General features: G+C 38.5%; 3 protein-coding genes across 3 annotated transcripts; all 3 read left to right on the forward strand.

Moving 5' to 3' along the window:
* Positions 1-12,912: 12,912 nt before the first annotated feature.
* On the forward strand, positions 12,913-17,488 carry LOC140877912 (uncharacterized). The gene is made up of 2 exons (XM_073281515.1): positions 12,913-12,929; positions 16,000-17,488. Exons 1-2 carry the CDS (start codon positions 12,913-12,915, stop codon positions 17,486-17,488), a joined length of 1,506 nt encoding a protein of 501 aa, XP_073137616.1.
* A 565-nt stretch (positions 17,489-18,053) lies between these two features.
* LOC140881736 (pentatricopeptide repeat-containing protein At4g04790, mitochondrial-like) lies at positions 18,054-34,145 on the forward strand. The gene is made up of 17 exons (XM_073287281.1): positions 18,054-18,465; positions 18,562-18,609; positions 18,902-19,522; positions 20,098-20,277; positions 20,733-20,797; positions 21,566-21,673; positions 22,275-22,388; positions 24,265-24,360; positions 24,438-24,536; positions 24,918-25,037; positions 25,769-25,873; positions 26,270-26,434; positions 26,511-26,638; positions 26,721-26,799; positions 26,893-27,110; positions 33,216-33,430; positions 33,619-34,145. The coding sequence occupies exons 1-17, from the start codon at positions 18,153-18,155 to the stop codon at positions 33,621-33,623; spliced, it is 2,679 nt and encodes an 892-aa protein (XP_073143382.1). The 5' UTR covers positions 18,054-18,152; the 3' UTR covers positions 33,624-34,145.
* An 8,580-nt stretch (positions 34,146-42,725) lies between these two features.
* LOC140877913 (uncharacterized) lies at positions 42,726-43,268 on the forward strand. The gene has a single exon (XM_073281516.1). The coding sequence runs from the start codon at positions 42,726-42,728 to the stop codon at positions 43,266-43,268; it is 543 nt and encodes a 180-aa protein (XP_073137617.1).
* Positions 43,269-72,089: the final 28,821 nt, after the last annotated feature.

The following is a 72,089-nucleotide window of genomic DNA, read 5'->3' on the forward strand; positions in this document are numbered from 1 at the left end:
GTCGCGCACAGTGGTTAGCTACCCCGATGTGACGAGCTTATATTCCAGGCGCCAGTCTGAGCAGTTGTATACAGTTATCCCAGATATGGATACCCTGTCATTTGCATGCATCATATTTGTATGTTTATCCGTGCTTTCGTATTGAGCTTAGAGCTCACGTCCAGTATTTTCTGTGTATCTGGATACCCTATTTCGACGGGATAGGTGTAGGTGCAGGATTGAGCACCAGGAGCCTGGAGGAGCCAGCGACCTTGAAGACAGCAGTATTTAGCTGTAGGTTTTTATCTAAGTAATTCGATTGGGTTGTGTAAATCGAGTTTGTTAGCCGGTTGTATTCTGTCGGTCTTCTTGTATTTAAGTCTTCCTCAGCGATTTTATTTAATGCATGCTTAATTATGCTCTTAACTCTGATTAGATAGTGGATCCGGGTTGGGTCGCTACATTGTTTCCTCGCATAAATCTCTTGAACTTTCTTGCGAAGAGTGCCATATCATTATCATCTTCTTCTTCGACTTGGGTGGATAAGGCAATACCCTTTGCCTTGGTCTTTTCATCCCCCCTCTTTGATTCTTTCCTTGTAGACACTTCTAACTCATGGGTTTTAAGGGTCCCATGAAGTTGATCAAGATCATAGGATGCGGTGTCGCCTTTGTTGGATTCAATGATGGTCGTTCACTTGGCATCCCACTCTTTGGGTAGGGCGCGTAGAGCTCTTCTCCACACTTGCTTGGTTGGATATTGTTCTCCAAGTTGGGCTAGCTTATTAATGATTTGAGAAAGCCTTCGGAACATTATATCTATGTCTTCATTGGATTCCATCTCGAAGGTCTCATATTTGAGTTGTAGTAGATCGATCTTTGTCTCTTTGACTTGATTGGTTCCCTCGTGGCATATATCCAATTTGTCCCAAATATCTTTTGTGGATGAGCACATCGAGATCCGGTTGTACTCGTTCATATCTAGGAAACAATGCAAAATATTCATAGCTTTAGCATTTTGAGATATTAATTTCATATCCTCTTTCGAAAAGTCATCCATTCCCTTTGGAATGTTAACTCCTTCAACCTCTTTCATAGGTATATAAGGACTTTTCACCGTCACTTTCCAAAGGTCATAATCTACGGATTGGATATATAGGGACATTCGATTTTTTCAATAGTCGTAGTTTATGCTGTTGAAAAGAGAAGGACGATTGGTTGATTGCCCTTGAGTATAATCGCTCGCTAGATTTGTCATAGAGCCTTTTTGAAAATATTTTGTAAAAAATGTGGCTCTGATACCACTTGTTAGAACCTAATGGGGGGGATTTAGGTTCTATTTGCAACTTTAACAATTTAAAGCGATTATGCAAGTACGCAAGCGGAAGACTTAAATCAATCAAATATAAGTGCAGTAAATAAATGCGTTAAGTAAATAAATCAGTAAAAGGGATAAGAGATGTTTATGGAAGTTCGACGATAAATCATCTACGTCTCCCCTTCTTGGTTAAGATCGATTAACCAAGGATCCACTAGCACTTCAACGTCTTGGCATTGATGGCTCCAAGGATAGCCGTACAACTCAACACGATCACCGCGCTGATACAACTCGAACGCTTTGCCTTAAGGGCTCCAAGAATAGCCTCAACAACAATTACACACTCGGGCTTCACACTCGAGAGTACAACAAAAGCTCAACAACTCACAAACAATTTTAACAATCAACTCTCTAATTGAAAGAAATATGTATGAAACTCTTGAGTGAACACTTGAGAATTAGAGAAGAGGATTGCTTGAGTTGTGTTTGAAATGGCCTTGGAATGCATCTATTTATAGCTGAAAATTCGGGCAGGTTCGTTGCGTCCGTTCGGCGCACATTTAATTCTTTCGGCGTTGGTGTCGAACGTTGCGTCCGTTCCTAGGTTTGTTGTGTCCGTTCGGCGAATTGCGGCTTTGGTCGGGTGAATTTCTTCCTTAAAAATTGGATCATGTTTTTTATAGAAACGTTGCTTACATTCGGGTTCGTTGCAGACTGAGCGACAAACTTAAAAAATTCATAACTCACAATCCGTCTCTCGAATCAACTTGAAATTTGAATAGTAGCTTTAAAATATCCTGAATTTCATTGTGAACGGTGAAGATTGGATTTGGATGCCTCAAACGATTCCAGTATTTTTCTGAAGTTACTTTATCATATTTTTGCTTCTTGTTCTGCGCGAAACTTTTGAAAAATTCATTTCTCATGATCTAGCCGTTGGATTAAGCTGAGATTTGAACCGTAGCTTTTGAGCATCCTAAAATTTAATATGCTTGGTGGAGATTTGAATTCGATGATTCAAATATGCTCAGTAAGTTTCGCAATGTTCTTCTCCATAATAATGTTTATAACAATCTAATCTGCAAAGTATCACTTTAAACGACTAGAAATAATAACCTAGTTTTGTAATTATCAAAACAAGATAAGTTATCGCATTAAAAACATTAATCTTGTTTAAGAGATTTTTATGCATTTAAGGTGTAACACTCTGTTCTCCTCATGCACGACACTTGTCAATATCTGAAGCTTAGTCATAGGTACACGTCATCGGAAGCTCCGTTCTACATCGGAAGCTCCGATCTCCATCGGAAGTTCCATTCTCTACCGGAAGCTCCGATCTCCTACCGGAAGTTCCGATTGCTTAAACATCCATTTAAGCCTTGATTAATTATGTAATTACTTAAATCGGGGTACGGGTTACTACATTCTCCCCACCTTTAGATATTTTGTCCGCGAAATAAAATCTAAATAATAATTAACATAACAATATGAAACATCAAACCATGTTTATTACAACAACTGTAATTACATCATACATGGTAATCAAAAGTACAAAGAAAACAACTCAGGATATTCTGCTCGCATACGACTCTCGGTTTCCCAAGTTGCTTCTTCAACGCCTCGGCGCTGTCATTGTACCATCACAAGTGGTATACTCTTGTTCCGAAGAAATTTCTCCTTCCTGTCTAGGATACGGAGTGGTCGTTCAACATATGACAGATCTGGCTCTAGCTGAACATTAGTAGGCTGGATAATATGATATTCATCAGCTATGTACTGTCGAAGTAATGACACATGAAAAACATCGTGTATATTGGAAAGATATGGCGGTAACGCCAAATGATATGCAACATCTCCGATCTTTTCCAATATCTGGAAAGGCCCAATGAAACGAGGTGACAAATTGCCTTTCACACCGAATCTAGTTCGCAAGTCCTTATACATTTTCATGCTTCCAGGATGAACTGACAATCGACTCCTGTGAGCTTGAGAAAGAAATCATTCCTAAGCTCTGCAACATCAGGTAAAACCACTTGATTCGATAAGCACAATAAACTATCTACCTGATAATGGAATCTAGATGTATTAACCCCATTGGCTAGACGTGCCAAACGCTGAGTCTTAACATCAGATATCTGAGCATCTCTAATCCGAGAATATAATGTTGGCTCAGATAAAATAGTATACAACCGAATCTCATTTCTTCCTTTATTGTACTTGAGCATAAAACTCAGTGAACAACACTCCTGAACCATATGAGATATTTCACTAGTCTGAAGTGCAGAAAGTCTCACCTGCCGACTCAAGTCATCAGCAGTAAGATTAGCAGAACCTGGATGATATTTGATTTCACAATCATAATCCTTCAGGAGATCCATTCAGCGTCTCTGTCGCATATTCAACTCCTCCTGAGTGAATAAATATTTCAGACTCTTGTGATCTGTAAATATCTCAAATTTCTCGCCATAAAGATAATGTCTCCAAATCTTGAGCGCAAATACAATGGCGGCTAACTCGAGATCATGCACTGGATAATTCACCTCATGCGTCTTCAACTGCCTAGAATCATAGGCGATAACATGTCCATGCTGTGTCAGAACACATCCTAGCCCCTGACCAGAGGCATCAGTATAGACAACATAACCTCCCGATCCAAAAGGTAGAGCTAGCACAGGTGCAGTAGTAAGACGTCTACGCAGCTTGTGAAATGATTCCTCACAATCCGAGGACCATATGAAAGAAACATCTTTCCGTGTAAGCTGAGTCAAAGGCCTGGCAAACTGTGCAAAATTCTCGATGAACCGACGGTAATAACTAGCTAGACCCAAGAAACTTCGAATCTCAGCAACCGTCGTCAGACGAGACCAGTTCAGCACTGCCTCTATCTTACTCGGATCAATAGATATTCCTTCACTTGAGATCACATGACCAAGAAATACTACCTGATCCAGCCAAAATTCAAACTTGATTAATTTTGCATATAGCTGCTTATCTCGTAACGTCTGCAAAACAATCCTCAAATGATGTGCATGCTCATTCCTGTCGTGAGAATATACAAGAATATCATCAATGAAGACGATGACGAATATATCCAGATCTTCTCGAAACACTTGATTCATCAGATTCATAAAGACTGCTGGTGCATTCGTCAAACTGAATGGCATTACCCGAAATTCATAATGTTCGTATCTGGTCCTAAAAGCTGTCGTAGAATATCTGAGTCTCGTACCCGCATCTGGTGGTATCCAGATCTCAGATCTATCTTGGAGTAGACAGAAGTACCCTGTAATTGATCGAACAGATCATCAATCCACGACAAAGGATACTTATTCTTGATGGTGACACGATTTAGCTGCTTGTAATCAATACACAATCGCATCTATCCATCCTTCTTCTTGACAAACAAAACAGGTTCTCCCCACGGAGAAACACTCGGACGAATATATCCCTTATCAAGCAGATCCTGCAACTGCTGTTTCAATTCCCTCATCTCTGACGGTGCCAGACGATAAGGTTCTTGGGATATAGGCGTAGTTCCTGGTACTAGATCGATACCAAATTCAACCTCTCGAACTGGAGGAAAACCAGGAATCTCATCAGGGAATACATCAAGAAACTCGCTGACAACCGGTAACTGATCAATACCCGGACTACTCGTGGACATATCAACTGCATAAATGAGGTAGCCCTCCTACCTGACTCTAAGACATGACATGCCTTCAGAGCCGATACAAGTGGCATCGGAGGTCGCGCACCCTCACCATAAAAGTACAAGCTATCACCCTCATCCGGAGGAAATTGTACCAGACGCTGATAACAATCCACAGTAGCGTGATACAAAGTCAGCATATCTATTCCCAAAATTCAATCAAAATCTTCCATCGCTAAAATCATCAGATTAGCAGACAACACGTGACCCTCAAACTCTAGAAGGCAACCCATCACTAGACGCTTAGTTACTACCTCCTGATCCAACGGAGTAGATACAACTAAATCCATATCTAATGATACATAAGGTAATCCATGTCTCTTAACGAAGCGACTAGAAATAAAGGAATGTGATCTCCAGTATCAATTAAAACAAGTGCAGGAATACCACATAACAAAAAGGTACATGCCAACATGTGATTGTTTCCCTCAGCAGTCTGATCCTGAGACAGAGCAAACACCTGCCCTTGAGTCTGTGGACGGTAACCAGAAGAACTCTGTGGTGCTGGCTGCTGACGTGGGAAAGTAGAAGCCTGATATCCAACCTGTGATCCCGATCCACTAGCAGAACCCATACGCTGAGGACAATCTCTCCGCAGATGTCTCTGCTCACCACAAATATAACCAAATCTAAAATCTTAAAATAAAACTGTCTAAAACATTTATACAGCTAAACAAATCCTGATGTATAAAATCCCCTGAAAAGCTCTGGCTCCCTAGTCCTGCCTCGAGCTACCGGCTCCGTCCATCCTGCGACCTGCCCCATGGAATAGGGTGTTCAAGATAATAACTAGGAAGTGAGCGCTAACGCCCAGTACATAAACATGAGTAAACGTATATATATGTTTCATGCAACATGATGACTGGTAAATGGTCATCTGAAAAGTCATGCTCAGTACCGGCGCCACATGAGTGCTGCCACCGCACAGATCAACCTCTGGGTGCAACCATACTCGTCTAGTACACCAGAGTAGTCAGACATACATGTTTCCCCCGTTGCGGTACTCTCAGTGACAGACTATCGAGTATAGAGTTGAGCGACTCTATAATCAGGTATATCAAGGTATAGGCTCAACGTGTATGTGCACATGATATATGAGTATAGAAAGCGGTAAAACATACATCATGCCACATAATAATGCCAAATAAATGCAACATATAAACATGTATACTCGCTGACAATCTCAGTCAATGTGTACGTACCTCTAGGCTAGTTCAAGTCTAGTAGGATCCTAGGTTCCAAGCCTATATTCAAAAGTTCATCGTATCACTACACAAGTTCTATAAGTCTTAACTAAGCTAATAAGTACTCTCAAAACTTAAATAGATTCTCGGACCATACCTTTGTCCGTAGTAAGCCATTTGGAGTCGCTAGTCCCGGATGACTATAACCACTCCTTGGTTATCCCTGAACCTTACTATAGATCGATAGGGCCCTCATTGTATCACTTACTATATACTGGACACTCGGAATACTTGATTTTATTTCAAATTCTTCAACCGAATGGCCCTATTTATAGGCAAAATCTGGTGCAGGTCGGAAGCTCCGTTGTGCAAAATGGAAGCTCCGTTCTCCGCATGCACGACACTTGTCAATATCTGAAGCTTAGTCATAGGTACACTTCATCGGAAGCTCCATTCTACATCGGAAGCTCCAATCTCCATCGGAAGCTCCGATCCTGCATCGGAAGTTCCGTTCTCTACCGGAAGCTCCGATCTCCTACCGAAAGTTCCAATTGCTTGAACATCCATTTAAGCTTGATTAATTATGTAATTACTTAAATCGGGGTGCGGGTTACTACAACCATACTTAAAATATTACATTGTCCTCAATGTAAGTAAAAAAATTCAAAACAAAAATAAATACTAAAAATGAAAAGAAAATACCCCCCTTGGGTTGCCTCCCAAACAGCGCCTGATTTTCAGTCTTCAGCTTGACCCTCATAAGCACTCCTCAAAGAACGGCTGACGCCCAAAATAAGTGTCATATGACACCAAAAATGGGTCTTTGTTCCATGTTCCCTCAAGCTTGGCTAGATGTAAACAATTTAAGCTCGTCACCTCAACAACACTCCATAGTGGCTGGTAAACATGAGAAGAGAACATCTCTGTGGGCTCTCGGACGCCAAAATCTTTGGAAACTGGTATTGATTGAAGGGAAGGATTTTGGGGATTTGTGTATGATATTATTATTGATGAGATCAAATCGATAGACTCTTAAACTCCATCATCCTCAAACTTGAGTAGAAACATATTTTCATCATACCCTATTTCTTACAGAACATCTTCCGACTGAGGTTCAATAAGAGAAGACTCAAACACCTCTAAGTCTTTAGCATGATTAGATTTGCACTCCCAATCTTGGTTCTCTGAGTCATCATCATTGAACCAAATTGAGTTGGTCACTGCTTGAGTATATTGCTTCACTTCTTGTTCTTGGTGTTCATGGAGGATTGATCTCTTCATATTCTCTATTTTCTCCACAAGGTGTCATCTAGACTTGATTAGATCTTCTATAGCTTCCTCAGTCGATGCCACAAACTTGTTCCTTATATCCTCTAACGGATGTAAGATCAATTAAGAACAACTTCCCTCCTCCATTTGAAGCTCGAATGGTTGGTCTGTAAAATCCGGGTATTGAGTTTCTTGTGGGTATTGGTGGCTCCATACCTGTTGTGTAAGATTTCAATACCGGTAATAGTCAAATTCTGTCATATCATCCAACAGGTGTATCATACTATCATCATCTCGGCAAAATAGTTAACTACCGCTTGTGAAAGCTCCATCAATTACTCATCTTCTTGTCACTGCATCCAAACCCTCAAGAAAAAATGTAAGGAAAGAATAGTTAGAAGAATAATGATACCAGAATATGGTTGCCAAATCTTTGAATCTCTCCCATGCTGCGTAGAATGGCTCTCCGTGTTGCTAGATAAAACTTGTGAATACTTTTTTATTTGACATCTCGAAGTATTACACCATAAGAATTCTTGAAAAAAACAGATTAGAAAATGGTGGATAAAATAAAAACAAAAACACAAATAAATTAAACGTCTTTCCCATCAACGACGCCAAAATTGTGTAGTGATTAGTCGTATCACGCTTAAATTAACCCAACTCGGTTCAACTAAATAAACATGTAGTAGCGAGAGTAAGGATCATTCCCACCAGGAAGGTGCAATTTATTGTGTTATTAAAAATACTGAAAATCAATAAACGGGGTTTTTGGTTTTTTAAAATTAACTACCAAAAATTAAAAGCAATTAAAATGAAAATTTATCAACTAGCATGCAAGATTAAAATTCTAACGAAGAAATCAATTAAAAACAAATCTTGGTATCGATCGACTACACCCTTGAAGTTATTCACTCGATCATCGATTCTCTAAAAATAATTAATTCTCATTGAATATTCATCATTGGAAATTTAATTTCTATCTCACCTTAATTTTATTTAATTAGACACAAACGTTCTAAATTAACCCTTACTTATGAATTAACCCAAATACAAGCGATTAAGGTTTAAACCCAAGGTAGCATTAAAACTAGTGAAACTGATGAAGCTAAACAATACAAACACAAGCGGTTGTATTTAATATAGTCAATTATTATTCTTACGAATTAACAAATTCACAATCGAAAATTATTAATCATAGTTGCTTCATAAATTAGAGGGATCAAACAATTACGAATTTGATATCTAATTTAGCAGTAGATTGTATGAGAAAATTATAGATAGTCAGCCAATAATCAAACACACAACATAACAATCAATTTCAAACAACTCTTGATACTCAAATAAAAATTAAACAATGAAAATATGAATCTCAAAAGATAAATAAAACTTCAAGGGTTTGTATTCCTCAACCAAAAATAAAACTTAGAAGAATTCAAGAAAGAAATTTAATCTAAGAACAAGGAAGATAAAACCTAGCCGCCAAAGAGTTTCTCTCACGTTCAGCCGTCCTAGCCGCCTCTCTATCTCCGCGTGCGATCCCCCTCATCTGATGTTTTATCTTATTTATATGGCTTGGAAAGACCATTAAATAAAGCCTGAGAAGTCAAGGATTTTAATTCCTGAAAATTCTTATTTCTGAGTCTGCGCGACGCCTCGCTCGATCGGTTAAATGTTGCGGATCGAGCGGAACATGCTTTGTCCAAAAACAATATTTTTCCAGCCCAGATCTCGCTCGATAAGTAGAAAGCAACCGATCGAGCGAGCAACATTATGTCCAGCGCGCAAAAATTTTAAAAAAATTCATATCTAAAATTCTAGCTATCGGATCGAGCCGAAATTTGGACACCAGATTCAAAACATATTGATCTTTATTTTGAACGGTTGAGATCAGATTTGGATCTTTATAAAATAAAAATAATTTTTTTGACCATTGCTGCTCCGTAATTCATTATTGCGGCCCTTCTCTTTTATTCTTTTGCTCTCTTTCCTCTCTTTTCCTATATCAAATCATGAAATAATGATTAGCAACTATAAAATGAATTTAATCAATGCAAATTCTCCTAATCATACAAATTAACTCAAACAAATATAGAAAAACACAATCATTTCAGTATGCTATAGTTTAATTAAGACTTTTAGAGTATGATAGGTGTTGTTTGGTATGCTAGATAATGCATGGTTATGTTGTATTGTAGTGCCGCATGGTAGGTTTGGAACCTAGATGGGAGCTTCTAGGATCTGTCTTAAGAAAGGTATGATAGTACTGTTCGAGATACCCTAACTGTGTATGCATGTATTATGATTATTTAATGTTTAATTACATGCCTAATTTTTTGATTATTAGGTGATCACGGTGCGGGTCACTATAATGTAGATCGTGAAAAATCATCTACACATACAAAAAAATATCGCTTACCACCGAAGCTTTCCACTTCCATAGGACCCAGAAGATCCATGTGTAAGAGTTCTAGGTACCGTGTTGTCCCATGGTGTTGTAACACTGGGTGCGCAACATGAGTCTACTTATCATTTTGGCATGGTCCATAAACAAATGAAGTTCCAGAAGTAAGGTTAGGCATACCTCGCACAACTTCAAATTTACTCAGATTCTTCAAGGTTTTGAAGTTGGCATGTCCTAGCTTTGATGCCATAAATCCAATTTGCTTACCTTAGAGCTTCGACAACCATGTTCTTCACCAAATTGGTAGCAGTTGTCAGCTGGCCTAATACTTGTCATAACACACACATCATCGAAAACCTCACATGAATTTTTATCAAATTTAACGAACAAGTTATCATAACATAATTGTCCAATGCTAATTAAATTCGAATTTAATCCTTTTACATGAAGCACATTATGAAGCTCTGGAAGTTCTTCAACTTTAATATTCATTTGCAACAATTATTCCTTTTTGCACATCCACCATAGGTCACACGTCCACTATTTTGTTCCACTAATCAGCGAGGAACTCCTTTGATCCAGTCATGTGATGTGAACTACCACTGTCAAAATACCAAAGTCCTGTAGTGTCAGTTTTTAATGAAGTATAAATGACAAAACAGTTAGGTTTCACCTTTGGTACCCATACCCTTTTACCAGAGGACTGTTTCTTGGCGGTGTTGTGCAACACCGGCTTGGTAGTCCTGATACGTTTAGGTTTGTGGCAGTAGTTGTAGTGACCGTACCCGAATTATCTACTAACCAGATTCTTAATAAGCATGCAAAAACAATAATCAAAGATACTGCGGAAATAAACCAAAATGATAAAGTGGCATAATACAACTGGTAAATAACTCAAAGCGAAAAAATAATACAACCCAATCGAAATATCAACTTAAATAAATTAACCGCAACCTAGCAGCTAACTCTGCAATCCAACCTTGGTCACCAACTACACCCAAGTCCAAAGCAAACCACCTGAACATGTCCCGCCAAATGGGGTATTCAAGAAACACAAAAACATGGACGTGAGCAAATTTTTCTCAGAACGTAAAGCATGAGTAAACATACTGATATGATGCATGAAAAAATGAATGATCGGATATCTGAATATACTTATCAATTCTGCTCAGACTGGCACCAAGGTGTAGTAGTACCATCGGGGATTCAAACCATTAGGTAACTCCCTCAGTCCAAAACGGATGTGGATCTACAATATCCATGAAAACTAGAGTCCGCACGACCCGTGGGCCACTGTGACTCTCAGTGTCTAACCGTCCAAAACAAGGGCTGAGCGACCTTACTGGAAAGTTTTATCTCAAAAAAACAAGCTCAACATGTTGAGCATGCAGAATAATATATCAAAGCAATAAAACGTAGACCATGACACATAATATGCAACACATAAGCATGTATACTCGCTGGATATCTCAGTCAGTACTTTATGTTGATCAAAAATTTTCTTAGATATACAGACATCTAATGTCCATCACTACCAGGGGCAGTCCTATTAAAAATGACGCCCTGGGCGAAACTTAAAATACGGGCCTCTTGCATTGATTCAAAAATTAAAATATATATTTAAAAAACTGAATATCATAAATAAAGTAAACCAAAATATGTAAATAAAAAAACTACACATCGGGAATTTTTTTTACATTATTTCTCAAAATAATTTATTCAAAAATCAATATTATTTAAAACACACTCTTCTTGAATTTTTTGAAGTAAAGTCCTCAATTATATTGTGATATGAGATATCCTCCAGAATGTATTTTTCGATGCAAAAGATCGCCAAAATATTCAATCTCTCTGGACTCATTGTGGTTCTCAAATAAGATTTCAATAATTTTCACTTGGAAAAGCTCATTTCAGATGATACTACAGTCATAGGAATAGTCAATAAAATTTTATACGCAACCACTACCATAGGAAAAACATCCATTTTCAATGCAAACTCCAAAATTTTAATGGTTATCCAAGATTTATTTGTGCCATATGCTTCCAGGGGTAGCATCTCTCGCAACATTTGTAGTTCTAAAAGCAGATCATGAGCATCAATATCGGACACATCATCCTTTTTCAAAGTAGATTCAAGATTCACACAACATTTTCTCAAATAATCTTCATCTAATGTCGTTAACTGTTTTCCATCCAACAAGAATCCAAACATTTCTTCGAAAGTATTCAATTTCTCAAACCTACTCCTCAACTCCAAAAGAGCAATATCTACCACAACAATACAATAATCAGTCCTAAAGCTTTCTTCAGTTGTTTGTGGTTCTCTTTCAGTATTAGAAATCTCATCAAATTATCTATTTCTAGAAGTTTTTCGGCGCTCAGGAAATACATGATCAAAATACAGGATCAACTCCTATACTGGAAGCAATTTCTTTAGCAGAATTTATAGCAGATACAAATCCTTCTTCCCCGTATTTCTAAAAAAAAAGTGCTTTCTTGAATGGAACTTCTTTCTTTACTTGGTGCGAGTAGCTCAACTGTTCTAATGTGTCTTCTGCTGGGCAGTTGAACTGTTGTTCCTTCAAGTATGAGTCCAGTTGTGATTATCAACCAAACTTTGGTCTTTCTCGTGTGTCAGTTTTAATCCGCCAACATGTAATTGTGCGGAATAAGACCAACTAACAGATTGAATAAATATCAAATGACTTGTCGGAAGAAAACAAATAATGCAGACTTGTTTATGGATGTTCGGAGACTTAATTACTCATACGTCACCCCTTCTTCCTCACCGGAAGGATACACTAGAAAACTTTGGTTTATATAACTCGCTCCAATCGTAAGTCTTATCCCTTGCCTAGATCGAAAGTCCTAGCACAACACAAGTTAAGATATCAAATCTTAACACTAACACAACAAGTGAAGTGGCAATTTGAATGAATCCTAAGATTCTAACCGGTGAGCAACTTCTCTTCAACAATTTGAAATACATAGTTGGAAGTTGAGTATTGGCTCTTCGTGATCTTGGATGATCAGATAATTGACTGTTATAAATGGGCAATGTGAGCAGGTAGGATGAATATTTTCAAAGTGCTCGGAGGATGTTTAGAAGTCTTGTAAATTGTTGTGCGGATTTCTCGTTCTCGTTCTCTTTGTGTTCATCCTCTTATTTATAGTCTTCTCGAGCAAAGTTCAACTGTCATCTGCTTGTCTCAATCGCTTTAACTCTTCCGTGTCCCATCATAAATGCGAAATAAGACTTTTGCCAAATATGGGTAGTAGTAGTTCTGCAGAGTTTGAAATGAGCTTCTTGCAGGTTTCATATTTGGTAATCTTTTGAACGTTAAATGCAGTTGCATTTAAAGCTCTTAATTTCTCTAATCTTTGATGCTATGACGCATCACACATATCTATTCATGAAGATGTTTGAATTACAACGGATCTATCTACATAATATTTTGTCCATCATATATAGCCGTTTGAGCAGTCAAATATTTTGGGATTCGAGAAGCACTTATCAGCATAACTATTTTTCGTGACTGGTCATGTTGCTTTTGGATATCAGTCTTGATTTGCTTGTTTTTGACTGACTTGATAATTGATACACTTTAGCTTGGAGCAGTTTGATATTCAGTTGAGTTTCTCTAAGCAGATCTATTTAGCAGTCCTAACTTCTTTGAACTGTTAAATGTGTTTAAGCAGTTCCTTTGGGTTTAGTTTACTTAGCTTGATTAGAGTTGTATTGATTAATTATCATACTCTATCAAGTGTTTACTAGAAATTTTACCAATCATAATAAATACATGAGCCTGTTATAAATATTATTAGAGAATGATTTTTAATCTCTTTTAATTGGTGTGATTTTTTAATTCATCCATCTAATTTAATTCAAGCTACCATAATTATCCTTTTCACATATCATTTATAAAAACCTATTTATAATTTAGGTTAACATTTAGCCACATTAAAATATTTACATTTATAATTCTTGAAGTATGAAAAGAAATATTCACATGAATTTTTTTTATAAAAATTATAAGAAAATAAACAATAACAAATTTAAATATAAATGTTTTAAAGAATTATTACTAACTAAAAATGTATGATCTTATATTTGCGAGAATGCATATTATATAATAAAAAATATTAAGCACTTTAAAAAAGTTATATATGTATTTATTTTGAATTAAAATCATTATTTAAAAAAAAAGGAACATTATCAAATATTTTAATCATAAATTATTTTAAAAAAATTAAATATATAATATAAACATGTAAAAATAATATTATTCAACTATAATTATCAAAGGGATAAATTTCGAATCATAATTTAATTTTAAGATCATTCCTAATCATAATCAATCAAAGCAGTGTTTTTATAACCGAACCGATGATCAAACCGGTCTACCTAAAAAAATGGTCCAACCGATCGGGCTTTTTTAACCGGACGGTCGAACCGAAAAATCGTTTATATAATATAATATAATAAATAATATATTTTGAATTTTAAAAACTCAAAAATATATATAAATAGACAAAAAAATTATATATTTGTCATAGTTTGAAGCTAAATAAGTATGTAAATATATTCAAAATATCAATTATAGTTATAAATTATTTAAAATAATTAATTATATAATTTTAAAAAACTAATAATTATTTAAATAATTTTTTTAATGAAGTAAAAATTTCAAATAATCATGTATATATATAAAAAGTTATTAAATTGAAAGTTTTAAAAATAAAAAAAATAAAATTAAAAAAATAAAAATATTCAAAAAACGGATTGAACCGGTTTTCCGGTTATTGACCGGTCCAACCGATTTTGACCGGTTGGACCGGTTTTCCGGTTCTTGGTGGATACCCGGACCGGACTAGCGACCGGTTTCCGATCAAACCGATCGAATCGGCCAGTCCGATCCGGTTCTAAAAACACTGAATTAAAGTAAACATATTATTATTTTTAAATCATTATTCTAAATCCTATTTAATTACTTTAATAATCACAATGTAGTTTATTTATAGAATCCAATCATTTAAAGTAAACGCATCTTTGAGCAGTTAGAATTCCTGAGCAGTCAAGATTTGTTGTGATGATCAAAACTAATTTTGCAACTGGTTGATAGAAGAGACAAAATTGTTTCGACTGATTTGTTTTCCCATTGAATAATTTGGCACAGATGAAAGTATTTGAATGTGACTGCTTGGACCGATTCTACTTTTCAACTCAGTGATAAATCATTCTCGTTGATATATCAACTTAGTATGTCAAACGTCAAAACTATATACTTAACCTTAATCCGTATGCCTCCGAATCATTTTTTATTTTTTTGTCATTCCAAATCAATGTCCTTGAGTTGAGGTTGAACACGCCTTTTAAGCTCGCATTCAATCCGAAGCTGGGATTTTTTACATGAATTCGGGAAATTAAGAGCAGCTCCAACGCTGCGCTAAAATGGTGCTTTTGCACCATTTTAGCGCAGCAAAGGAGCTCCAATGGGGGCGCTAAATGCTGCGCTATTTTAGCGCCCCCCACCTTCGCACCAAATTTGGCGCAGGCCTTTGCAAATATTTTATTTTTTTTTAAAATTTTTTTTATTATCATTTATTTGTTTTTAAATATACTTAAATATTATTTAAATATTTTTGGTATTATTATAATAACTAATATATTATTTAAAAAAATTAATATATAATCATTTAATGTAATCAATAAATAATTATTATTAATTTAATTTAATTTAATTTTTAACATTTAATTAATTATTAAATAATTATTTTATAAATAATTGTATTTTGTAATGCAAATGCAAATATTTAAACTATAAATATAAATTGGACTACAAATATAAAATTCGAATACATAAAGGAATACAACTAGTTGACAATTAAAATACAAATACAAACTGAAATACATAATGAAACTAAAAATACGTAATTAAAATCCATGATGGAAACACACATGCAAATTAAAACACATAATTCAAACTACAATTAAAACGACAACATCGAAACATATAATCAATACGGTGGTAAATTAGATCCAGATCCTCCAATATCACCCAAATATTTTCCAAGCATGTCACGATCTTGTTGTTCAGATGATTGTTTTCTTTTTTGCATAATTTTTGCTCGTTCAGCTCGCACAATTTCACGCGATTCTGGATCGCCAATTATGCTCAAATCCATATACAGAACTCTATTTTCCTCTTGAAGTGCAGCCAACGCCACTTGTTGTTTTTGAGCTTCAATTTTACTTTTCTGAATTCTCAATCAGAATTACAATTATCTTCCACTAGCTCATCTTCTTTGTCGTTGTCGGACAAAGAAGATGAAACACAAAATGAGTGGTTGAATGATGTTGAGAGTTTTGCAAATAAAAGAAAAGCATTCTTAGATGTGATTACTCAAGAGCAAGAGTTGGTTGCTGCGTACATCATTCAAAATGATCAAGAAGCCACACACAAAGGTTCGATTCCAGGTCACGTAGTCATCCATCGTGATCGAGAAGTCGCCGATCGTAATTTATTCAACGATTACTTTGCTGAAATTCCAAGATATAATGAAACAATGTTTCGAAGACGATTTCGAATGTCTCGAAACTTGTTCATTCGTATCATAAATGAGGTAAAAAATCATGATTCTTATTTCATTCAACGAGCTGATGGTGTGGGCCGGCTCGGTCTATCAACTCTGCAAAAAACAACAGCCGCTTTGCGCATGCTAGCATATGCTTTACCCGCGGATGCTACTGATGAATATATCAAAATTGGAGAATCTACAGCAATTGTGTGTATGCAACGGTTTTGTCGTGCTATAGTGGAAGTTTTTGCAGAACGATACTTGAGATCACCTACTTCTGATGATATTGCCAGACTACTCTACATAGGTGAACAACGAGGATTCCCAGGGATGTTAGGAAGTCTCGACTGTATGCACTGGAAGTGGAAAAATTGTCCAACGTCTTGGGCAGGCCAATATGCAGGTCGTAGTGGTTCTCCGACAATCATTTTAGAAGCAGTAGCTAATTACGATCTTTGGATATGGCATGCATATTTTGGAATGCCCGGAACAAATAATGATATAAATGTGTTGGAGTCGTCTGGTTTATTCTCCAAACTTGCACAAGGTATTGCTCCTACTGCTTATTACAAAATTGGAGGAAAAGAATATGATATGGGATATTACTTAGCTGATGGTATTTATCCAAAATGGTCAACTATTGTGCAAAGCATTCATGATCCACGCGGACCAAAAAAGAAATTTTTCGCAATGAAGCAAGAATCCTGCAGAAAAGACGTTGAACGTGCATTTGGAGTCCTTCAATCACGATTTGCTATCGTGGCGTCACCAACACGTGGTTGGAAGAAATGTCATTTACATGACATAATGACATCATGTATCATAATGCACAACATGATTATCGAAGATGAACGCGATCTCAGTGCACCTATTCAAGATGCGCGAGAAACACCTGCTCCAGAAGTCGAAATGATTGTCGATGATAATATGAAGTTTCAAGAATTTCTCAATCGATATAAAAAAATAAAAGACAAAGATGCTCACTACGAACTGCGGAATGCTTTAATTGAGCATTTGTGGGATGAATATAGTAGTTCAAACGCTTGAAGTTGTACTCGAACGGTCTAAGCATTTATGTTTGAAATTATATTTTGTATTATGTTTGTGATTTGTATGTGTTATGTTTGATGTTGTATCCGTTTCGTATTCGTCTTATTTTTGAAGTTGTATCCATTCTGTGGTTGTCTTATGTTTGAAGTCGTACACATATTTATCAATTTTAATAATTATCATATATTAATTTGTATTATCTATAAATTAATTTATATAATAATATTTAAACAATAAACTTTAAATTTAATATTTATATGTATTAACAATAAAATATTTTTTAATTAATTAAAATATTATTTAGATAATATGTAAAAATATTTATTAACGATAAAATATTTTTTTATAATCGCAAAATTAATTATATAGTTTGTAAAAATATGTTGAATAAAATTAATTAATATATATGAAATAAAAGGAATATTTCGAGAATATTTTTTTTGGTGTAAGATTTAGTGTAAATGGGTTGGAGATGGATATTGTGTTTTTGGTGTAAAAGTTGCACTATTTTAGTGCAAAAGTTGCATCAAAATGGTGTTTGTGGTTGGAAATGGCCTAAAGCAAAGGTCCCTTTTTGGATTGCTGAAGGCATCGCCTTTCCTGTACTCAAAACCCAAACAGACCATTTCCCGCATGCATTTCGTCTCTACATACCGCCCCCATGCCGGCCTCAACGGCCGAAAACCTAGCGTATCTCTTCCGCTCCGCCGCTAGATTGTGTCTCAATCGCTCCAAAACCTCCGCCGCTGTCTCCAAGAAGAAGCTCTCCTCTTCATCTGTCGCCTCTGCTGCCGACGACGCCGCCCTGAAAAAGTACGTGTCCTCTATTAATTCATCCTCCCCGGCGGTCTCCGAAGCAGCCAGACGCCTCGTCAAGACCTTTAAAGCGCCGCCATCATCTCGGCCTGCTGAGATTTCTAGTCTCCACGATATTTTCAGCGACGGCTTACAACTAGGTTGTAAGAATGTCGATGGTACCTTCTGCAACCGCTGTCTTTTTATTGGTGAGCTTGATTATTTTATGATCCGAGTCTTAGGCTTACTCAATGCTTTTTTTTTTTTGGGCATAGATGCATCAGGAAAGCAGCTGGCAACAGAAGCATCTAGTTTATTGTATGGTGAGTATCTTTTTAAATATTATGCCGGGTTACATTTTTTTTTAATCTCGGAGAATGCAGAGGTAGATTTGTGGTATTTTGCAATGATGCTGGTATATTATCTATCTTTCTATAGCAAATTTTATTTTATTTTCTAGTATTTTCTCTTTTCTTGAAGAAGTACTTTATAAACTTAGTGTTTGCATTGAATATTAATATTACCGTGTAAAAACATTATCTTTGTTGGATGGAGCTCCCCGGCCCTACTTTTCCAACTCATTGTATCTATGGAACTTTTCCTTTTAACTGGCAGATGAACTGGACTTGGATTGGGATGATCAATCCGAGGATGAGCAACAGCTGGGTAATGTTTTGACCTTTCCATGGATGGCAAGATTGTCAAACGACAACATATCATTTCGAAGGAAAGAAGTCTCACGAGAGAGGAAGCAGAAATGGGTTTTCAAAAACACACAGACCAGCCGCTTTGGTAGGTTGGTCAAAATGTGTGGAGCAAAGCTTGGGCCAGATGCTACCCTTGATATATTTGGGAGACTTGGACAGGAAACTGGCCTGAAGGAATACAATGCCTTAATTAGAATTTGTATAGAGAAAGCTAGGGATGCTACAGATGAAGAGGCCTCCCTTGAGCAGATCTATAAGGCCCACCAAATTTTTAAGTCGGTGAGGGAAACAGGCTTTAAAATTGAAGAAGAAACGTATGGACAATTTCTGATGTATTTGACCGATTTTGGCATGGTTGAAGAATTCTTTTTCTTCCTTGACCTCCTCAAAGACGAGAACCCTGATACGCTTTCGCGATTATCTTATTATGAAATGCTATTGTGGATTAGAGTCAATAATGAAGTAAAAATACAAGAACTCTGTCGTGCTTTTGTGGATGATAATTCTGAAGATAAACTTTCTTTTCGAGGTATTTTGGTTCTTACTATGGTTGCTTTAATTTTTTGTCCCGATTCTCTTAGTTTTGTATTTTGTCTTTCTTTATGATAATATTTGCAGTCACTAGTGACTGCTAGGTGTTGTTGAGACTATGGATTTACTGGGACCAAGCAGGGCATTTTAGTGTTGAGGTCATGTTATACTAAAGTGAATTGTTCGTGATGGTTCTGCCTTGGTATTGATTTGTGGGATCTTCAAATTTTCATCGTTTTTACCTCCAAATTTAAAATTCAGAGGTTAACTGCTTGTGTTGCCAATTAATTTTCAAGGCAAGTGAACTATAATCCAATCGAGCTACGTTGAAGCGGACCAAAGTGTTTCTGGAGCCCTTTTTGCAAGTGGTTATTATTTCAGCCTAGTATTTTTATTTGAATTGGTATTCTTCTTCTTCTTCAAATTTGATAAATTTTGAAATTAAATTTGGCCAATCATCTTTTACAAACAGCTATCTCAATTATTATATTTGATGTCCACTTATTTGATTATGGGTTTAGCTTGTGTCATATAGACATATTTTCTAATCTTGGCATTACAATTATCTTGCAGAAAATATATTGTTGGCATTGTGTGAAAGCGGCCGAAAAGAAGAGTTAATTAGGCTATTGAATACTTTCGACATAACAAAAGTTACCTCAGATGTACTTTTGGTGAATATCTTCAAGTCCCTGGGGAAGTTTTTGCTGGAGCCTGTCGCTGATAAATTCCTGGTGGCTCTGAAAAGCACTGGTTAGTTAGTATATGATCAATAGATTTTTGTGATAAAGGAATTTTCCATAAATTTACTGGAAGAAAAGTCAGAGTTTCTTAGACACAATATTTCATGTTTTTATCTTGGAGTATGTAATCCATTTTTGAAAAGTTACTAAAAAAACACCAAATTATGCAAAAAAGAATCTAGGCAAGTAAGAAAAGATATCCACAAGTAATCTTGGAAATAGTTTTTAAACTGTTGCAACCATGGATTCGAATGCATATAGGTGCCGCGGTTAGTTCCATAGTTGTCCACTAAATCTATCCACTTTGCTATTCTTTGTGTTTGGAATGTCTACCTTATGATTTCTTTGCTTCTAAATGGATTCACGAAGCAGTCTATTTGGGTTGTCGAGGGCTTTGAGTGATAGACTATGATTTTCCTGGGCTCTCATCCTAACGTGCAAATGTGCTAATTTTGCTACATGCAGATATCAGTGAAGAAAACATTTCGAAGTTTATCTATGAATATGTAATAAGCATTCCAAATTTAGCGGTGAGGAACTTCTCATGAATGTTACTGGTAATTTCTTTATTCCATGGATTTTGAAGTGCTTTTACTTGAGAGCAGTTTGCTCCATTGTGAAGCATGTTGTTTTTGAAGTATTTCAGCTACCACATACTCTTCCCCATACACCACCCTTATCTATTGTTTTGGTTTATCTTGTTCAAGGATGAACTTCAGACAGTGACATATTTCAGTCATTTACATGGAACTCCACTAGTGTTGGTTCGTATTAGCTAATTACTTCTGTTATGTTGTCTCTTAAGTTCTTAATGAGTGAATGAGGAGCAACAATTGTGCAGTAATGTTAGAAAAGAACGTTGCGTATTAAGTAGTGAATTTAAAAATAAGTGTGAATGTAAACCCTTGGCACAGACCAAGTGATGCGATATGCATATAACATATTTAATGTGTCTGTTATCCATTCATGAGATTTGTTGTTTTTCTTGCTACTCAGTTCATATATCATATTTAACAGCCTAACAAAAATAGTTTCCTGTCTGGTACACAATCACTTTCCACATTGCTTTTATGCATAAATTTATTTTTTATTTGCGGTAGTTTTACATTTTGTTCGTATATGTGCTTATTTTCTTTGAGAGTGGAGATCCGTAATGAATATAGCTACCTGATGTGTACAGGTTTGAGTTGGTAATCCTTTTTAGATTCTATGTCGGGTTTGATGTACACGGTTTTCTTGATTGGATTTTCTCTTTTTTAAATACATCTTCTGATATTATCTTTTGTTTGCTGAGGTAGGTTGACGATGTCATCATAAAATTCCATGAATTACGTGCTAAATTGGAAGTTTTACCCACTTCTGCGCAATATGAGAAGCTCATAAGATATTCTTGTGATATCCTCAAGGTATGGTCCAATGCTTATGGAGAGCTAGTTCAGATAAAACTAAAACCCCGTGAAGAAAGAAATTGTTAAGTCAGCTTACTGCCTACATGCTCCTGTCTAAGCGTTGCTTGGTTCTCAACTTAGTGCTGCTGCATAATGTCTGGAGTTTTCTTTGTGCATTGTAGATCCAATTGTGCAGCTAGCATGATTTATGTTAGGATCTAGATCTCCTAGCACAATGAAATCTGCAAATATTCATTAATATAAAAGAAAGATTTATTTATTTATTTATTTGACAGAAAATAGATTTATTTAATATGAAATATAATCTGAGAATTGTATCAGCGAAGGTTAGAATCCTTTTACAAGAAGAATACACTCATGCTCCTTGCCCCTAGCACCCAGTAAACATCTATGAATCCCTCTTCCCTTCTCTCCCGAGTCCCGCCTAATTTATTTTCCTCTCTCCTAATCCCTTTCTGCTTCTCCAAGTTATTGGCACTAGAATTCTCTTGATAAGTGGATAGGCCCAATTTATCTAGGTCCCACAATAATAACCCATCTTTGTTTATCCAGCCCGATTCTCTTAAATCCCTACAATTTACTATTAAATTTTGTTTAGGTACATGAGGCACTCAGTTTAGCTGACGAGGCTTGGAGGTCTGATTTGACTTTGTCGTTAGAGTCATTTCATTCCATATTAGATGCATGTGACCGGAGCTGTGAATATAACTTGGTATGTCAATTTATTGCTTTCCCTTCTTTATAAGTTTTGATTTTACATTTTTACTTTAATATTCATTCCCCTTTGTTTTCCACTTTTCCTCATCAGTTGTAAAGCTTTCAAATGTATCTGATTGAGTGGATTCTTCAAAATTCCTTGCCTTTTAGCAGGATCGTAATTGGTTTTCTGTATGGATATAACTGTCAATTCAAAATATTTTTGGTAGATCTGTCCCTTGGAGTCATCCTTTATTTAATGTAACTCGTGTTTCAATAAAATAACAAATGAGGCCAGATTTATCAAGGGTATGGGTGTATTTAGGTACCGCTTGGTTTGAATGATAGGATAGTTGAATGAGTGAAATGAAATTTATAGATATGGCTGAATAATATATTATGACAAAATATATGGTGTTGTTTGGTATGATTTTAATATGATGGATGATTTTGTGTATTTAATTTTTATGGAAAATAACCCCCACTATTCACTTTCCCCCCACTGCACATTTTTCTCTACTGCACTGCACATTTTCCTTCCTTCGCTCCTTTTTGTTCAATCCCATCTCCCACCTACCATTTTCTTTTCTTTGTTTCTTCTACGCAAAACTTATCCTTGTATCTCCTTCATTTGTCTTTTGTTTGATTCACAAGTACGATTTCATCTCCAAAATCCCATGGTTGATTCAAGAAGTCCCACTGTTACCACCCTCTAGCCACTGCCCAACTGTCCTTTTTAGAAACATGCAAGTACTGCAAATTCCATGGGGCTCCTCACGAGCTCGAATTTAGAAGCTGGTTAGAAAATTTGTTTAGTGGCAGTCGTAAAGAAAATGGTGGCACCAAAGCCCCATCTGATTCAAGCTGTTCAGAGGAATCTAAGGAGTTGCCTCGGCTCAATTCTATGGAATTTTCTCTGTAAGTGGAAAATGATGGAAGAAGATGAGCTATCACACCAACAAGGTGTGATAAATAACAAGGCAGGTAAACTAAGCATGGATCTTAAAAATCAGACCAAACGCGAGATGAGGATAATTTTATCTAATCTTTCATCATCCTTTAAATAAAACCGGGTTGCTGTATTAATATCTGATAGATTGTTTTCTCGGCATGTAGATAACCTTGAATCTAATCCACTTCAAAACCATGTTTTATTTTCTAATCCACTTCAAAACCATTTTTTATTTCTGTCAAATCATTTAAGTAGGTTTCTATTTGTTCTGTCCGAAAAATGGTGCTTTGATACCCCAGGGGATAGTTTTGAAATACATGCATAATTGCATGTCCAGTCAACGTTCAAATGCAGATCTTGATGACGAGTAAATGTTATTTTCCTTATGAAAAGGCATAATTTGGCAAACCGATGAATGGAAATGCATATATTGCAAACAGATGAATGCGGTAGGATCATGACATAAAGTTCTCAAATCTACATCTCCCAGTCAAAAGAATATATGGGGTTAGAGTTTTGAAGAAAGTAATTTTTATGGTATAAGGCCCTGAAGTTGAGACAGTCGTAGGAAGACAAGTATGTGGTTGATTATTTTTAAAATACTCTCATTTCAAATTTGGTTTGGAAGTATGCATAGGCCCCTTAAATCAAAGTCAAGGAAATTCAACTCCGAAAATTCATGGATAAAAGCTTTGAATTAATAACTTGACTTTTTTATGTCAAGTTAGTCATTGAAAATATCAAGTTTTTGCATTTTGCTTCAAGCTTTAATATTCATAGAAGAGTGAGAGGGTTATTATAAGTTAAGGATTTTCTCTTGTCGCTGATCATTTTTTAGTTCGATTTTCATTTTTTTTCTTCTTTTTAATATAAATCAGTCAACTTTTGGAATTAAAACTACTTGGAATGAAATTGATATTGACTCTTTCCATTTTTCTAGGTTCATCAAATCAAATCAATGATATATTGCCACGATCTGAAGCCAAATAATGAGACCTTCAGGTTGATGATACAGCTATGCGTGAAGATGAAAGATGTTAAGTCTCTTTTTTTTAGTGTGCTGTACTTAATTTGTTTCAGTTTCTATGGTTTTCATTTTACATCTAAATGCAGTTTCAAGGAGCTTATGGAATTATAAGTGATATACTAACAATGAAGTTAATGCCAACAGCAAGCATTTTCAATGCTATAATGGCTGGATATTTTCGTGAGGTGGGTTTGTTCTTTCTGAATGCTCCGATGTTTTGCCCTTGTAATGACCTGTTAAAGACATAGTGTGTAGCTGGTTAAATTTTTAATTTCTATTTGTACCTCGGTCATGTTGCAGAAGTAGATACCTACCTTTAAGACAGTTTTACCTCTGACCTGTTTATGAGGACAGTGATATGAATCTGATTTCCCATTGTTCCTTGCTAGCTTTCTATAATACTTGGTCAAATGATCTGATATCGGTTGTGCAGATCCCATTTGGACCCCCTCACACACATGATAATTTTGTGGCCTATGTTTATCGTGCGAAACTGTTTGTAGTGGGTTCTGCTTCCAACAGTTATGCATTTTATTATTGACATTCTATGTTACCAAAATGTGCAGAAAAACACCTCTAGTGCTATGCATGTTCTTGAACAGATGGAAGACGCGAAAGTGAAACCAGATGCCATGACTTTTGCCTGTCTGATAAGCAACAGCCAGAGTGAGAAGCATATAACTGAGGTTGTCTTTAAATTATGTGACGGCAAAACTATAAATTATATATCTGTAGAGGACATTGTGGGTTTGGATCTCTTGTCAATGGACATTGAGGTTGATAAAATTAAAGACTCAATGCCAGAAAACAAATAACTAAAATGTTTAGTGCTTATCACAAATTACTATTGTTTCCTTTTTCACGTGAATATGATTTTGGGGTTGCTTTGAGGCTGATCTACTGCACTGTTCATGTAAAATCTGTGCATAACTTTACATTCTATGACCACCAACTCCAAAAAATATCAATTTTCAATATCATGCACACATTCATCAAACTTTCAAATAAAGTTGAGTCGAGCCCAATTGATTTGTCTTTAAAATTTAAATGTTATCAACCAGTCTAAATAGATAATCACAAGCTGCATTTTATTTTGAGTTCTATCTATTTCTTTCTAATGCTTTATATACTGGAACAACTGGAAAGCTCCCTGGATTTCAATGTTTATTTTTATCTGCATTTTAATCAGCAGTGATCTGCAATATTGATGTTATGTTCTGTATACAACTCTTCTTACCTGGTTAACTAGTCCGTTAATGGGGAATCAGTGATGTTCTGCAATATTGATGTTATGTTCTGTATACAACTCTTCCTACCTGGTTAACTAGTCCGTTAATGGGGAACAATATTTTCTGTTGCCAAAGTCATGCGACTTAGAATTCTATACTGATGGTTTCTGTTGTTGGTCTGCTTGTAGCATTATAATGACATGCTTGACGCGGGAATTCAGCCCATAAAGCAGGTTTTCATGGCCCTTGTGAATGCATATGCTGCCTGTGGAGAATTTGATAAGGCTAAGAAGGTATGAAGTTTCTCTTTGGTCTCTGCTTCGGCTATGCTTTCCAATAAAATGTTCCTGATAATATGGTTGCTGACTAGAGCACCAAACCTGTAGCTGAATGGAAATAATCTTGCTTTGTCTTAGTTAGTGAGATTAGGATTGGCTGACCAGGATATCCCTGGCGCAAAATTGTACATAAGGCCCAACCCACCCGTAGAAGTGTTGTTCGTTAGGCAAAGAAGAAAGCCCACCTTATAAGCTGATCCAGAAGCCGAAAACCTTCCGTTGTGGTGGAACATTTAAGTTCTCCCCTACAAAACATCTTCTACCTTACTAAAGAGCGACAAAGTGGTCACAGGCTTGGATACAACTTCACCCCTGCATCCAGTTTTTACATAATTGTTGATCTCTGTGTAGGTTATCTTTGACAAAAGAATTCCAGTGAAGAACTTAAATGAAATTAAGGGTGCTCTTGTTAGCGCTCTTGCATCCCATGGGCAGTTATCTGGTGCTCTTGAACTGTATGAAGAGATAAAAGAAGCTGATTGCCACCTGGACCCTAAAGCTATTAGATGTCTTATTGTAAGCTGCTTTAGCTCGTTGTTAAAATTCAACTTGTTTTATGAACAAACACATCAAATTTCATGATTTTTTGCAGGAACATTTTCAATCCAAAGGAGAATTGAATAGATTGCTTCAGCTGCTCGAGGAATTGACCAGCTCACCTTATTGGGTTGATGCCTGCTTCAGGGTCATATCGTATTGTGTTCGGCATGAACACCTAAGGTTCTCTTTGTTTTTTCGTTACGATTTTCATGATATTTGATTCTGTAAATCCACTAGGTTATGATCGTTTTGCTCGTCTCAGATCTACTCTTGATTTACTCAAGCAAGTCAAGGATAAATTCAGCAACTGTCAAGTTGCTACAGAAGTTCTGTTTGATGAGGTATTGACCTTGTTTTTCCCATCATCTTGCAAGAAGTGGTTGAAACTTTATATCTTGAATTTAATGTTCCCATTGACACATGTTATGGAGTAGGTATTTTGCTTTATTGTGGAGAAAGAGGGCAAGGACATGCAATTTGGTCTTAATTTACTTCAAGCCATTAAGACCGAATTAGGCGTTCACCCTTCAAGGAAAAGTCTTGATTTTCTCCTGAGTGCTTGTGTGAATTGCAAGGATGCCAAAACTTCGTTTGCTATTTGGGAAGAATATGAGAAAGCTGGCCTGCCGTACAATGTTTTAAGTTTTGTAAGGTGAGGCTTCTTGAATTCTTCTGCTATTACTACTTTCATTTTAATCATCTAGGTTTTTTAGGATAAAGTTTCAACTTAGGAGTCCTATTCTACTATCACCGGACTTAGTAAAAAGGAGGTGAAGTGGTGAACTAGTGAAGAAGCCAAGACCATGGGAACTGCAAACTGTCTGTTCTTGCAATGCAGAGGCATCCAATATATATCTAACAGATTCAAGTTCAAAATTATCGCTTTCCATCGGAATGTTTACCTAGTCTATTTCCAATGACTTGTATATTTTATGTTTGAGTTGGATTTCAAATTTTGAAAGTTTCTATGAGATAATGTGAGAACTATCTAAAGGCATGATTAAAAGAATTGATGCTCAACAATTCTGAATGAATTATTAGGACACAAGAACAGCATATATATATACAACAATAGGAATCAATAATAATTCCCTGAGATTCTAAAATCCTCTAAAAAAGGAAACTTACCTATTGATTATGACTAGAATATATGAATAATTATATCATAATTATATAATAAATAACTTCTCACACTCCCCCTCAAGCTGGAGAGTAAATGTTCAACATTCCCAGCTTGCTAACCATTTCTCGAAACATAGGCTGATGAAGACTGTTAGTTAGAATGTCTGCCACCTGGTCTTTTGAAGGGACATAAGGCATGCAAATCTCATTATTCTCCAACTTCTCTTTAATGAAGTGTCGATCAATCTCTACATGTTTTGTTCGATCATGTTGGACAGGATTATGGGCTATACTAATGGCTGCTTTGTTGTCGCATAAGAGCCTCATTGGTGAGTCCATAGGAAGTTTCAACTCCTGAATGATCCGTCGAAGCCAAAGAAGTTCACAAACCCCATGTGCCATAGATTGAAATTCTGCCTTTGCACTACTTCGTGCAACAACTCCTTGTTTTTTGCTTCTCCAAGTCACCAAATTACCCCACACATAAGTACAGTAGCCGGAGGTTGATCTTCGATCAATTGATGATCCTGCCCAATCCGCATCGGTATAGGCAGTTAGAGATTGAGTGCTTTGCTTCCTGAAAATCAGGCCATTTCCTGGACATCCTTTGAGATATCGGAGAATCCTAATTACTGCTTCATGATGTTCTCGGTTTGGTGAGTGCATAAATTGACTAACGACTCCAACAGCATGTCCAATGTCGGGTCTAGTATGAGCCAAATATATCAATCGTCCAACCAACCGTTGATATTTCTTTTTATCCACAGTAGCTTCTTCTTTCTTTTGGCTGAATTTTATATAAGGATCCATGGGAGTTGGAGCAGGCTTACATCCAAGATATCCAGTGTCTCTAAAAAGATCAAGGATATATTTTTGTTGAGAAATTACAATTCCTTTTCCAGACCGAGCCACTTCCATGCCAAGAAAAAACTTCAAATTTCCGAGGTCCTCCATTTCAAATTCTCTTGCCAATTTATTCTTTAAATCTCTCATCTCATCAAGGTCATCTCCGGTTAAAATGATATCATCAACATAGACAATAAGAATTGTGACTTTGTGAGTTGTTGAGTGTTTGAAGAATAAGGTATGATCAGATTGAGATTGAGTGTACCCGAACCCCGTAACACACTTTGCAAATCTTCCAAACCATGCTCGCTTCCTGTATTGTTTCTGGAATCTGTTCATCAGTGAGTTGAGATATGAAGGCTTTGAATTTTCCAGATAGGTTGGATGAGGACACAAACTTGGCAAGGAGATATAAAGGAACTTTTGTGCAAGTCCTAGTGCCTTTTCTTTGAGCAATGGGCAGTTCAGGGGCTGGATGTACAGAAATAGGAGTGTTAGGACTGTCACAAAGAGAAAGAGATGAAGGGTTACCTTGTTGAAGACCCGGATCGGATGATAGCAGCTCTGAGATTATGGGAGGCTCCCTTCGAGTACCTGTTCTCCTAGAATAAACACGAAGTTCCGGCGATTTAGTAGTAGGAGGATCAACCAATTCAAGTGTATTAGGAATGTTGTCCTGGACAAAATCTATGGTTGGCAGACATGGACTCCTAGGATTAGACACACTCGAGTTTATCTCCCCGTATTCCCAAAAATTACCTTCATAGGATTTTGTCTCCCCCTGAAGGGAAGATTTGGGATAATACGGTAGATTCTCAAAGAAAGTAACATCGGCACTAACATAGATTCTTTTTGTGATGGGGCCTAGGCATTTGTAACCCTTTTGTGTGGCTGAATACCCAATAAACACAACGAACAGCTCGTGGATCAAGTTTGCTCCGACCTGGTTGATGTACATGAACAAAGGCAGTACACCCGAATATTTTTGAGGGTAGATGACTGAAGGACCGATTGTCGGGGGAAGATTGGGTGAGTGTTTGATGAGGGGTTGCATATTTAAGGACTTTTGAGGGCATCCGATTGATCAAATATGTTGTTGTAAGAACAGCATCGCCCCATAGGTATTTAGGAACGTGACAATTAAACATTAAGGCTCGAGCAATCTCGAGTAAATGTCTATTTTTCCGTTCGGCAACACCATTTTGCTGAGGACTATGTGTACAAGAGCTATGATGTATGATCCCGTGTTCTAAAAGATAGTCACCCAATACTAGGCTAAAAAATTCACCCCCATTATTCGTTCGTAAGGTCTGAATATTGGTGTTGAATTGAGTTTTCACCATGGTATGAAAATATTTGAACACTTGGATGGACTCGGATTTGTCTTTTAATAAATAAACCCAACAACATCGTGAATGATCATCGATAAAGGTAATAAACCACCTAGTTCCAGTGAGATTAGTAGCCTTAGATGGTCCCCACACATCACTGTGTATGAGTGAGAAAGGCTTAGAAGCTTGGTACACGTGAGGTGGAAAAGAAGATCGGTGATGTTTAGCCATTTGACACACGTCGCATTGAAACATAGATGGATTTTTATTAATAAATAGAGAGGGAAACATGTGTTTTAAATAACCAAAACTCGGGTGACCTAATCTTTGATGCCACAACATTATTTCAGAGTCACAAGAGAAAGAAAAAGGACTACTACTACTTTGCAGAGCTTGTCCATTTAGAAGATTAGGTCTCTTGAAGTAATAAAGCCCCCCATGTCTTTCAGCACTGCCAATCGTCCTCCCCGAGCCCTATTCCTCAATTTCACAGAGATTAGGAAGAAATTTAGCTACACAATTGTGATCAGCTGTGAGCTTGGTTACAGAAATGAGATTGCAGGATAATTTTGGAACATGGAGTACAAATTGTAGGGTTAAACATGGAGATATAACTATGGAACCTTTACCTGCAATAGTGGATGGTGTACCATCGGCTAAGGTGACCCTAAGATTACCCGAACTAGGAACATAGGTTGAAAACATATGGGAGTCATAGGTCATATGATCGGAAGCTCCAGAGTCAATAATCCAAGGACTGAAATTTCCTTGATTGACATTTAGAGCAACCGGGTGATTACCTTGTTGTACGCAGGACGTGGAAGAGGAGTGATTAATGGGCTGAGAGGCAGATAGGAGTTTGTACACTTGCTCCAGAAGTTCTCTGTTGGAGAGAGGAGATTCATTTGACAATGATTCGTTACTTTGACTGGAGGCAGCAACGGTGTGGAGAGCTTTGTTGTCTCTTGGAGGACGAGATGATTTGTAATCAAGAGGACGACCATGCAATTTCCAGCAGGTGTCCTTGGTATGACCCAGACGCTTGCAATTGTCACACCAGGGCCTACCAGCGCGACGAGGCTGATCTTCAAACCGGGAAACCAACGCAGATGTTTCTGAAATGTGAGGGGCAGCAACATTTTTTAACATGATCTTTCTCCGGCTTTCCTCTCGACGAACTTCAGCAAACACCTCTTGGATGTTTGGAAAGGGAGATCGGCCGAGGACACGACCTTTAACATCATCGAGGTCCTTAGAGAGGCTTGAAAGGAAGTCGAAGACCTGCTCAATATTCTGAAGTTTCTGGAAGTGGAGCCTGTCAGTAGCACAGTGCCATTCGAAGTCAACGTAGAGATCACTCTCGTGCCACAATCCCACCAACTGATTGTATAACTCTGTGACAGTCGGGATCCCTGCTTCGTCTGGCGGATCTGGGTTTTTAGTTCGAACATCTGTGAGGCATTCCCGACATCGGAGTTTGTCGCCTTGACTGAGTCCCACAAATCTTGAGCAGATGGAAGAAACAAATAGGATTTCCCAATGGCTGGATCCATGGAGTTAATAAGCCAAGCCATGACCATTGAATTTTCGGCTTCCCATGTCTTAAACGTAGCAGCAGTGGGTTCGGGCATCGGGTTGTCACCTGTAAGATAGCCGAATTTTCCTTTGCCTTGGAGAAACAGTTTCACAGATTGAGACCATTGCAGAAAATTCAATCCGTTCAACTTGTGAGTAGTAATGACTAGAGATGGAGTCATATCTCCTAGAGCTTGTCCTGAGGCTACAGTGAAATGGCTGTTTTTCTCAGAAGACTCGACCTTTGGTGTTTCAGACGCCATTTTTTTTCTAAAGAATGGATCGGAATGACTCTGATACCATAAAAGAATTGATGCTCAACAATTCTGAATGAATTATTAGGACACAAGAACAGCATATATATATACAACAATAGGAATCAATAATAATTCCCTGAGATTTTAAGATCCTCTAAAAAAGGAAACTTACCTATTGACTATGACTAGAATATATGAATAATTATATCATAATTATATACATAAATAACTTCTCACAATGATAGTGTCGTCAGTGTTTACAGGCTTGTCTGTATTGTTTTGTTCGGTTCACCATGATACCAAAATACGAGTTATCATATGCCTTGATAGAATATTTTAGAGTTGATTCCCCCTCAGTAGGCACTGTCTACACGATACAACAGTATTCTTGTGAACCCCTTTTCGTATCCTTTACGGAGTGTTTCCTAGTATCTCTACTTAGATAGTGCTTCTTTGCATTAGTTTTAGGCAAGCATTGAACAGGCATCTAGTTGGGAATCCTATTTGTCTGTCAGGCAATAGCTCTAGTAAACGTAGAGCTCATTTTAAGATTACTTGCTCCGCAAACATGCTGTCAGTCACCACTTTCGAAAAAAGCTTGCAAACCGTACGTTGTGGATTGAGAAGACAAATATTGCTCCAGATGTCTGTCTAATCCCATGCAACTTGCTTTTGTGCTTCTTGATGAACTTGCTTATGTGGTGCATATCTAGACTTGAATGGGGAGAGGTATCCAAAACAGACCTGCTTACTTCATCCAAATTGTGATCTACACCTGCAACTCAATTTCTCAATACCTTGGACACTTCATATAATTGGGCCAATGGTAATCAAGTTTCGAGAACGTTAACTTCATTTGTTGTAATATTCTGAAAGAGGATGACCTCCATGCTGGAATAGAGTGATTTCTTCGTCGATTGCAATTATCACCCCTGTAAATAAGAAACCTAAAGGGTTTACAACCCTGTAATTTAAAGTCAGGCGCATTTGTCCCATTTGTAAGGATTTTACTGTCTGATTTTATAAAACACAAGGTTTTAAATTATCCTTAAGTTTATATAAGGGGTTATGTGCCTTTATTGGGTTTTCATATGGGTGCAAATTGTTGTTTGCCCTATATCTTTTCTTCCTTCTATCGCAGATATGAGTCCATAATTTGAAACCAAACGCAATAATTAGTACCATCTATTATCTAACTTGATCTTAATGGTCGGAAAAGAAGCCTCGTTAACATTTACCATGGATTTCTTCTTTCTGCTGGGAATATTTATGTATGTGTGTTAAGACATGGCATGAAACTCATAAGATGAAAGATCAAGGAGTTGGAGGCTATAGTTTTTTGGAGGAAAAAAAAAAGAGAATAACAGCGGAATTATTCTTTTTCCCTTGGGCTCTGATACCAAATTGATTGGACACAGATTTAGTCTCATATATCTCAAGGGGGTATTTATACCAAGTATACACTTTAGTTTAGAAAAGTTTACCTTGCAGTTAATTTGAGTGAATCAGACTATGAATATCCTGATTCTTATAATAAATCCCATCTGCGAGAGAAATATAATGATTCAGATTATATTATATACTAGCTAGCAACTCATTGCAGATCCTAAATTGTGAATCTTGCAGGATGTACCAGGCTCTTCTGGCTTCAGGAGAGCGAGTATCTGCGGCGAAAATCCTTAATAAGATATCAAAAGACGACCCCCATGTCCTATGCGTCATCCAAGCATGCCAAAGAACATACCTGAAACCCTCATCTGGAAAGAATCAAAAGAAAAAGAAGGCATTAGCAGCAGTTTTGGGGTTGCTAGATGGTTTAGAAACCAGACCAGGAAACAAAGGTGTATTTTTAATGATTCTGTGAGCTCTTCTTTATTATTATTATTATTATTATTTTTCGCACATGGACACATATAAAGGTACTGGACCATTGGTTGGTTGCATGTTCTTGCTATCTTCTACCCAATTATGCTCGTGTTAGTGAAGTTTTTGAGTCTGCTATTTACAGCCATTTTTTTTACCTTTACAGGTTGACAAACAATATTCAAGAAAATGTTTTGAGAAATTTATGTGAAGATGAATCGGCAGAGAAATTGAACAATGTGTGTTCTTAACGACCAGGCGCCACATTTTTTACAGTTCTCTGGCCTGTTTGTGATTTTATCGATGGTGAGCAAGCAAGTCACAAGAGGCTAGTCTCAGCAAAAGGGGTTGTGTGTGAATATTGTAGGGATAGGAAATCACTTGGTTGATATTTGGCTGAGTTAGACTCACATTTACTCCCATACTGGAAGTACTTGTTGCATCAGTCAAGAAGCAGATGTGCCATCAATCCTAAACTATTCGATTAAGGTAGTGTTTGGGAGAGCTTCGAGGAAGCACTTCTCAACTTTTCCTTCACAAAATTTCAGTGTTGTAAATGGCGGGAGGCGGTGGCAGGAGGACCGTCCCGTCACCGCGGCCTAGGCGGTTGAATTTTTTTTAGCATTTTTTTAATATATAATCATATTTAGTCATGCAATATAATAAAAAATAGTCATGATTTTTTATGTAAGATGTGTAATTAAATAATCTGTGCATAAAAAAAATTCATAAATATAATACCATCTATACAAGGTTCAAATAAATATATAAGTTCTAACTAACAAGATAATTAATAAAGATTCATCATCATATTAATACTAACAAAGTAATATAATTACTTTGACAAAAAAAACCAACTTTAAAATTTCAAGTTTCAACCCACTAGGACATTATGTCAGTAAGTACAAGATTAAACATAACTAATCTTTTAAATCATTAACATATGCACCATTAACAACATTCGTAATCCTCTCATCATCGGACTCAAAATCAACATCTTCTTCCTTTTCCTTCGATATATCTAAATGATTATCCGGATCAAATTCATGGTACACATCGTCCTTCTCATATGCCGGGACCGCTATCATGGGCATAGGGCATCCAGCCAATAGAAAATAACCGAAAGTGAGCCTAACATGCTCAGTACGAGAGTATGAGTATACGGTGTTATGTGTGCATGTATGCAAGTGAACTGGGTACCAAGACTCTCAGGTCAAGAAACAAGCTCATAGACCGGGCCTAGGGTATATAGCACGCTGCGCCGTCGCATCAGGAGGTGGCTCATATACCCAGTGAATAATGGTGACCTGATATTAGTACATGTGTCCAACCATAAAGGTAACCTGACACAAGACTTACGTATCCAACCATCCACAAACTCGTAGGGTGAGCGCCCTACTACAGGATACCTCTAAGGTAAAAGCTCAATATGCTCATGTATGCAACATACAGTCATGATATGCTGTATATAAAGGCATATAAAACATGCAATCACATAATTCATGCAAACACATAATACATGCATACTCAATCTGGATATCTCGAATAATACTTTCGTACCTTACTAAGGCAGATCCTAGAAGCTCCCCCTCTAGGTCCAAGCCTACCATGCAGCACTACATCATAAATAACAATGCATTACCTAGCATGCCAAACATCACCTACTAGGCTCTAAAAGCCTTAATTAAACTATAGCCTACTCCCTATTTACTATAGGGAACCAAAGCCATACCTTCGCCCGTCGTCAGCCCGCTGATATCGCATGCCCCAGAGCCTGGGCATAGCCTAGCTACGACTCCTAGACGCCTCGCCAGAGCTCCGCCGCCTGGCTGCTACTGCGGACACTGTCCGCTATAAAATAAACTATTTCCTACTCCAACTCTTAAAGAAAGAGTCCCGAAGCCCTTAAATAGAGCGATTACCGGGAGAGGAGAGGGAAAATTGCACTTAAAAATGAGGGATTCGGACCCCTATTTATAGGCCACGATCGGAAGCTCCGATCGGTGCATGTTTGCCACGTTTTGGACGGCCGAGATCGGAAGCTCCGATCGCAGGATCGGAAGTTCCGATCTCCTGCATCTGGCCACGTGTTTCAATCTCCTTGACACCTGTTTCTGGTTGAGATCGGAAGCTCCGTTCTCGGATCGAAAGCTCCTATCTCGGATCGGAAGCTCCGATCTGCCCGGTAGCTCCGAACGGTTTCTCATGCTTTCGAACTGGTTTTGGTCCTCCGGGACCCCCGAGACCTACCCCACCATTTTCGGACGTTCCAGATTTTATTTTCCACTTATTTTAACCAAATAAGGACTCCTTAAACATGTTTTGACACTTTTAAAATTATATGTCATTTTCTAACATGTTTAAAATCACTTAATCTTGTAAAATGGAACCGGGCTACTACATTCTCCCCTTACTTAAGATATTTCGTCCTCGAACAATCTTAAGTACTGAATGCAGTAAAATATTGAATAAATATCTTTTATTCAAACTGATTCATTTTACAAGTTACAACCTGAAAATACAACAATTCAAAATCGCTCTGGATAATCTGTACGCATACGACTCTCAAGTTCCCAAGTGGCCTCCTTAGTGCCTCGGCGCTGCCACTGAACTAGAAACAAGAGGAATGGTCTTGTTGCGTAACACCTTATCCTTGTGACCTATTATACGCAAAGGTCTCTCCACGTATATCAAATCCAAGTTCAACTGTATCTCAGACGGCTGTAAGATATGAGACTCATCCGCCACATATCGTCGTAACAGTGAAACATGGAACACGTCGTGGATACTTAGACAAATACGGGGGTAAAGCCAACCTGTAAACCAGATCTCCAACACTTTCCAATATTTCAAATGGACCAATAAACCTAGGAGATAGCTTAACCAAATCTCAAAATCCTGCGAAATGGTGAGACTTTCAGGAATACTTTCTCACCCACCTCAAACTGTAAAGGTCTGCGCTTGACATTCGTATAGCTAGCTTGTCGATCCTGCGCAACCTTAATTCTCTTCTTGATCTGTCCAACAATATTAACAGCTTGCTGGACTAACTCTGGTCCCTCAACCTGTCGCTCCCCCACTTCCTCCCAGAACAGTGGAGTACGACATCATCGCCCGTACAACGCCTCAAACGGAGCCATCCCAATACTGCGATGGTAATTGTTGTTGTACGCGAACTCAATCAATGACAACTGATCTTGCCATGCTGGACCAAAATCCATAGAACATGCTCGCAACATGTCTTCAAGAGTACGATTCGTGCGCTCTGACTGCCCGTCAGTCTCTGGGTGATATGTTGTACTCAAACTAAGAGTAGTACCCATAGCGCGCTGAAGACTCCCCCAGAACCTGGAAGTAAACCTGGGATCTCGATCGCTGACTATGCTCACAGGCACTCCGTGCAATCAAACAATATCCTAGATGTACAATCGTGCCATCCTATCAAAACTGAAATCTCGGTTATAAGGAATGAAATGTGCTGACTTGGTGAGTCGGTTCACCACAACCCAAATAGCATCACAATTCCTCGAGCTCATCGGTAAATGGGTCACGAAGTCCATCATGATCAACTCCCATTTCCACTCAGGAATGGATAAACTGTGAAGCAATCCTCCAAGTTGTCAGTGTTCTGCCTTGACCTACTGATACGCCAAACATATAAAAGCATACTAATACACATTTTTCTTCATTCCTTTCCACCAGAAAGAACCTCAGACGCAAATTTTTCTACACCGAAAGGATTCGTATACTTTATGACTAACACTTGTCATAAAAATTGTGACACCGTCGTTGTCCACAATTCTTGATTTCTTGAACCTCTCAGGTTTTCTTCTTGGAAAACATCAATAAAATTATTCTGTTGATTAACAAATCGATTAGTGCAATCTCTAGTGCCAATTTATATTGACACCCATCTCATAACTTCAGATAACACCTGAAAATGAGAATATTGCTTATCCTCTCACGGATAATCATTTCTTGTTGAACCCTGACTTGCACTACTAGATGAACAAAACCGTTTCATCCCTCTTAGGCAAAGTCCTAAAAACAATACAACTTAGCAAAAACCCCTGAATCGATCTCATCGAATCAGACTTATCAATGCATCCATTAGACATCCTGAAAAGAAAAATCAGTGACAACAATCCCGCTGGATTTGATAACCTTAGATCTCAGCTGCTGTCCTTTTTCCTTGTCTAAACACTTGATGTTATCTTGTTAGTATTCATTAAAATTCAAACGCTTGCTAGATTAATTTCTGACACTGAAGTCCCAGAATTACTGCAAATCATTCCTGAGAACTGAATATCTGAGTACTCTACTCATCTTTTCAGTCTATCAAAAAGTGAATAATTCTAATCATTCTTTATGCAAAAGAATATTTAGCTCCCCAATCACGGGTTATAACATCTGTATCAACCTCAGACAAATAATTGCAAATAGTCACTAGGCACCAAACTTGCACCAGTTTAACTGACCATTTCAAAACATACATGAACATCTAAATGTTCATCTTTCCACTATCCAAGTGAATTCTTATATTGTCGCATCCACGCTGTGACTTAGCAGGCTCATGACATCTGTCAATAGAATCGAGTATCCTTTCAAAGTTATCAAACTGACACCAAATTATACTTTAACGTAACTGTCGCAATGATCATAGTTCACGTCTCCCAGTATAAGTCATCCCAGTGTTCTCATCTTTGCTTGATAACCCATTAATAAAATTCCAATTCTTACAGGGAAACTTACCTAAGTAGATTCATGACTTAGAATTTTCTGTTCATCTTGTAATCAAGATCTTGATCACTAATTATACCTCTGATAGAATCAGACAATACTGGTAAAACCTCCTGGTTCTCCCCCAGTATCACATGCGAGGACTATCCGTTCAGAATATTCACTTGTCAAGGAATCCTTTCCAAGACTATTCTGTCCACGAAAACCAAAGTTTGTATCTCTGATAAAGTCAGACAATAACTCACCACAATCTCTTTGGCACTAATCCAGCACCAAATGCAATTCCAGAAGACTCAAATAAATCCTGAATATTTTCCTTATAGTTATACCCATTGCTATGACTGTACATACAACGAGACTGAGGTAAGCCTTCCTATAATGCCAAACTGGAACAAAAGAATCCTTCGAGAGTATGCCGGCATAAGGTCGCACTTACTATACCATCTCGAATCCCGACAGTCAAGAGCATCCTGGCATAACTCATCCCCGAGTCTCTGATATTATGAAATATTCTTATCTGGACCAAAATCACTGGTCAAGGAAAATTATATGTAGAGGCACAACTCAAATCCCGAGTTTGCAAACATCTGATAATTAAATCCTGTTGAATATGAATTCAAATAATCTTTGAAATCATAAATCTAGATCAAAACTTATCTACTTAGAACAATTACTTGTCAAGGAAAAATCTATTCCAAGACTGTTCTGACAACGGAACATCTGTATCTCAAACAGAGGATAACTAAACCTTGATATCATACCTGGTATCTGTCCTATCCAAAGTCATACCCTGCTGTGACAGTGCCAAATTTCAAGACTGAGTAGCCTTCCCTATATAGTCTATGGAGCACAAAGGCCTCCAAAACAACCTCTGAAGTAAGAAAACTTCCAGAGTAATACCGACTAAGGGTCGCGCTTCCTTACGTCTAGTACTGGTCACAATCCACAACTCTTGGTATTACTTAGTCTATCATCCTGATGAAAATCCATTACCACTAGGTAACAACCTAAAAAGATCAAAACAGCCAACTGTTCTAAATAAATCCGTCTAGAACAAACATTCATGCATCCTGATGAATCACATCATCTCTGAAAACACTTGGTTTACTAGAATATTCTAGGTAAAACATCTAGAACTATTCATTGAAAACATGCAAAATCACAAGTACTCATTAAAACAATGATCAGTTTTTTATTCAAAATAACCAAGTTAATCTCAAAGATTACAACACTTGAACGACAAATCCAGGTTCTAATACAATCTTTATTACAATCTCATGTAATACATAACTTAATCAAAAGATTACACTGAAAGATGTACAATACAACAATAACTGAGTACATCAAATACTGAAATCTTTAATACATCTGATTACAACTGAAATACTGTTTACAAAAGAATACAGTATTTAAACTCTTGCGGAAGTCTTTCATTTCGTCTACTGATCTTGAACATGAAGTTTTCCTCAGGTCAGCAGACCTTCTTCATCGCAAGATCTCAAAGATAAAATCTTGCTAATCTATCGGATCCTTCCAATATTGTTGGGTTCCTTATCTGGTAGATGAGACAAGATTTTCCCGTCAATCTCTCCAACTACTAGTGAAGAGTCTTCCGGGGTGGCTTCCTTGGTCGACTTAGAATGGATGACTACATTTCACACATTCCGTTCAACCTGGAGAAGTGCCTGGCGTTGAAAACTGGATCTTCTCTTCCAGCTCAATCCTGCTGGGATCCACATAATACGATCCTCCGCTGCCAACCTTGGCAATGACGATCTTGGAAAAGCCTAGACATCCTGCTATTCCAATTCCTGATACTGCTATCGTTATTGAATCCAACTTGTAATCCTACAAAGGATAACCCAAAATCAATACTATGTTCCAAAGAATCTTATTGCATGCTCTGATACCATAAATGTAGTGACCCGCACCGTGATCACCTACTAATCAGAACTTAAGCATGCAATTAATTAATAAAATAATCTTAATCAGAGAAACTGCGGAATTAAAGTAAGTCAAATACCAGGTAAGCAAAACCTAGTGGTCAACCCCGCTATCCAGCCTTGGTCACCACCTAACCTCCCTGTCTCCGGGAGAACTACCTGCATCTGCCCCATGGAATAGGGCATCCAGCCAACAAAAAATAACCGGAAGTGAGCCTAACATGCTCAGTACGAGAGTATGAGTATACGGTGTTATGTGTGCATGTATGCAAGTGAACTGGGTACCAAGACTCTCAGGTCAAGAAACAAGCTCATAGACCGGGCCCAGGGTATATAGCACGCTGCGCCGTCGCATCAGGAGGTGGCTCATATACCCAGTGGATAATGGTGACCTGATACTAGTACATGTGTCCAACCATAAAGGTGACCTGACACAAGACTTACGTATCCAACCATCCACAAACTCGTAGGGTGAGTGCCCTACTACAGGATACCTCTAAGGTAAAAGCTCAATATGCTCATGTATGCAACATACAGTCATGACATGCTATATATAAAGGCATATAAAACATGCAATCACATAATCCATGCAAACACATAATACATGCATACTCAATCTGGATATCTCGAATAATACTTCCGTACCTTACTAAGGCAGATCCTAGAAGCTCCCCCTCTAGGTCCAAGCCTACCATGCAGCACTACAGCATAAATAACCATGCATTACCTAGCATGCCAAACATCACCTACTAGGCTCTAAAAGCCTTAATTAAACTATAGCCTACTCCCTATTTACTATAGGGAACCAAAGTCATACCTTCGTCCGTCGTCAGCCCGCTGATGTCGCATGCCCCAGAGCCTGGGCATAGCCTAGCTACGACTCCTAGATGCCTCGCCAGAGCTCCGCCGCCTGGCTGCTACTGCGGAAACTGTTCGCTATAAAATAAACTATTTTCTACTCCAACTCTTAAAGAAAGAGTCCCAAAGCCCTTAAATAGAGAGATTACCGGGAGAGGAGAGAGAAAATTGCACTTAAAAATAAGGGATTCGGACCCCTATTTATAGGCCACGATCGGAAGCTCCGATCTCCTGATCGGAAGCTCCGATCGGTGCATGTTTGCCACGTTTTGGACGGCCGAGATCGGAAGCTCCGATCTCCCGCATCTGGCCACGTGTTTCAATCTCCTTGACACCTGTTTTTGGTTGAGATCGGAAGCTCCGTTCTCGGATCGGAAGCTCCTATCTCGGATCGGAAGCTCCTATCTGCCCGATAGCTCCGAACTGTTTCTCATGCTTCCGAACTGGTTTTGGTCCTCCGGGACCCCCGGGACCTACCCCACCATTTTCGGATGTTCCAGATTTGATTTTCCACTTATTTTAACCAAATAAGGACTCCTTAAACATGTTTTGACACTTTTAAAATTATATGTCATTTTTTAACATGTTTAAAATCACTTAATCTTGTAAAATGGAACCGGGCTACTACACTATACTACACATCTCAAATGTGGGTTCTTGCTTATGTAGATACCATATATCATGTGCCTATGTAAATGAATTAAACATTCCAGATGATATTAAATATGACGTGTTTTCACACGACTGCAAGAGGAAATATGGTAGAACACAGAAGGAAAGAATTCCATCTATTGGAGAGTTTGGTCGGAAACGAACGCAAAAATGTAATGTACGTCATGGATATGAATATTACAAGAAAAAAAAATCCCGAAGAGACAGACTGTTATGTAGACAAGTTTTGTTTCTCGTTAACTACGTTGTCTTTCATGTTGATTAGTTTTTTGTTGAATTTGTCATATCAATATGTTGTTAATCCTTTTGTGTGTTGTATTGGCAATTGATCAACTTTTTTTCTCAGTCTATTATTGTAGGTAGGTAGTTTTGTTTTTCATTGATCAGTCGGTCAATGCATATATTCTTGTTGGTTACTATAAATATTTCAATTGATTTAATGCGTACAATCAGTCGGTTAATGCATATACTTTAGCCCGTTAACGCGTATATTTTAGTTGATTCAATGTGCTTAATCAGTTGGTTAATGCATATATTTCAGTCGGTTGATTCGAATATTTCAGCTGGTTCAATGTGTTTACTTAGTCGATTAATGCATATATTTCAGTTGGTTAAGTCATATAACATTAACCTAACATTATAAACCATAATTTTTAACACATTTACAGTATTTTAGTTAACTAACTCATATATTTCAGTCGGTTTATTAAGTTGAATAAAAAAAATTCAGTCAGTTCAATGTGTTTAATCAGTCGATTAAAGCTTTGAACTTCCATAAAAATCTTGTGTCCCTCATCTTTACTTACTGTACTCAACTATTTGATATGCCCTTAGACTTTACAATTCGATTTTGCAAGGAATATTTTCCACCTGATCAGATCGGTTCTTTCGAGTAAAATTTTGGTTTAAGCAAAATACTTTTCAAACAAGATGTTAAATCAGCTCAAGTACTCAAAATATATGTATTCAGCCCCCTCTACACACGCTTTCGATCAGAACAAGTGGTATCAAAATTCAAAGCGGATTTATTTGATTAAACTTGAACTGCTCTTAATAAGCCATGACTTCATTTAACAAAATTTATATGTTCTCTAAGGATGACTATGACGGTTGGAAAATTTGTATGCAGGAACATCTATCTGCTCAAGACGATGATATGTGGTATGTCATCACAGATGGGCCAATGAATATTATGAAGGCAAACACTGTAGTTGTTGTCACTGAGGGTGCACCTCAAATGATTGAGAAACCCAGAGCAGAATGGACAACCGAAGATACAAAGAAGCAAATTTGGACAATGTGGAACGAGGCATTTTATACAAAACCATGGATAAAAATATATTTAGCTAGATCAAAACTTGCACCACAGAAAAAAAAAATATGGGAAAAACTCACACAACTATGTGAAGGCAATGATCAGAAGAAAGAAAAAACTTATGGTGGCAATCCAGAATTTGACAGTATTAAGATGAAACCAGGAGAAACAATGAATGAGTTCGATGAAAGATTCATTGGTATAATGATTGAGCTCAATGCCTTGGACAAAAGCTACAGTAACAGAGAAGTTGCTCTGAAATTAATGAGAGCATTGCCTCGTGAATAGGATGTTAAAACAATTGCTATGAGAGAATCTAAGGATCTTCACAAGATCAAGTTACATGATTTGTTTGCTGATCTCAAAGCTTATGAGTTTGAGCTGGGAGTTCGGATCGAGGAAGAACCATCTATACCTCAAGTCACTAAGGTCTTGACAGCAGCAGAAGAAACATCTACTGCCAAGACTGTAGATAAACTTAACCACAATGCTATGTCACTTTTTGTCAAGAAGTCTGGCAAATTCATGAGGAAGAATCATAAGAACTTCCAAAGCACAAATAAATCAAGTTTCAGACGAAAGGAACCTGCCAATGATGATCAAGCTTGCTACAACTGTGGCAAGAAATGACATTTCATAGTTGGGTGCACAAAAACGAAGAAGGACGATAAGAGAACATCACAAGAGAAAATTTCCAGAGAATAAAGAAAGAGCTTCAAAAGAAAGAAGGAGCAAAAAACACTCATGGCAGAAGAAAACAATAGCAAATGGGCCGAATCAGATATTGATTCATCTGGTTCAGAAACATCATCAAGTGAGAGCGATGATGAAGCTGTCAAATGCTTGATGGCAGAGGATGATTCAGAAATACTAGATGAAGGCAAGGTATTTTATTTCACTTAAGATGAATTTACTAGAGAAGATCTTATCATTACTTTAAATGAAATGGTTACTGAGTATAGAAGACTGTCTCATAAGTTTGAGGAAGTCAAAACAGATGGAAAGAGTACAAATAGGCCTGGATATGGTCAAGATAGACATAAATTTATGATGTCAAAACATAAACCACATTTCAAAAACAGATCTTGTAGTAACCCGTATTCAAAATTAATGATTAATAGATAATTAATCAAGTGATCATGTTTAAATTTAATAAAACATGATTAAAAAAATTTCAAATGAATTAACGGAGTCCGAAAATAGATTCAGGATACTCAAAAATGGTGGGCATGGCTCGGGAGGTTCGGACGCTCCGAACTGGTGTTCGGAGGACACGAACATGATCGGAGTCAAGAACGGAGGCCCGAGGAGTTCGGACGATCCGAAGAAGAGTTCGGAGGATCCTAAGAGGATCGGAGGCTCCGTCGGTGGAATCGAAGGACCCGAACAGGGTTAGGGCTTACATCATCAATTACGTCAACAAGGTTACGTCATGGCTGAAGTCGCTGATGGGACTTCAGAGGACCCGAAGTTAGGATCGGACGATCCGATCGTGTTCGGACGATCCGAAGTCATGATCGGAGGATCCGAACCAGTTCGGAGGGCCCGAAGCCTAGTTCGGACGGCCCGAACTTCGTCTATAAATAGAGGCGCCGAGGTTTATTTGTGACTCGCTCATTTCCTCTCTTCTCTCCCAATTCCTAGGCTTTCTAACTCAGATCTAGGGAAATCTAGGCGTCCTACGAGAAATCCGGAAGTGGCTTAGTGATCTAGGCATCGTCGCGGAGCTGTGGCCTAGTTTTGAGACTATCGACAGCAAAGGGCTAACGACGGATGCAGGTATAGCTTTGGCATCCTAAAAATATTTAGGAGTATGCATTAGCTTAGTTAAGGCTTTTAGAGCTTTATTGTTGATGCATGGATATTTGCATTGTAGTAGCAGTAGACTGGACTAATAGGCTTGGAGTATAGGCAAGTGGAGCTAGGTTTTGACCAGCAGTGTTAGAGGTACGTAAGTACTGACCGAGATAGCCGGTATGATATATTTGCATGTATGTTGCATGAGTATGTGCTATATGTCTTATCATATTTTAGCATGTTTTACCGCCTTAGCACATGCACGATTTTACGTGTGACTGCATCTTGAGAGATGTGAGTCATTGACAGTCTCCATAGGGAACAATGATCTCATTTTGGACTCGAGTCAGGTATGACAGTTTTCATATGGGACTTGTATCCTGTTTTGGATTCGGGTCAGGATGGGGTTGGCTCAACCCTGATATGGAATATACGAGTACCCCGCGGAGTCGCTCTCTAGCTGGTACTGTATATTCCCGGCGCCATGAGCAAGTGTTTTCACTTGAGTTTTAAATCATATTGTGTGCGCATATTTGTATTTATATCATTGCTTCGTATTGAGCGTTCTAGCTCACGCCCCTGTGTTTGGGTATTGTGGTGTACCTTGTGGTGGGGCAGGTTTGAGGCTGGACGGTCCAGGTGGCTCTCAACAGGATTGAGCTTGGGAGAGTGCGAGGTTGTAGAGGGTAGGGATTTGTTTACCCTGAACCTTCGATTTGGTTGTATAATAATATTTATACACGATTGTCATCGTCGGTTGTATTCTGCCGAATGGATTTGTTGTATTTTAATTATCCGCTCTTTACGCTTTAAGTTTTAATTGCATGCGCTTTTATCGTAACTCTGATTAGTAGTGGATCCGGGTTGAGTCACTATATTTATTTGGTATCAGAGCGCATTGCACTGGGAATATCGTAAAGCGGATTAGTGATTATCTGTTCTTATGCAACAGATGGCAGATTACGATGAGAGCCACGATAGCGGAGGCGACGGTCGTTGGGGCGATCCGAATGATCGTAGACGTCGTCAAGAACATCCTGAGGAGCGCAAGCGAGTGAGCATGTGCAGATTCAAGGAGGTTATCCCGAAGCCTTTGACGGGAGGTGAGACGGCTGAATAAGCGGAGGATTGGCTTGAGAGGATGGAGTAGTGTTTCCAGGAGTTCCGTTGCACAGCCGAGGATAGGATGGAGATTCTTGCCTTTATGCTAGAGGGACGCGCGAGGAAGTGGTGGAGATCTACTTCCGCACCATTCATAGCAGCTCTTCGTCAGGCGAAAGCCAGTGAGTTGTTGAGTTTGCGACAGGGGACGATGACGATCGAGGAGTACCAGCAGAAGTTCTTTGATCTGCTACCTTTTTGTCCTCATGTTGCTAATAGTTCTATGGAAAAGTTTGACCATTTTCTTCAGGGTTTGAATCCTGATATTCATCGAATGGTTGCTGTGGGCGGCGATGGGACTTACGAGGATTTGGTAGACCATTGTCGCCAGGTTGAGGACAGTATTCGAAGGAACAGGGGACTTTACTCTTCTTCTTCCAGGTCAACGAGTGCCAGTGCTTTGGGCCCTAAGGGGCAGTCTTTCAAGAAGCCAGAAGGTACTTCTTCTTCTTCCTCTGGATCTGGTGAAGTGCATAACTTTGGCGGTCAGAGGCCGAACCATTGTCGTCAGTGCAGACGCAGACATCCGCCAGGGCAGTGTGGTCGATCGACCAGTGCATGTTTCTAGTGTGGCCAGGAGGGTCACATGAAGAGGGATTGTCCGATGCTGATTGGGACAGCGAGTGGTTCCGGAGGTTCTCAGGCATCTGTTCAACCACCTCAGTACCAGCAGCCACCTTTCCAGCAGCAGTTTTCGCAGCAGCCGCAGCAGTCTCAACGACAGCCTACTCAGACTCCTTCTCGGGGTCATTCTTCTTTGAGGCCACGTGCCCAGGGTCAGGTCTTTGCGCTTAATCAGGAACAGGCAGAGGCAAACAGTGATCGGATGATTGCAGGTATCTGTAGTTTATGTGGTTTTCCTGCATATGTTTTAATTGATACCGGTGCATCGCATTCTTTCGTATCAGCACGTTTTGCTAAGAAGTATAAGTTGTCATTCATTCCCTTAGACGTCTTGCTAGTAGTTTCTACTCCTATGGGTAGCGAGGTTTTAGCCAAGCGTCTAGTTGTGGGTTGTATTTTGGATTTTGAGGGGCATCAGCTTAGTGCTAACCTGATGATTCTAGCGATGGATGATTTCGATTGCATCATTGGGATAGATCTATTGACTGCCTACCGAGAGATAGTGGATTGCTATCAAAGGTTTGTTCAGTTTTGACCAGAGGATGACGAGTCATGGTATTTCTATGGTGAGGGAGCACGACCTCCGATGCCAGTAGTTTCTGCTCTGAAGGCCCGACGTGCTTTAGAGTCTGGCGGGGAAGGCTACCTTATCTACGCCATTGACGCATCCTTAGGACAGCCAGATATCCGGGAGATACCGGTGGTTCGTGACTATCCAGATGTATTTCCGGAGGAGATTCCAGGTTTGCCACCAGTGAGGGAGATCGAGTTTGGCATCGAGTTACTGCCAGGGACTGCACTGATTTCCAGAACTCCTTATCATTTAGCGCCATCAGAGATGAAAGAACTGCAGAAGCAATTACAAGATCTTCTTGATAAGGGCTATATTCGACCCAGTGTTTCGCCGTGGGGAGCCCCAGTGCTGTTTGTCAAGAAGAAGGATGGTTCAATGCGGTTGTGTATAGACTACCGTCAGTTGAATCAGGTGACAGTGAAGAATAAGTATCCTCTTCCGCGGATAGATGATCTCTTTGATCAGTTGCAGGGTACTTCTGTCTATTCGAAGATTGATCTTCATTCTGGGTATCATCAGTTGCGAGTTCGGCAGGAGGATGTTTCTAAGACAGCATTTCGTACACGGTATTGATACTATGAGTTTCTAGTGATGCCGTTTGGTCTGAAAAATGCTCCAGCTATTTTTATGGATCTGATGAACAGAGTTTTCCGCGACTTTCTGGATAAGTTCGTGGTGGTGTTCATCGATGACATTTTGGTGTATTCTCGCAGCATGGATGAGCATGCCTATCATCTCTACACTGTACTGCAGGTCTTGAGGGAGAGACAGTTGTACGCAAAGTTGAGTAAGTGTGACTTCTGAAAGAGTGGGTGCCCGGTGAGCCAACTTGTGGCTAAGGGCTTTTATGACTCTATGTATAAACAATCTTTTGTTTAATATAATTTACACTTTTATAATGACATTTACTTTATCTTTTATCATATTATTATGTTGTGACATACTATAAGATGTTTAGATGAAGACCTTGAATATACTATAGTGTATGTAAGATGTGGTAGCACATGGGGATGGCTATCATGAAACAAATCTTATAGTCACTGTATATTCTAAACAGTTCCTAGTCGATTGAGCCGTCTGTTAATAAGGATAAGGATCGCTCGAGATTGAGACTAGCATTTGCGATGCCGAGTACCACGTTTCATTAGTATGGAACATAGAGATGTTCAAAGCATGCAAATGGATATTCTTATGATGAATGATTGAACTACCCTATCCGGACTTTCCAAGTGGTTATCACTTATCGAGTGGATAAAGTCCGCGGTTTTGGTTGTACACCATTAGTCCTTACTACTTGAAACATCATTGAGACTCTATATGCTAGTACTGTACTTTGACTCGTTTACCGACTCTATTGGGGTCATCAGGTGTCGGGATTGGGTACAGTTATGACACATATATGAGTCGATGCTTTGTTGTCAAGGATTCACCACATACTTGCGAGTGTGGATATCCTATGCAATCTGAGGAGATATTAGTGTGACGAATCTCTGGCCAGAGTACATGATGTGTTTTAGGTTACTTGGTTTCCTAGTAGCACATGCGATGTCACTATTTGATCTTCAAGATTTATTGCATAGTTATCGAATCTCGAACGACTCTCGATTTACCAATGGTTGTTGATTCGATCGGGATATATGGATGAAGGGACCGTACTGTACGCTAACCAAAATCTATTGGTTCTTGCAGGCACTATCAGTGATACCTAGGAAATCATGGGGCGATGTTGCTAGGCGCTCTTACCATGATTCGATGGGCAAGTCGGAAATTGTTGTTCCGAGTCACAAGGAGTTGTGAGCCCACGGCTAGCTGTATCCCTGAACCATTGAGGGTCACACAAGTAATGGATTTTTAATCCCCGTTGAGATAATTAAATTTAAAGAGTTAAATTTAGTGAATAAAGAAGTGAGACTTCTTATTTAAAAGTAGAGGGAGTAAGATTTCCTAAAATGACATAGTGATGGACATTTTTGGAAATCACTGAATTCGGATTCAAAAAATTTATCTTGACTATAAAAGATGCAGAAATGGTTTCTGTGCACATTGGTGAAATTGGTTTATCAATCTGAGTCACGATTAATTTTATATTAATTTCTGAACGTGCGGGTTTTGCTTGTCAGGCTTGAACTTATGACTAATGGGCCCTAAGCTGTTAGCAGCCCACATTATAAATAAGTTATTGCAGTGCAGAAATTACACAACAACAGGTCATAATTTCGAAAACCTAGAGAGCTTTCTCTCAAGGAATTCGGCCGACCCCTTCCCCCTCTCTCACAGTGTTCGAAAATTCAGTCTGTGAATTTTTGAATTTGCAGACTGATTTAACAGATCATATCTGTTCTATCTCATCGTAAAAACTTCTGATAGACTTTCTAGCGCAGTCTATCAGAGGGATTAAATTTCTGTTCGTGGACCTGATTGAAGAATTGTTCGTTCATCAGTTCCTGGGATATACAACAAGAGAAGATTAATCTGTTGGTGTCCATAATCTCGCTTCGAGATTTTAAGGTAAAATTTATATTGTTTAAATTTTATGTTATTAATTTTAATCGTAGGAATTTGATACCCATATGGAATCGTTCCATATAAAATTTTAAAACTTCCGCTGCACCGGGTATCACTTTCTTTTCGATCCGGAGAACGACCGTGTTCCAACAGTCGTATCAGAGCCAGATTGTTCTCGGATTTTACGATAAAAATTTTATCAATTGTACAAAGCCTCGATTTTTTAGAAAAATAAAACGGAAAAGAAAAGAAAAAAAAATTATTTTCGGGGCTGCCCGCTGCCCGAAGGCAGCGAGCAGCAAGCTGCGCGCAGATGGGCTGCACGCAGCAGCTCTGCGCGAGCTAGGGCAAGCGTTGCCCTAGCCCGCGCAGCTGGGCCGCATGGAGCGGCCCAGCGGCTGGGCTGGACGAGTCCAACCCAGCGACGGGCGGGCAGCCCGGGATTGTCCCGGGCTGCCCAGAATTTTTTTTTTTTTTACTAAAAAATAAATTTTTCCTTGAATTATGAATTCTAGCCCAAAATGGTTTTGGGCCCAGTTTTTGGCCCGATTGAAAATTGTTTCAGTTGGTCCACGAGGCAATGGGTCAAAATTGTTTGAGCCCAAAATTTTTTAAGAAAATTAATTTTTGGATAAATTTTGAATTTTGAAAATTTATAAATTAAATCTTTAATTATTAATTTTGGTACAATTGATAATAAAATATGATTTTATGTATAAAATTGGATTTTATATGTAAAATATGATTTTATGGATAAACTAGATAAAATATGATTTTATGTATAAAATAAGATTTTATGTATGAAATATGATTTATCTATTTATATTTATTGCCATTGCATGATATCCAATAAATTAATTTTTGAATTAAAAATTATTGGATAAGGATGATCGATTGTCATGACCAATATTATAGGTGTATGTTAGGTTGTTTACATTTGGTTTTAATTATTGTTGTTGGATTTATTAATGGGCCTGGTTTATGGCCCAATATGAATTGTCATATGTAATAAAAGTGGGCCTGGTTTATGGCCCGTTCCCACCCCTATAATGTATCCTTTTATTTGTTATAGTAATTTATTGTAAATTCACTAGAAATAGTGGGAGATTTTGAAGATGGAGGTGGGCCCAGCAAGCAATGATAAAGACTTAAGAAATGTAAATTGGAAGCACAATGTAATAGGATTGCATTGCATACTTGCATATCACCTAGGATTGGACTTAGACTCGTGATTGGAAACCACGGGTCGATTAGTAATGGAATCGATCATCCTAAAATAATATATGATATTACTGTTGTATGCATGTTTAGACTAAATTGTATGAATCCCGCAAGCATACAAATTTTAAATAATGAGACAAATTTTCGAAATTAAAATCCCTCATTTTAAATATGATTTAAAATTGATATCAAGATAAACAAAAGGACATTTAAATATTGTTTAAATGTTCCTACCTTCCATCAACGATCAATGTATGAGATGCTATCCGCGGATACGGTCCTGCTCATATTATTGGGGGGGCCCGTTCGTCAGAAAGCTGTAAATTGGATTGACACATGTTGTAAGTTGGATGAAACTCCCATGGGATTGGCTCATATTATTGGGGATCCACATGGTGACCGTCCATCACAACTTAATATTGATGGGTCATCTTGACGTGTCACAATAAACGGCGTCATATTATTGGGCCCTTATTGGACATGAGGTAAAAACATGGAGGTTTCTTTGGAAGCAATTGGGCTCTACAATTTGAAAATTATGGTTGGCTGATATTATTCGGGACTATAGTTTGTCAATTGGACTCCATGTTCCCACTAAAGAAAATGTTTCTCGTTTTCACTAGAGGGCAGTGAAATCGTTAAAATAGTGGGAGTGAGATTCATAAAATAAATTCGCCTTATTTTATTTCTTAGTAAATTAATTAAACAATCACTGATTATTGTCTGTTTCTTTTTAGTATTTCATTAAGATGAATTCGCGCAATCCACTATTCTCTATTCTCGAACAAAACAAACTGACTGGCGCAAACTATACGGAATGGTTCCGTAAGTTGAAGATTGTCTTGACCTCGGAGAAGATGTTCTACGTGTTAGAAAAATCTCATCCGAAGGAAGCACCAGCTGATATAAGTCCGGAAGAGTTGGCCAAACTTGATAAATGGTGGGACCATGATATCAAGGCCAAATGCTATATGCAAGCTTCGATGTCTGATGAACTCCAGAGGCGATTTGAGGATACCGTGAATGCTGCTGACATTCACGCACAACTCAAGGAACTTTTTGGGGCTCAATCGAGAGCTGAGAGGTTCGCTACTGTAAAAGAGTTAATGACATGTCGCATGAGTAAAGGGACTTCGGTCCGTGATCATGGGGTATGCGTGATTTGGCTCATTCAGAAGTTGGTAACGCTTGAATTGGTATTGGAGCATGAACTCAATGTGGACTTATTACTTCTCTCTCTTCCTTCATCGTTTGACGGCTTTGTGGTGAATTTCAATATGAACAAGATAGAGGCCTCCCTTGAAGAGATGGTCAATATGCTTGTAACTTATGAAGCCACATTAAAGAAGGATAAACCGGTACTCTTGGTTGGCTCCTCTTCTAACTCTAAGAAGGGGCCAAGTGGAAAGGGTAAGAAACGTTCTGCCCCACCAAAGAAAACAGTACCAAAGAAAAAGGGCAAGACAAAGGCTTCTAACGGGAACCGGGAACAAAGATGATGATACTTGCCATTACTGCAAGAAACCCGGTCATTGAAAACGTTACTGCAAGGAATATCTCGAGCAGTTGCGAACTGCAAAGGGTATGTTTTACATTGAAATAAATGTTTCACTTAATACTACTTCTTGGGTATTGGATATCGGATGTGGATCTCACATTTGCAATGATTTGCAGGTGATGACAAGAAGTCGTAAGCTTAGGATGGGTGAGACCCAGCTGAGGCTCGAAAATGGTTCTAGAGTTGAAGCCAAAGCTGTGGGAGACGTTTATTTAATTTTGCAGAACGATTTTAAGTTACTTTTGAAAGATGTTTTATTTGTTCCAGATTTGGTTAAAAACATTATTTCTATTTCTATGCTTGATAGAGATGGTTTTTCTTGCAATTTTGTGAATGAGATTTGCAATATTTACAAGAATGAATGTTTGATTGGAAATGGACAACTTGAAAACGATCTATATAACTTAAAATTAAAAGACGTTCCAATAAATTATGTTGATAAACCGGTAACAACGAACAAAAGGAAAATCGATAGTCAAAACCCGGCAAACCTTTGGCATGCTAGGCTAGGTCATATTTCCTCAAGGAGGATGAACAAGTTAGTGGGAGAGGGCATGTTTGATATGTCTGATATTAACTCTCTACCTACTTGTGTGTCCTGCCTGAAAGGAAAAATGACTAAATCTCCTTTCAAAGGGAAGCCAGAGCGTAGTCAAAATCTATTGAATTTGATCCATACAGATGTTTGCGGACCATTTAGTATTGGTACAAAATTTGGTCACACCTACTTCATTACCTTTACTGATGATTATTCTAGGTATGGGTACTTATATTTGATGAAATATAAGTCTGAATCATTTGAAAAGTTCAAAGAATTCAAGGCTGAAGTAGAAAACAAACTAGGTAAGATTATTAAAGCACTTCGATCAGATCGAGGTGGAGAATACTTAAGTACCGAGTTCTTGGATTATCTAAAAGAGAATGGGATTCTCTCTCAGTGGACTCCTCCTATGACACCTCAGCTGAATGGTGTTTCGGAGCGTCGCAATCGAACCTTGTTGGACATGGTTCGATCCATGATGAGCTTCACTGAGCTCCCACCTTCGTTTTGGGGCTATGCTCTTGAAATGGCGGTATTGTTGTTGAACAACGTCCACACTAAAGCAGTGGACAAAACACCATACGAGTTATGGAATGACAAAGCTCCTAAGTATTCGTACTTGAGGATTTGGGGATGTCCTGCTTACGTGAAGCAGACAGTGGGAGATAAGTTGGATAGTCGATCCACCTTATGTTATTTTGTAGGGTATCCGAAGAATTCAATCGTATATTATTTCAATCATCCTACTGAAACAAAAGTGTTTGTTTCAAGGAATGCCACCTTCTTGGAGAAGGAGTTTTTATTGGATAAGAAATGCAAGATGATGGAACTCGAAGAAATTCGTGAAGAACCCAAGATACAAAATAACGATCCTATACCTCAAGAATCATCACAAGACACGCCTATTACTAGAAGATCCAAGAGGACTTCTAGGCCTCCTATTAGATATGGTCTTCTTCTTGAAGGGGATCAAAGTGAACCCGACATTGGATGTGATCCAAGAAACTTCAAGGAAGAAATTTCTGATGCGGATTCGAATTTATGGCTTGAAGCTATGCAGTCGGAAATAGATTCGATGCATACAAACCAAGTTTGGTCTTTAGTAGATCCTCCCGATGGAATAGTTCCAATAGGGTGTAAATGGATCTACAAGAGAAAACTTGGGCCTGATGGAAAGGTACTGACCTACAAGGCACGATTGGTGGCAAAAGGTTATACTCAAAGACAAGGAGTTGACTATGATGAAACTTTTTCACCAGTCGCAATGTTCAAGTCCATAAGAATCCTTATTGCCATTGCTGCATGGTATGACTATGAGATATGACAAATGGATGTGAAGACTACATTCCTTAATGAAAACATTAAGGAAGAGATCTATATGATGCAGCCTGAGGGATTCACATCCATGGGAAGCGAACATAAGGTATGTAAGCTTCAGAGATCAATTTATGGTCTCAAACAAGCATCAAGAAGTTGGAACCAGAAATTTGATGAAGCAATAAAGGATTTTGGTTTCATCAAGAACCTGGAGGAACCGTGCGTGTACAAGAAAGTAGTTAAGGATGCTGTGACATTCTTAGTACTTTATGTTGATGACATCTTACTCATTGGGAATAATGTAGGGATGTTGCAGTCAACAAAGATATGGTTTTCAGGTAGATTCTCGATGAAGGATTTGGGTGAGGCATCCTATATTCTAGGGATACAGATCTATAGAGATAGATCTAAGAGAATGATAGGACTTACTCAAGCTATCTACATCGACACTATATTGAAAAGGTTTTCAATGGATGAGTCCAAGAGAGGACATCTACCTATGTGTCATGGAGTCTCTCTATCCAAGTCTATGTGTCCCAAGACTGACGAAGAGATAGAGAAAATGACACACATACCATATGCGTCAGCCATAGGGAGTATCATGTATGGGATGATATCTACCAGACCGGATGTGGCATTTGCTCTGAGTGTCACGAGCAGATATCAAGCCAATCCTGGTCAAATGCATTGGAAATCCGTGAAGGATATTCTTAAGTACTTGAGAAGAACTAAGAATGTATTCATGGTTTATGGAGGAAGAGAACTGAAATTGGAAGGCTATACCGACTCTAGCTTCCAAAGTGACGTGGATGACTCGAAATCAACCTCTGGATTTGTGTTCATGCTCAATGGCGGTGCTGTCTCTTGGAAGAGTTTCAAGCAGGACACCACAGCGGATTCCACCACTGAGGCAGAATACATTGCGGCATCAGCTGCTGCTAAAGAGGCCATCTGGATGAGGAATTTCGTCCAAGAGTTGGGCATTATTCCTGAAGCTGTTGGTCCAGTCCCGGTGTACTGTGACAACACGGGTGCCGTTGCTCAGGCAAAGGAACCAAGGTCTCATCAAAGATCCAAACACGTACTGAGGAAATACCACATCATCCGGGAGATCGTGGAAAGAGGAGACATCACTGTCGAGAGAGTGGCCTCTGCAGACAATATCGCTGATCCACTTACTAAGCCCTTGCCAGGACCATTATTTGACAAACATCGCGAAGCAATGGGATTACGTAGTATGACTAGTTGGCTTTAGGGCAAGTGGGAGATTGAAAGAGTGGGTGCCCGGTGAGCCAACTTGTGGCTAAGGGCTTTTATGACTCTATGTATAAACAATCTTTTGTTTAATATAATTTACACTTTTATAATGGCATTTACTTTATCTTTTATCATATTATTATGTTGTGACATACTATAAGATGTTTAGATGAAGACCTTGAATATACTATAGTGTATGTAAGATGTGGTAGCACATGGGGATGGCTATCATGAAACACATCTTATAGTCACTGTATATTCTAAATAGTTCCTAGTCGATTGAGCCGTCCGTTAATAAAGATAAGAATCGCTCGAGATTGAGACTAGCATTTGCGATGCCGAGTACCACGTTTCATTGGTATGGAACATAGAGATGTTCAAAGCATGCAAATGGATATTCATATGATGAATGATTGAACTACCCTATCCGGACTTTCCAAGTGGTTATCACTTATCGAGTGGATAAAGTCCGCGGTTTTGGTTGTACACCATTAGTCCTTACTACTTGAAATATCATTGAGACTCTATATGCTAGTACTGTACTTTGACTCATTTACCAACTCTATTGGGGTTATCAGGTGTCGGGATTGGGTACAGTTACGACACATATAGGAGTCGATGCTTTGTTGTCAAGGATTCACCACATACTTGCGAGTGTGGATATCCTATGCAATCTGAGGAGATATTAGTGTGACGAATCTCTGGCCAGAGTACATGATGTGTTTTAGGTTACTTGGTTTCCTAGTAGCACATGCGATGTCACTATTTGATCTTCAAGATGCATTGCATAGTTATCGAATCTCGAACAACTCTCGATTTACCAATGGTTGTTAATTCGATCGGGATATATGGATGAAGGGACCGTACTGTACGCTAACCAAAATCTATTGGTTCTTGCAGGCACTATCAATGATACCTAGGGAATCATGGGGCGATGTTTCTAGGCGCTCTTACCATGATTCGATGGGCAAGTCGGAAATTATTGTTCCGAGTCACAAGGAGTTGTGAGTCCACGGCTAGCTGTATCCCTGAACTATTGAGGGTCACACAAGTAATGAATTTTTAATCCCCGTTGAGATAATTAAATTTAAAGAGTTAAATTTAGTGAATAAAGAAGTGGGACTTCTTATTTAAAAGTAGAGGGAGTAAGATTTCCTAAAATGACATAGTGATGGATATTTTTGGAAATCACTGAATTCGGATTCAGAAAATTTATCTTGACTATAAAAGATGCAGAAATGGTTTCTGTGCACATTGGTGAAATTGGTTTATCAATCTGAGTCACGATGAATTTTATATTAATTTCTGAACATGCGGGCTTTGCTTGTCAGGCTTGAACTTATGACTAATGGGCCCTAAGCTGTTAGCAGCCCACATTATAAATAAGTTATTACAGTGCAGAAATTACACGACAACAGGTCATAATTTCGAAAACCTAGAGAGCTTTCTCTCAAGGAATTCGGCCGACCCCCTCCCCCTCTCTCACAGTGTTCGAAAATTCAGTCTGTGAATTTTTGAATTTGCAGACTGATTTAACAGATCATATCTGTTCTATCTCATCGTAGAAACTTCTGATAGACTTTTTAGTGCAGTCTATCAGAAGGATTAAATTTCTGTTCATGGACCTGATTGAAGAATTGTTCGTTCATCAGTTCCTGGGATATACAACAAGAGCAGATTAATCTATTGGTGTCCATAATCTCGCTTCGAGATTTTAAGGTAAAATTTATATTGTTTAAATTTTATGTTATTAATTTTAATCGTAGGAATTTGATACCCATATGGAATCGTTCCATATAAAATTTTAAAACTTTCGCTGCACCGGGTATCACTTTCTTTTCGATCCGGAGAACGACCGTGTTCCAACAACTTCTGGATTGACCAAGTGGTGTTCCTTGGTCATGTCATTTCCCAGGAGGGCGTATCTGTTGACCCTAGCAAGACAGAGGCTATTCTGAATTGGTCGCGTCCGACTACAGCTTCTGAGATTCGTAGTTTCCTTGGTTTAGCAGGATACTACCGACGTTTTGTGGATAACTTCTCTCAGATATCTAAGCCTTTGACTCAGTTGACGAAGAAAGATGTTTCTTTCGTGTGGTCTGATGCTTGTGAAGATAGTTTTCGTGAGTTGAGACGTCGTTTGATGACAGCTCCAGTTCTTGCTTTGCCGTCTGGATCAGGTGGTTTTGTAGTCTTCATCGATGCTTCTCTCCAGGGTTTGGGGTGCGTGTTGACTCAGAATGACCACGTGATCGCTTATGCTTCTAGACAGCTGAAGACTCACGAGGAGAACTATCCCGTTCATGATCTAGAGCTTGCTGCCATTGTCTTTGCCTTGAAGATATGGCGTCACTATTTGTATGGTGAACGATTTGAGATATTCACCGATCATAAGAGTTTGAAATATCTGTTCACTCAAGCTGAGTTGAACATGCGGCAGCGTAGTTGGATGGATCTATTGAAAGATTATGACTGTGAGATCAAGTACCATCCAGGTTCTTCTAACCCCGTTGCTGATGCGCTTAGTCACAAGGTCTATGTGAGTTCCCTTCATACCAGTTCAATTTCGAAGGCAGTGGAGGAGTGTTGTTCTTTGGGATTCACATTCCGTCATAAGAAAGAACAGCAAGGAATTCATGTTTCTTCTGTGCTTGCAGAGCCAGCGTTGTATCGACGAATCCGTGAAGCTCAGAGTTCTGATCTGAAGACGCAGAAGTTGGCCCGTTTGGCTAAGGGTGATAATACTTCTGGTTTTCATCTACAAGGAGACGGTCTGTTATGTCTCTCTGGTCGAGTGGTGGTACCCGAGGATTCTACTTTGAGGAATGAGATCTTATCACAAGCTCACCGCAGTCGATTCTCTGTACATCCAGGCAGCATGAAGATGTATAAGGATCTTCGCACTCGATTTTGGTGAAAAGGGATGAAGTGCAGCGTTAATCAGTTCGTGTCCTGATGCCTTGTGTGTCAGCAGGTCAAGGCAGAGTTTAGACGACCCGGAGGGTTACTTCACAGCTTAGAGATTCCTGAGTGGAAGTGGCAGCATGTGAAGATGGACTTTGTCACCCACTTGCCTATGTCTTCCAGGAATTGTGATGCTATTTTGGTTGTCGTGGACCGGTTGTCGAAGTCAACGCATTTTCTTCCCTATAACCGCGATTATACCATTGATAGGATGACGCAATTGTATGTGCGGGAGATTGTTCGATTGCATGGGATTCCATTGAGCATTGTCAGTGATAGAGATCCGAGATTCACCTCGAGATTTTGGGGTAGTTTCCAGCGAGCCCTTGGTACTACTTTGAGCCTGAGTACGACTTATCATCCAGAGATGGATGGACAATCCGAGCGTACTATTCGCACTTTAGAGGATATGCTTCGCGTGGCGGTGATGGATTTTGGCCCAGCGTGGCATGATCATTTACCCTTGGTGGAGTTCGCTTATAACAATAGTTTCCATCGCAGCATTGGCATGTCACCATTTGAGGCTCTTTATGGACATCATTGTCGTACACCTTTGTTTTGGGACGAGGTTGGAGAGTGTCAGGTTGAGGGTCCTCAGATGATTCAGCAGATGACTAATGCAGTGGAGTTGATCCGACGCAGGATTAAGGCGGCCCAGGATCGACAAGCTAGCTACGCGAACACTCACCGGAGACCGTTACACTTCGAGGTGGGAGAGCATGTGTTCTTGCGTGTGTCACCTTTCCGGAAGGTGATGAGATTTGGTTGCAAGGGTAAGCTGACACCGAGATTTATTGGTCCTTTCGAGATTCTCGAGAAGGTTGGGGATGTGGCTTATCGTTTGGCCTTGCCACCCGATCTTTCGGAGATTCACGATGTGTTCCACGTGTCCTTGTTGAGGCAGGGCGGACAAGTCGCATATTTTGCATCCGACCGAGGTAAAGGTAGATCAGGATCTATCATATGTGGAGAAACCCCTGCGGATTCTAGACAGGAAGGACAAGGTACTTCGTAACAAGCGTATACCGTTGGTGATGGTACAGTGGCAGCGCAGAGGTACAGAGGAAGCTACTTGGGAGTTGGAGAGTCGGATGTTAGCCGAGCACCCCGAGTTATTTTGAGATTTTGTACTTCTTTGTATCGAGTTTGTACTTGTTCAGTTGTAATAAAGATTATTCGTGTTGAATCCTGTACTTTTCCTCTGACTTTAATTTCGAGGACGAAATTTCTTAAGTGAGGGAGAATGTAGTAACCCGTATCCAAAATTAATGATTAATAGGTAATTAATCAAGTGATCATGTTTAAATTTAATAAAACATGATTAAAGAAATTCCAAATGAATTAACGAAGTCCGAAAATAGATCCAGGATACTCGAAAATGGTGGGCATGGCTCGGGAGGTTCGGACGCTCCGAACTGGTGTTCGGAGGACCCGAACGTAATCGGAGTCAGGAATGGAGGCCCGAGGAGTTCGGACGATCCGAAGAAGAGTTGGGATGATCCGAAGAGGATCGGAGGCTCCGTCGGTGGAATCGGAGGACCCGAACAGGGTTAGGGCTTACGTCATCAATTACATCAACAAGGTTACGTCATGGCTGACGTCGCTGATGGGACTTCGGAGGACCCGAAGTTAGGATCGAACAATCCGATCGTGTTCGGACGATCCGAAGTCATGATCGGAGGATCCAAACCAGTTCGAAGGGCCCGAAGCCTAGTTCGGACGGCCCAAACTTCGTCTATAAATAGAGGAGCCGAGGTTCATTTGTGACTCGCTCATTTCCTCTCTTCTCTCCCAATTCCTAGGCTTTCTAACTCAGATCTAGGGAAATCTAGGCATCCTACGAGAAATCCGGAAGTGGCTTAGTGATCTAGGCATCGTCGCGGAGCTGTGGCCTATTTTTGAGGCTATCGACAGCAAAGGGCTAACGACGGACGCAGGTATAGTTTTGGCATCCTAAAAATATTTAGGAGTATGCATTAGCTTAGTTAAGGCTTTTAGAGCTTTATTGTTGATGCATGGATATTTTCATTGTAATAGCAGTAGAGTGGACTAATAGGCTTGGAGTATAGGCCAGTGGAGCTAGGTTTTGACCAGCAGTGTTAGAGGTACGTAAGTACTGACCGAGATAGCTGACATGATATATTTGCATGTATGTTGCATGAGTACGTGTTATATGTCTTATCATGTTTGAGCATATTTTACCGCCTTAGCACATGCACGATTTTACGTGTGACTGCATCTTGAGAGATGTGAGTCATTGACAGTCTCCATAGGGAACAATGATCTCATTTCGAACTCGAGTCAGGTATGGCAGTTTCCATATGGGACTTGTATCCTATTTTGGATTCGGGTCAGGATGGGGTTGGCTCAGCCCTGATATGGAATATACGAGTACCCCGCGGAGTCGCTCTCTAGTCGGTACTGTATATTCCCGGCGCCATGAGCAAGTGTTTTCACTTGAGTTTTAAATCATATTGTGTGCGCATATTTGTATTTATATCATTGCTTCGTATTGAGCGTTCTAGCTCACGCCTCTGTGTTTGGGTATTGTAGTGTACCTTGTGGCGGGGCAGGTTTGAAGCTGGACGGTCCGGGCGGCTCTCAACAGGATTGAGCTTGGGAGAGTGCGAGGTTGTAGAGGGTAGGGATTTGTTTACCCTGAACCTTCGATTTGGTTGTATAATAATATTTATACACGATTGTCATCATCGGTTGTATTCTGCCTATTGGATTTGTTGTATTTTAATTATCCGCTCTTTACGCTTTAAGTTTTAATTGCATGCGCTTTTATCGTAACTCTGATTAGTAGTGGATCCGGGTTGGGTCACTACAGATCTGCTCTGAAGAGGTATTGGAAACCTAACATGAACAATTAGTCTGACTACTTCACTAGGCATTCACACCACAATGCATGAAAGGTATCAGCTCGATCACTGACTCTTGGGGGAATATACAATGGAAGATCTGATAATTAAAGTATGGATTCCGAAGAGATTAATCCAGTGTGGACCCAAGTAGGTATGGGTACCAAAGTTATTTTTATTTTTGATTTCAGATCAAAAGAAGTGAGCTGGTCAAACAATCAATCTGGTACTTGGACAGTGGCTGTTCCAAACATATGACTGGAGAAATCAAGTTGCTATCTTCACGAGGCTCGGGACCTAAATTTACATTTGGTGATAATTCAAAGGGTAAGACCATGGGTAAGGATAAGTTTATCCATGGTGTTAGAATCTAATTGGGGGGGGGGGGGATTTAGGTTCTATTGGCAACTTTAACAATTTAAAGCGATTATGCTAGTACGCAAGCGGAAGACTTAAAACAATTAATAATAAGTGCGGTAAATAAATGCGTAATGTAAATAAAGTAGTAAAAAGGATAAGAGATGTTTATGGAAGTTCGACGATAAATCGTCTACGTCTCCCCTTCTTGGTTAAGATCGATTAACCAAGGATCCACTAGCACTTCAAACATCTTGGCCTTGATGGCTCCAAGGATAGTCGTACAACTCAACACGATCACCGCGCCGATACAACTCGAACACTTGGCCTTAAGGGCTCCAAGGATAGCCACAACACTCGTATAATACACTTGGCTTCACACACAAGTGTTTACAACAACCGAGCAACCAACTCACGAATGAACTTATACAAACAACCCTCGATTTTGAATATAACACACAAATATTTTTTGAACTTTTGAAGGACCCGGGCCCTGGACACACCGCCCGTCACACCCTGGGAAGAGGATCTTGCTTGCAAAGAGAGATGAGAGTGAATTGGTGAGTACAAATGACTTCAAATGGCATGTATTTATAGCTGAAAATTAGGGCAGGTTCGTTGCGTCCGTTCGGGCAATCGTTGCATCCATTCGGCGCACATTAAATTCTTCCGGCGTTGGTGACGAACGTTGCATCCGTTCGTAGGTTCGTTGCGTCCGTTCGGCGCATTTCGGCTTTTGTCGGATGACTTTTTTCCTTAAAAATTGGATCGTGTTCTTGACAAGGAACGTTGCGTCCGTTCCTAGGTTCGTTGCGTCCGTTCGGCATAATTCAGACTACGCGACAAACTTCAAAAATTCATATCTCATAATCCATCCGTCGGATCGACTTGAAATTTGGACAATAGCTTTAGAACATCCTGAGTTGTATTGTGAATGGTGGAGATCGGATTTGGAAGTTTGAAACGATTCCAGTATTTTCTGAAGTTATTTTATCGTATTTTTGCTTCTAATTCTGCGTGGCACTTTTAAAAAATTCATAAATCTAAATCCGTCCGTCGGATCGACTTGAATTTTGGACCGTAGCTTTTGAGCATACTAACATTTAATATGACCGGTGGAGATCAAAATTGGATGCACAAATATGCTCAGTAATTTTCGCAATGTCCTTCTCCATAATAATGTTTATAATAATCTAATCTGCAAAGTCTCACTTTAAACGATTAGAAATAATAACCTAGTTTTGTAATTATCAAAACAAGATAAGTTATCGCATTAAAAACATTAATCTCATTTAAGAGATTTGTATGCGTTTAAGGCGTAACAATCTCCCCCTTTTTGATAATCACAAAACTTGGTTAAACAGGAGATATAAAGTGTAATTGAAATACATATAAAAAGCTCCCTATAAAGTAACAATAATTTAACCAAATTGTTTAACACATAATCAATTTTTATTTAGCCAATTTTAATATTTAACCAAATTAATTCTCCCCCTTTTTGTGATAATTAAAAAGGCAACAAATATGATAAATAAATAACACAATAAAAGCATATTTCATTGATAGAGAATTTACAAAATACATCAAAATATAAAGCTAAGAGTCATCATCCGAAGGTTGTTCAAGAAGTTTTGCTTCCATCAAATTGAGTCGGTCATGGACAGATTCAAAAGATCCTCGCATCTCTAAGGTCAAGTTCGTGATCGATGTCTGGATAAACTGAATAGCGGATTAGTTGCGATCCATGTTGATCTCAAGCTGCTGAAGATACTCAAGGAGTCGATCGGAAGATGGAGCCGGAGTAGGTGGAGGCTGAGGCATCAAAGGAGGGGAAAAAGGTAGATCACCGAAATCAAAAGTAGAAGAAGATGGAGGAATCGTAGAAGAGGAAGGAATATATGTGTCAGTGAAACCAACAGGAAATCCTTGCTCTTGAATGGAAGGAGGAATAAGAGAAAAAGGAATGTGAAAGTGGGTTACAGGATTATAGCGGGTGAAAATATGAGCTGGATCATGCACTCATCGAGATAATACAGGATTCCATGACAACTCCATTTTAGTGATGGATGCATGGTCAAGAGTATAAGTCTCAGTGATAGGCATCTTCTCCAAATCATCGAAGATAATGTCAAAGTGAGTAAGAATTCGGTTAATAAACCGAGCAAAAGTAAGAATGACTTTCTTTGAGTTTTTGGCAGTGTGATGCATGACCTGAATGATAAACCTAGGAAGGTTAAAAGGTCGCTGAGTAATAATGTGAAAAAGGACATAAAGGTCCAGATATTTGCACTTGGAGTGGTCTCCAGCGTGCGGAATTATGGAAGAAGTGATCAGCTTTTGGATAATTTGAAAATCAGGACAAAGCATCTTAAGAGATGGTCGATCATCACCAGCGTGAGGTGGTCGATCGAGAATAGCAGAAAGGGCCTCGAAGCGATTAAACTCGGGACTATCATCAGGCCATTTAAATGCAAAGAACTCACTGGGTCCATTTCTAGGAAGAGAGAACCAAGCAGTGAGATCACCTGAAGAGAAACGAATGTGCTGATTTTGAACAATTGTAACAACATATATATCATCGCTGTACAATTCGAGTTCAAAATTGGCATAAAACTCATGGATAAAGGAAGAATAAATGAAATCTGGATCAGAGGGTTGGAAAAATGCACCCCATTGTTGGAAATCAATAAGATCCAACAAACGAAGATGAGAGGTCGCCAAGTAAGAGCGATCAAGAATACGGCCTGGAAAAATCTGTCTATCCCTATAGTCGGCAGGAATAGGTCGTGAGATAGCAGGTTGGTTAAGGTTGTGGACAAAAGGTTGGGTACGAGCACGAGTGCGTTACCTCGGATTGGAGGGATCAACTTGGCGTCTAGAAGCCATTTTAGAGAGATATTTTCGTGGAAAAGAAAGAAAGAAGAATGATTTTGATGTGCAAAAATCTGAAAGTTTCGGCCTCTATATGTAGGCAAGGGACGGAACGGAAGCAACGTTGCACGAACGGAAGCAACGTTCGTCCTGGAGGGAAAAATTTGCGGGTAAAAGGTACGAACGGAAGCAACGTTCCACCAACGGATGCAACGTTAGGTCTTTTTGGCGATAAGAGTTCGCGGTTAATTTTGAAATTGAGGCGGGAATTGCAACGAACGGAAGCAACGTTGGTCCATCGGACGCAAAGTTCGTGCTATTGGCAGTAAATTTTCGCGGTTAAAATTTTAAAATGAGACGGGAATAGGAGGCAACGGAAGCAACGATGGAGGACCGAAAGCAACGTTCTTGTCCTCCAACGGAAGCAACGTTATGTGGGACGGAAGCAACGTTCGGAAATTTAAAAAAAAAATCGGATTTTGTCTTTTAGAGTTATATTTTTGAAAAATTTATACCAAATAATACATATAAAATGTGAGCTTATAATTATGAATAAATACAATTAATTTGTATTATTCAACATTAATTTACTCGAATTTTAATATTAAGCTCCCCCTTAATATGACATTAAATTTTAATTTATGTCTACAAGTGATTACAACTCAATCATGCCAAGTTCACCACGCAAACGAATAAAAATATTTTCATCTAGTGGTTTTGTAAAAATATCAGAAATTTGATTTGACGTGTCAACATATTGAAGTTCAACTTCATTCGTTCGATGTGGTCACGAATAAAATGATGACGAATGTCAATATGTTTGGTGCGCGAATGTTGAATCGGATTTTTTGTAAGACTTATGACGCTAGTGTTGTCACAGAAAATAGGGATTTTCAAAAAAGATACACCATAGTCAAGCAATTGATGCTTCATCCAAAGAATTTGCGCACAAAAACTATCGGCTGCCATATATTCAGCTTCGGTCGTTGACAGCGCAACACAATTTTGCTTTTTGGAAAACCAAGAAACTAAACAGTTTCCTAAAAAGAAATAAGTTCCACTAGTGCTTTTCCTGTCCACCTTATATCCACCAAAGTCGGCATCACAGTAAGCTTTTAAATCAAAGAAAGAATTTTTCGAATACCACAAGCCGAGATTTGGAGTATTTGAAAGATATTTAAAAATGCGTTTTAAGGCGAACAAATGTGATTCCTTTGGACATGATTGAAATCGTGCACACAAGCAAACACTAAACATAATGTCCGATCTACTAGCAGTAGCATAAAGTAAGGAGCCAATCATACTACGAAAGGAAGATTGATCTACAGATTTACCATTTTTATCCTTGTCGAGTCTGATTGTTGTGCTCATCGGTGTGGATGATGATTTTGTGTTCTCCATCCAAAACTTCTTTAGAATCTCCTTGATGTATTTGCTTTGGTTCACAAAGAACCCATCCTTGCACTGTTTGATTTGCAATCCGAGAAAATAGTTAAGTTCTCCCATCATGCTCATCTCAAAGTGTTCCTGCATAAGCTTGGAGAAATCTTGACAGAGAGTTTCATTAGTAGAACCAAAAATTATGTCATCAACATAAATTTGCACAATCAATAAATCATCTTTGACATTTTTGGTAAATAAAGTAATGTCAATTTTTCCTCTCGAAAAACCATTTGAAAGAAGGAAAGTTGATAGTTTTTCATACTAAGCTCGAGGAGCTTGTTTCAAACCATACAAAGCTTTGTTTAATCTATACACATGATCAGGCAATAATGCATCAACAAAGCCATCAGGTTGTTCAATATAAACTTCCTCTTTTAGTTCACCATTCAAGAATGCACTCTTAACATCCATTTGAAATAACTTAAAATTTCTAGAGCAAGCAAAAGCAAGTAGCATGCGAATAGATTCTAGTCTAGCAACAGGCGCATAAGTTTCATCATAATCAACGCCTTCTTCTAGACTATATCTTTTCGCTACAAGTTTAGCTTTATTTCTAGTGATAGTACTATGCTCATCAAGTTTATTCCTAAAGACCCATTTAGTACCAATAATAGATCTATCATGCGGCCTAGGAACAAGATACCAAACATCATTGCGTTTGAATTCATAACAAGTACTTCTTGACTAATTCATCTTGCATAGCAATAATCCATGAATCATCTAATAAAGCATCATCAATGCATTTAGGTTCAACATGCAAAACAAAAGCAAGATGATTGCAGATATTATTAAGTGAAGAGCGAGTGGTTACTCCCTTCGAAGGACTTCCAATGATAAGATCTATAGGATGATCTTTGTGAAGAGTTCAATCTTTCGAAAGTGGTGTTTCCTCAACAGAAACATCTATTTCATTTAAGCTTGAGGAGGCCATCTCTTCTTCGAGTAATTCTACATCATCGTTAGTATTACGAGAAACTATAGACATAGATTCATCAAATACAACATGCATTGATTCTTCAACAAGTAAAGTGCATTTATTAAATACTCTAAAAACCTTACTCGTAGTAGAATACCCAAGAAAAATACCTTTGTCGGATTTGACATCAAATTTTCCAAGGTTGTCCTTACCATTATTATGAATGTATCATTTTGATCCAAAAGCCCGAAAGTATGAAATGTTAGGCTTTCTCCCTCTCCATAATTCATATGGATTTTTCTTGAGAATTGGTCTTATTGATACACGATTGATAATGTAATAGGCAGTGTTCATTGCTTCATCCCAAAAATATTTTGGTAGAGAATGCTCACATATCATGGTCCTCGCAATCTCCACAAGTGTCCTATTTTTCCTTTCAACGACCCCGTTTTGTTGAGAAGTCCTAGGACAAGAAAAATTGTGACCGATGTCTTTCTCTTCACAAAAATTTGTAAAACTCTCATTTTAAAATTCAGTTCCGTGGTCACTACAGATCTGTTTGATAGAAAGATTTTTCTCATTCTCAACATGTTTGACAGAAGTTTTAAAATAATCAAAGGCATCATTTTTGTGGGCTAAAAACAATGTCCATGTGTAACGTGAGAAATCATCCACAATGACAAATGCATAAAGCTTTCCTCCTAGGCTAGCGTTCCTCGAGGGACCACATAGATCTAGGTGAAGAAGTTCAAGGGGCATAGAAGTTGATACAAAATTTTTGCTTTTAAAAGATTCCCTTGTGTGTTTGCAAAGTTGACACGCATCACAAATAGAATCTAATTTTAAATTGAGTTTTGGCATACCAACAACTAAGTCAAGTTTAAAAAGTTTTTCTATGGTACTAGGACCAACATGACCTAGTCGTCTATGCCAAAAAATGTTGTCATCAACATTCAAGGATACAAGGCTTTTGATATTTGATAAAGATAAATTATTTAAAGAAACCTTGTATACATTTTCACTTCTATATCCTTTGAAATTTATGGATTTGTCGGATGTGAGTGATATAGTGCAGTGTTGGGGAGTGAACTTGACTTCATAACCTCTATCGCACAATTGACTTATGCTTAGTAGATTATGCTTAAGTCTTTTCACTAGGAGTACATCATCAATCAAGCAGGATTTAGAAATACCTATTGACCTGATTCCTTCGATAACTTCTTTGTTGTTGTCTCCAAAGGTGATAGATCCCTTCTCCTTTGGTTTGATCGATTGGAGTAGCTCCTTGTTCCCCATCATATGTCTAGAACATCCACTGTCTAGATACCATATGCTAGGAAGAACAATTTTCTTATTTCCCTACAAGAACTTGATTTTGGTACCCTTTAGTTCTTTTGGGTTCACAGTGTTAGAAAAGAGATATACAAAATAGACTTCTAAGAGTTCAGTCTCTCATAGCAGCATCATCGCCACTTTCTAAGGTGCTTCCAGTAGTAGGTAGGGCTATGGCCTCTTTAAAAACCTATTTCCTTGGACAGAGCAGCGTTCATCAGGAAGACCAGTCGCAAGTCAAGACAGTTTAAACCGGTCTATGATGAACTACCTTAGATCATGATCTCATAATGCCAACTGATGAGTTGTTAAGTACTCTTAGGCCTCCATTTCATATAGCTCTTTTGATCATATTGAAATCTTAAAGATCTACATTTATGTCTAGCATGACCTATTTTACAACAATAAGAGCATGTAGGGATGATCTCATTTTTGCTTTAGCAATGAGGCTAGTAAAGTCTATTGATTTCTTACCGTACCCTATTCCACTCTTATCAAAACAACATTTATGCATGCTAAGTAGATTATTCAATTTGTTACTACTAACATTGAACTTATCAAAAGATTTTTCTAAGTGAGCTATGTCATCCTTTAATATTAGGTTTTCATGCTCCTTAGTTTCTAATTCAAGTTTGAGGTTTCTATTTTCCTTTCTAAGTGATTTAGCCATATCAAACATATGTTTATATGCATGCAATAATTCATCATAGGAAGGTACCTCGTCATCGTCGTCAGAGACGATGTCATCACTCCTAGCCATGAGGCAGATGTTGGCTTCCTCCTCGTCATCATCGCTATCGCTCAAAGTGGCTATGAGTGCTTTCTTCTTTCCCTTGTCAATTTTCTTCTTGAGAGGACACTCATTTGCATAGTGGCCTTGTTGTTGACAGTTGTAGCATGTTACTTCTTTTTCCATCTTTTTTTTGAAGTTGTTTCCTCGCATAAATCTTTTGAATTTTCTTGCGAAGAGTGCCATATCATCATCTTCATCTTCTTCTTTGGATTGGCTAGATAGAGCAATCCCTTTTTCTTTGATATCTTCTTTCTTTATTTCCTTCCTTGTAGACAATTCCAACTCATGGGTTTTTAGAGTCACATGGAGTTGATCAAGGTAATAGGAAGCGGTGTCGCCTTTGTTGGATTCTATGATGGCCGTCCTTTTTGCATCCCACTCTTTGGGTAAGACGCGTAGAGCTCTTCTTCACACTTGCTTGGTTGGATATTGTTCTCCAAGTTGGGCTAGCTCATTGATGATTTAAGAGAGCCTTCGGAACATGGTATCAACATCCTCACTAGCCTCCATCTCAAATGTCTCGTATTTGAGTTGAAGTAGATCGATCTTTGTCTCCTTGACTTGATTGGTTCCTTCGTGGCATATCTCCAATTTGTCCCAAATTTTTTTTGCGGATGAGCACATCGAAATCCGGTTGTACTCGTTCATATCTAAGGAACAATGAATAATATTCATAGCTTTAGCATTTTGAGATATCAATTTCATATCCTCCTTTGAAAAGTCGTCCATTTCATTTGGAATTTTGACTCCCTCAACCTCTTTCGTAGGTATGTAGGGACTTTTCACAGTTACCTTCCAAAGGTCATAGTCTAGGGATTTGATATATAGGGACATTCGATTTTTTCAATATCCATAGTTTATGCCATTGAAAAGAGGAGGACGATTGGTTGATTGCCCTTGAGCATAATCTCTAGCTAGATTTGCCATAGAGCCTTTTTGAAAATATTTTGTAAAAAGGTGGCTCTGATACCACTTGTTAGAATCTAATTGGGGGGGATTTAGGTTCTATTGGCAACTTTAGCAATTTAAAGCGATTATGCTAGTACGCAAGCGGAAGACTTAAAGCAATTAATAATAAGTGCGGTAAATAAATGCGTAATATAAATAAAGCAGTAAAAGGGATAAGAGATGTTTATGGAAGTTCGACGATAAATCTTCTACGTCTCCCCTTCTTGGTTAAGATCGATTAACCAAGGATTCACTAGCACTTCAAGCGTCTTGACCTTGATGTTTATGGAAGTTCGACGATAAATCTTCTACGTCTCCCCTTCTTGGTTAAGATCGATTAACCAAGGATCTACTAGCACTTCAAACGTCTTGACCTTGATGGCTCCAAAGATAGCCGTACAACTCAACACGATCACCGCGCCAATACAACTCGAACACTTGGCCTTAAGGGCTCCAAGGATAGCCACAACACTCGTATAATACACTTGGCTTCACACACAAGTGTTTACAACAACCGAGCAACCAACTCACGAATGAACTTATACAAACAACCCTCGATTTTGAATATAACACACAAATATTTCTTGAACTTTTGAAGGAGAGGATCTTGCTTGCAAAGAGAGATGAGAGTGAATTGGTGAGTTCAAATGACTTCAAATGACATGTATTTATAGCTGAAAATTTGGGAAGGTTCGTTGCGTCCGTTCGGGCCATCGTTGCGTCCGTTCGGCGCACATTAAATTCTTTCGGCGTTGGTGACGAACGTTGCGTCCGTTCGTAGGTTCGTTGCATCCGTTCGGAGCATTGCGGCTTTTGTCGGATGAATTTTTTCCTTAAAAATTGGATCGTGTTCTTGACAAGGAACGTTGCGTCCGTTCCTAGGTTCGTTGTGTCCGTTCGGCATAATTCAGACTGCGCGACAAACTTCAAAAATTCATATCTCATAATCCGTCCGTCGGATCAACTTGAAATTTGGACAGTAGCTTTAGAACATCCTGAATTTTATTGTGAACGGTGAAGATCGGATTTAGAATTTTCAAACAATTCCAGTATTTTTCTGAAGTTACCTCGTCGTATTTTTTCTTCTAATTCTGCGTGGCACTTTTAAAAAATTCATAACTCCAAATCCGTCCGTCGGATTGACTTGAATTTTGGACCGTAGCTTTTGAGCATCCTAAAATTTAATATGACTGGTGGAGATCGAAATTGGATGAATCAAACATGCTCAGTAATTTTCGCAATGTTCTTCTACATAATAATATTTATAATAATATAATCTGCAAAGTCTCACTTTAAACGATTAGAAATAATAACCTAGTTTTGTAATTATCAAAACAAGATAAGTTATCGCATTAAAAACATTAATCTTATTTAAGATATTTGTATGCGTTTAAGGCGTAACACATGGTAACATCGTTATCAAGGATGTATTGCTAGTAGATAATTTAAAGTACAATTTAATTAGCATAAGTCAATTATGAGATTATGATTATTGTGTGGAATTTCAAAAACATACATGTGTAGTTAAAGATCTGTCTGGACTAACCATTATGAAAGGTGAAATAAGTGGAAAAACTTATCGAGTTAACTGGTCTGCACAACCCAGTGATCCTACCTGTCTGGTTGCTTCAAATATGAACAAGAACTGGTTGTGGCATAAAATACTGAATCATTTGACCTTCAAAGCAATATCCAATCTGAGTAAACATGATTTGGTTACTGGTCTGTCTAAGATTGACTTATTGAGTTTTTGATAGTCGTGTTTTGTTTGCATTTGTTAATGTTATTTTGTTACTAGTTTGCATGCATTTATTTGTTTTAGTTCATGTTTTATCTTAGTTTTGTTGTTTGCATGCATTTAGCTTCATAACATACTCCCGGGTTTAATGTGTAGGAGATATCAAATTTGAAGAAGAAAGGCAGAATATTGGCAAAAGTTCATGCGCTCGATCCCACGTACTTATAGGATCGAGCGCGACATCTGGAGATTCAAGGCAAGGAGCGAGACATTTTGCACGCGCTCGATCGGAAGTACTCATGCGATCGAGCGCGGCCAAGGAATTTCA

This window comes from Henckelia pumila, chromosome 2, assembly GCF_033568475.1.
Source record: "Henckelia pumila isolate YLH828 chromosome 2, ASM3356847v2, whole genome shotgun sequence".
Classification (NCBI taxonomy): Eukaryota; Viridiplantae; Streptophyta; class Magnoliopsida; order Lamiales; family Gesneriaceae; genus Henckelia; species Henckelia pumila.

What these genes read in the sequence shown, in the direction of transcription:
- LOC140881736 (XM_073287281.1), top strand. Translation starts at nt 18,153, where the DNA reads ATGCCGGCCTCAACGGCCGAAAACCTAGCGTATCTCTTCCGCTCCGCC. An exon ending in GTGAGAAGCATATAACTGAG is followed by an intron (nt 25,038 to 25,768) that starts GTTGTCTTTAAA and finishes GTCTGCTTGTAG; the next exon opens with CATTATAATGACATGCTTGA. An exon ending in AAGCTATTAGATGTCTTATT is followed by an intron (nt 26,435 to 26,510) that starts GTAAGCTGCTTT and finishes GATTTTTTGCAG; the next exon opens with GAACATTTTCAATCCAAAGG.
- LOC140877913 (XM_073281516.1), top strand. Translation starts at nt 42,726, where the DNA reads ATGACTTCATTTAACAAAATTTATATGTTCTCTAAGGATGACTATGAC.